The sequence below is a fragment of the Mus musculus genome, chromosome 9 (genome assembly GCF_000001635.26).
Source record: "Mus musculus strain C57BL/6J chromosome 9, GRCm38.p6 C57BL/6J".
NCBI classification, from domain to species: domain Eukaryota; kingdom Metazoa; phylum Chordata; class Mammalia; order Rodentia; family Muridae; genus Mus; species Mus musculus.
In genome coordinates, this window is record NC_000075.6 from 77,599,749 (window position 1) to 77,664,603 (window position 64,855).

At 42.2% G+C, this 64,855-nt stretch overlaps 1 protein-coding gene across 1 annotated transcript; it reads left to right on the plus strand.

Annotated features, from left to right (window-relative positions):
* Positions 1 to 36,983: 36,983 nt before the first annotated feature.
* Klhl31 (kelch-like 31) lies at positions 36,984 to 60,377 on the plus strand. The gene is made up of 3 exons (NM_172925.2): positions 36,984 to 37,039; positions 50,223 to 51,427; positions 55,379 to 60,377. Exons 2-3 carry the CDS (start codon positions 50,256 to 50,258, stop codon positions 56,109 to 56,111), a joined length of 1,905 nt encoding a protein of 634 aa, NP_766513.2. The 5' UTR covers positions 36,984 to 37,039; positions 50,223 to 50,255; the 3' UTR covers positions 56,112 to 60,377.
* Positions 60,378 to 64,855: the final 4,478 nt, after the last annotated feature.

Consider the following 64,855-nt stretch of genomic DNA (forward strand, 5'->3'; position numbering starts at 1 on the left):
TTCCGCTCAAAGAAGGGTCTGAGATAGAATGGTGTCTGATTCTATTCTGGCTCGACAGCTAAGTAAATAAGAGCCCTACAGGCAGGAGTGGAGGAAGAGATGAGATGTACCCCTGACAGCTCCCGGGGCTGGTGGTACCAACCTCTCAGGCACCTGACCTGGTTCCAGTAAGGGAACAGAGTCAGATGGCTCACAATTTGGACAGTTCTAGCTTTCAGAAGCTACGGGTGTCAAGAAAAGTATCCAGCAAAGAAGAATGGCTTGGGATTTTCCCAGGACAAAAACAGACATTGAAGTAAAAGGTAACATTTTCTTTGAGTCATGCATCAGCTGTGACTAAGACAGCAGTCTTCCACAGAGATAAAGACAGTGCGCACTGGGGTTGTTGAAACAGTGATTTATAACATAGAGACCAGACATGGTCCCCTCTGGCTCAGGGACTTGCTTCCTAGGTCTCAAGGAACATTGATTCACGATGGTAGCTCTGTGAGAAAGGCAGACATAGGAAATGGTTTTCAGGAGAATTAACCCAAGACCCTAAGGGTGATGGAGCTCACAGATAGCATTTGCAGTACGGCTGTAGGACACTCCGTCTCTGTCAGTTCCAGGAAAGCCTTGCAGCAGCAGAATTTTCTTCTTGCATTTCCTTTGTTGGTGTTTCTATTAACCACTGTTGGACACAGAGCATTGCAAGAGAGCAACACAGCAACAGAATGGGAGTCTCACCTCCCCACTCTCTGTGAAGTCCTGGGGAAGCTGGGAAATGTTTCAGTCAAGGGTTCCATCGGGAAACCACTGGCATCCCCAAACTAGGATCACTCCTGGGACGCTTTCATGCTGATGTGTGGACTGGGTGAGGGGTGTTGAGATAGCATGGGCTTTGCAACAGGGTTATTAGGCCTGCAGCTAGTGTGCTTCAGTGTGCTCAATAGGAACACCAGAAGAAGATCATGAAGAGAAGGCCAACTTAAGATAATGGTGACCCCAGGCCAACCTGGACGTCCATATCACCCCTCTCCCATAAGAATAATAACTTCTTCTCTCCCTTCCCTCCTGTGGGCCAATGCTTGGGTCTTCAAAAGCTGAAGCAAAGGAGTTGGTGGATACAGTCTTATTTTATTATTGGTGGTCATAGTTTTATTAAGTCTGTCCTGTGAAGATTTCAAGCTGTACACAATCAGACTCACTTAGAATAAAACATTTCAATATTTCCATTGTTTGTTCAGAAGGACACATGAGAAGAAGTCTTCAGACCAGCCTGGCAAGAACTCTTCACACCAGGCTGGCAAGCTGCTGCCAGGCCACTGGTTTCCAACCTGTGGGTCAAGACCCCTTTGGGGATTTCATATCAGATATTCGACATATCAGACCTTTACCTTCTGGTTCCTAAAGGTAGCAAAATTACAGTTATGGAGTAGCAACAAAAATAATTTTATGGTTGGGGTGGGGTCACCACAGCATAAGGAACTATACAAAAGGGTTGCAGCCTTAGGAAGGGTGAGAACCTCTGCCCCAACCCTAGATAGCATCAATAATGTGATTAGCCAAGGAAGACCAGTGAAGAGAACTGGATCTATTACAGACACAGTAGGGAGAGGTGAGTCAGAGCTTAGATTCTTCATGATCTATGTCTCTACCCAGCTTCCTTCCCTTCTACATCGGTCTATCTGCTTAATCCTCAAGGTCATTCATTCTTGCAGGCCAACCTGCTCTCGTTTCCTCTCTCTCCCCCCACCCCCTCTCTATTCTAAAGAGCATAGACAAGCCAAGGTCTCTGTGCTGGTCTCCTGGGCTTCAGCTGCTCTGTTATCTGATAGAATGACTTTGTTATCAGTGTCCTCTATTTCATGATTAGTCAGTCCTCAATCGTGATGGTATTTTCATGGTGAGTCTACCCCTGGTTATGACTGTGTTCCAGGAAAAGACATTAGCTGTGGCAATGCTTTGAAGCCTGGGTTCCTGTTGATTTCTCCAAAGAGGATTTCTGTTTAGCTGAGAACATACGGGATAAGGAATGCCACTGGCCCTATTTACGTCCTCTTCTTGGGATCTTGGAGGACCAAGAAGACACTAAGTTTGAACCCTAAAACTTCATAAGAACTGGCTCACTAAGTATTCTTAGATGAGATGGGGTGCTGTTTGCTTGGTTGGTTTTAATGTTTTATCATTTTACATAAAGAAGAGGTCAAAACTATAAGGTTCCTTGCTTCCCATCTTTGAGTGACAGCCTTCAGAATGCTAGGTTAAATAGGTCTCTCTGGCACTTCACTTTCTTCCCCTCTATCCTTTCGTGTGGCTATGTATCTCAATCTGCTATTAGAACCAAAGTCTTTAGTCTAGGTGGATGCAGGTACACCCTGGAGGCATTCTGAAATAAGGGACCTGTCATAGTAGCTTTTTACAGTGAACTCTGAGCCAACAGTATCCAAATAATAGCTTCTTTAATACTCACAACAAGCCACTGAGATGATCAATTGCATTCTCTCTGGAGGAAGGAAACGAGAGCTAAAGCTGCCCAGGGTGACATATGTACCAAGGAAGCTAGTGTGTCTGAGAGCCAAGTCCACCGTCTTCTTTACAGATGCCACAGCTATTTTGATTTGATCAAGTTATAGGGACTCTCTTGTGTATCAACAGTTCTCTGAGTGTTTTTCATCACATCCGCCTCCACGATTCTTGCCAGCATCTCTGGCCCAGAACCACAGAAAGAAGAGAATCCTGGAAATCATGATGCCTAGCCTCAGGGGAGACAGTGTCTCTGAGGCTGAAGGAGGAGTAGCAGAGCTCTGTGATGAGTAGACAGAGCCGCCCTTAACTATCTCAGATCATACATGCACCTGTGTTTGCAGCGCAGTGGTGCCATGGCCATGTAAGAGAAATCACTGAGTGCTCTGAGTAATGCTTTTGCTCTTCTCTGACAAACTAAGTATGATGAAATGTCACCCTGTGTTCATGGACCGGCTTACTGTCATTGGTAGACTGTAAGACTGTAAGTGCTGCTGTGGACCACAGAAAACTGCAACCCTCATGACAGACATACTGATGCCTTTGTTTTCAGGCCCAAGGAAGCTCCCATCTTTATAACCTTTAAGTGAGTTGCAGCTCCATTTGACTGGGTTTATGAAGCAGCCTATTAGAGCTAGCAGCATTAAGAGCAGATTGGCTAATTATCATGCATATTGTGCTTATGTAAGGCACAAATCTCCTTTTTACTGCTCTCAGTAATTTGGTCTTCCTAGAATCAAACTCTGAAAAAGAAATTGCATTAAGTGCCTGAGCTAAGTCTCCTACTTGCTTGACTGCGGTAACCATAGTCACGACCTGTATCCAAAAACCTCCAGGACTCACAGACCTGAGTCTGGCTAACCAGTAAGAACTGGCTCTGTCACGTTGAAAAGATGAAACAATGCACTCACAGTGGGAAACAGGCTTCAGATGCCTTCTGCACATTTTCTTGCCTTAAAAAATATCAGAACTAGACAGCTAAGGGTACGTGCCTTTAGTCCTAGCACTAAAGAGGCAGGGCCAGGTGATCTTTGTGAGTTCAAGGCCAGCTTGGCCTATGGAGTGAGTTCCAGGACAGCCTGGGCTACACAGAGAAACCCTGTCTCGAAAACCAATATATATCAGAAGTATCAGACAACTCTAGCTTATTATTGTCTCATTGACATTTCTGTTTTCTAAGTTCCATTGTCTGCTGCTAAAACATTTAAGAAGGCAACACTTTTAGATTTATTTCTCAGTGAGGAAGACTTATTTAGAAACCGAAGCTTCAGTGTTTTGTAATCAATGACAATGGGAGGTCAGGTCCTTTGGCCATCCTGTGGAGTGCTACAGAGCAGTGTATGCCACGGATTTATTCTTAGTTTTTTGAGGATCCTCCCTACTGACTTTCCAGAGTGGCTGTACCAACTTGCCATCCCACCAAGAGGAGTGAGTGTCCCCCTTTCCCCACAACATCGGCAGCTTTTGCTGCCAGTTATCTAGCTGGTCTTAGCCATTCTGGCTAAGAGGAGATGAAATCTCGGAGTTGTTTTAACTTGCATTTCCTTAATAGCTAAGGGTGTGGAAGCCTTTTTCTAGTGTTTCTCGCCCTATTTTATTTTTGATTGAGAGCTCTGTTTACATCCCTAGCTCATCCTTAAGTTGGGTCATGTGTTTTCTTGACTTTGTTTCTTGAGTTCTCAGGTTCCGGAGATTAATCCTTTGTTGAACGTATAATTGGCAAAGATTCTCTCCAACTTTCCAAGTTTCTTCAACATTTAATCAGTTGTTTCCTTAGCGATACAGAAGACTTTAGTTTTATGAAGTCCCTGTTGTAAGATACTCACCAGAGAAGAGTGCTCAGACACAGATTTAAGCTGATAGAAAGTCTTTATTAGCCAGCTGGCAACTACACTGGGTGTTCAGGATCCCAGTGTAGCACCAAGCTTTTCTCAGGGTGAGCTTTTAAGCACAGGAACTATATTCTGGGTTGACATATTCCAGATATCAAGACAGTTAGCCAGACTTGAAACAACAGAAGATAAAAGAGACATTCCAGAACTATGGACTGTGGTGGATTAGGTCTTTGTTTTCCTTTTGGCAGATGGTGCTGTCTATGGGCTGAGTTTTATGGCCTGAATGGTATTTCTATTATAGAGTCAGTTGTGCTAAGGTCTGGGGGCCTTCCAAGTTCTGGAGCCATATTACCTTCCCATTTGTCAAATGTTAACTTGAATTCCTGGCTAAATGGAGTCCTTTTCAGAAAGTTCTCTCCTGCACCTATACCTTTATCTTGCTGATGTTTTCTTCTGACAATTCTAAAACTTCAAAATCTAAATTGATGACTGTTATCTGCTTGGAGCAAATGTCTGTGCCTGGCGATGGTCTCATTCTTCTGCATGTGGGTGTAGAGTTTTCACAGCGCCATTTGTGGACAGTTCGGTATTTTCTCCAGTGTATGATTTGGCCTCTTTGTTAAACATTAAATGGCTGAGTTAGTGTACTCATGTTTGGGATCTTTGATTTTGTCCCATCGATCTACATGTCTGCCTTTTGACAATGCCTTTTGTTTTTAAACGATTGTGGCTCTGTAACCTATCATGAAGTCTAGAAGTCTCCAGTGTTATTCTTTTTGCTCAGGATTTCTTGAGCTATCTGTTGTCTTTTCTAGTTTCACATGAATTTTAGCATGTTTTTCTTTTCCTGTGAAGAACGTTGCTGGTATTTTGATTGGCATTGCATTGAAACTGTAAATTGCTTTTGGCCAGATAGTCATTTCCAAAATATTCTACAAATCCATGATCACGACATGTCTTTCCATTTTCTGATAGCTTCCTCGGACTCTTTCTTCACAGATTTCAAGATTCACTCTACTTCCTTAGATATTTTTCCCCGAGACATTTTATTGTCTTTGCTGAAATTGAAGACGTGAGGATGCTCACAATCTCCTTCTCAGTGTGTGTGTTAGTGCTGTATAGAAGGGATGCTGGTTTTTTGAAAGTGGATTCTGTCCCCTGTTACTTTGCTGAATTTGTTGATTGCTTCTAGAAGTTTTCTGATGGAGTTTTTGGCATCTCTTATGTATAAAACCATGCTTTCTGCAAATAGGGATAATTTGACTCCCCACCAGCAGCTGCACACATGCTTCTTGCTATTGCCCCAATGTTGTGGATTCTCTAATGAAACACAAACACACACACACACACACACACACACACACACACACACACAACCTTATTTGTAATATGACTTAAGCAGCTCAATGGTTGGGCAACTCCCAAATTTCCACGTTGCTGATGCCTCCCCTCTGATACTCCTGAATTTTTACTTACTAAAATCTATATTCCATCTTTGCTTCCCCAGACCGAACTGGGGAGGACCCCTAAGGCTTTTCTTCTGCAGTTCTTACATGACTATACTCTTTCCCTCCTGCAGCCCTCAGGCCTGATCCTCCTGCTTCTTTGGCATAGAGGTTCTAAATCCTTCTTCTTCCCTGGGTTCCCTTGCCCAGGAAATCTAAAGTCCCACCTCTATCTCCCTGCCCAGTCGTTGACTGCTGGCAACTTGATTTAGCAATTAGTGCCACCTGGGGCTGGGATCAGTGGTGTCTTACATGTAGACATGCGAATTCCCGTGTAATTTGGGAACCCAATTAACGTAATATAAGCAATAAGCCAAATCCACAACGTTACATCCCATTCATTTCTTCTCTTGCCGTGTTGATCTGGAAAGTTCTTCTTGAATACTGAAGTGGGGATAGCGGGGCATCTCTGTTATGTTCTTTCAATGGAGTTGCTTTTAGTCTTTTTCTCTTTAGGATGATGTTGGCTGTGAGTTTGTTACATAAACCTTCATCTTGTCAACGTATGCTCTCTCCAATCCTACTCTCTCCAGGACTTTTATCATGACTACATGTTGGATTCTGTTAAAGGCCTTGTTTGTCTGCATCTATTGAGGTGGTTATGTGATTTTCGCCTTTAAGTCCATTTGTATGATTTATTGTATTAATTAGATTGTATATGTTGACTCATCCCTGCGTTTCCAAAATTCATGCTCAGCACTTTCATTGCTACCCCATCCTTGACAGCTAGGAAGTGGAAACCACTGAAATGGTTTTCAGCTGGTGAATGACAATGAAAATGTGGCACGTATACATAATAGAAAACTCTCCAGATGCCTTAAAAGTTCAGATAAGTGGATGATCGTAGGAAAGATTATATTGAGTGAAGTAACTCAGAGCCAGAAAGAAAACATACAGTGGCATGCTCTCTCATCTGTGGTTTCTAGCTACAAGTCTTCACTCATAAATATATAACCTGGAATAACTGCAGAAATCAGGAAAGCACAAAAGGACAATGGCGGTGGGGGTGGGGCTTGCGAGAGAAATAGCAGAATACTGTTAAGATGAAGGCAGAAACAGAGAAAATGGAAGGGTTCCAGCTGGGAAGGGGGAGGGGAGACAAATAGAATCAAGGTCAATGATTGGATAAAGCCTCAAAGAATTTATATTATATTTTGTTTATATAAATAGATACACTATATAGATAGAGACTGATGATATAGATTATATAGATGATATAGATATAGGCATAGACATAGATAGAGACAGATTGTAAATGAAGTATGTCACTTGAGCTGACAGTGTTCCCAAGAACCATAGACTAAGATAAACCCAAGTGCCAAGTGAAAAAGCCTTCTTTCAAGATGTCGGTCGGGGTATTCGAGTGACTCCCCAAACAATAAGACTGCCGTCGTTGCCCTTGGACACCTCTTGGAGGTTGAAGGTAAATCTCCTTCCTGCAGTCTAGCTTCCATGATAACAGGAAGTACAGTGTATGTGGCCAGGAGAAGGTGGCAATTAACACTCCTACCCAGCTGTCACACCTATGAACCACATCAATGGTGGTGAGACAGGGTTTCTCTGTGTAGCCCTGGCTGTCCTGGAACTCACTTTGTAGACCAGGCTGGCCTCGAACTCAGAAATTTGCCTGCCTCTGCCTCCCGAGTGCTGGGATTAAAGGTGTGCGCCACACAGTATTCTTAAAGGTGCAGTAAGTGAGACTCAGTTGTTGATGATAACCTATGGCTGGGACTAGGAGGTCATGGATCTTAGGAGAGAATCTGCTACTACCACTTTGCTAGACCAGTTTAATTCCTTACCACATCTTAAAACGTATTCTTATACCCACAGACAAGTGTAGCTACCATCCCTCCTTAACTAAGCCTCTCTTTACAGCCAGCGGCGGCCATCACAGGAAACCACAACCAGACACAAAGAAAACGTCAACTGATTGTGGAGAATGAAACCCCAGTGGGTACATCTACACCACTGCTCCTGCATCTATGGCTTAGGGAACACAGAAGAAACGGGGACAGAAAGATTATAACAACAGCAATATTAGTAGAAAAGGTGTAACGTCTCATGGGGTGTTTATATATCTGTATATACATAATGTACATATTTATGGTATTATGTATATTGTATATTACATTATGTTAATAGTGTATATCATATAACATATAATTTTACATATCACTGTATAATTATGATATATTACATAACATGTATTATATATTATGTATAGATCATATTATTTATATATTATATATTTGTATATATATACATTTGAGAGTGCAGGGAGGGGTACATGAGAAGGAGTAAAGGAAGAATTTGAAGGGAGGAAAGGGAAGATGGAATGGTTATCTTTTAATTTGAATGTATTTAAAAATAAAATAAACAAAATGAAGGGAAAATCAACAATATTTAAGCAGCAATGGATTGCAGGGGTTCACGGTTCCTCAGAAACGTGAGCACACTGCCCTCTAGTGGACCCGGTGGAGCTTTGGCTGCCTGCTGCTCACTGCTGCAGTCATTTCTGGAATAGAGACTTTGTTCTGATCTGAAGAAATTGTCAGCTTCTTCCTGAGAATCACCGCTCACATCATCAGGAAGCTAAGAGGCTGGAACGACTGTGGGGTTTCACTCCCCCGCGGGTCCTCCACTTCCCTCTGCTCCTGAGAACTGCACCAGCCAGCGTCGTCCCCAGCCACACATGTGCAAGTGTCTCAGTTACTGTGGGGCTTCAAAGCAACAAATCCAAAGCTCCGGCCGGGATCCCGGAGTCCTTTTCACTCCACAGCTTCCACGTGAAGATCAGAGGGCAACTTTGTGCACCGAGTCAGTTCTGTCCTACAGGACGGGAGCTCAGGTCAGCAGGCTTGCCCAGCACGCACCGTTAGCTGCTGAACCATCTCACTGGCCCACTGCGCATCGTTTAATGTCCTGCAAAGCACAGAAATCATCATCAATTTTTAAAGCTGCATATTATTCCCTCCTATGGAACTGCTATAATTTCTTGAGGCTTTGGTTTCCAGCCTAGCCTTTAACAGCTCAACAATCTCTGTGCCTCCCCCCACCCCCTTTCTTTGAGACAGGGTCTTTTTAAATAGCCCTGGCTATCATAGAACTCACTGTGTAGACCAGGCTAGGCCGGCTTTGAATTCACAGAGATCTACCTGCTTCTTGAGTGCTGGGATCAAAGGCATGTACTACCATGACCAACTGAAGAAATTGTCAGCTTCTTCCTGAGAATCACCGCTCACATCATCAGGAAGCTAAGAGGCTGGAACGACTGTGGGGTTTCACTCCCCCGCGGGTCCTCCACTTCCCTCTGCTCCTGAGAACTGCACCAGCCAGCGTCGTCCCCAGCCACACATGTGCAAGTGTCTCAGTTACTGTGGGGCTTCAAAGCAGCAAATATAATATAATTTCTAATCAGTCTTCTATTGATATGTAATATTTCTCTCATTTTTTTTAAAATTGGGCATTATTCTGATAACCAACCTTACACATAGAAAATGTCATGCAGAAAAAATTCCTGACGTGAAACTGGCATGCCAGTGATACAGAATTCAAAAAGCCTTCTAATTTTGGTAAATGTTATAGAATTGCCCTCCGTGGGGGGTTCTACTTATTAAGACAATATTTGCAACCACCAACTTAACTTGTTTTAAATACATAGCTTGATTCAAACACTTTGAAGCATACTAGAGAACTCATTTGATCCCCATGTCCACCTTCCTGACATACACTGAGGAGTCTGAAATTTCCCGAGTGTCAGAACAGTTCTTTTGCCGGGACTCAAACTCCAGAAAGGCAGTGACTCTCAGCAGGACTTCTGTCAGCTTCTGGTGAGGAAGGGGGACGACAGAAGAGCTGGCCATATTGGAGCTGGACAGTTGGAATTCCAGCTCCATTCTCTGACATCTGGAGGAGGAGAGAGAAGCTATAGAATTGAGTTCATCTTCCAGGGGCATGAACATGCCTCTATCTGTGTGCTCGGAAGACAGTGATTCCTAAACATGTCTCATACGATCCTCATCCCCTGCGGATAGAGGAGACTGGCCTCCGCATCAACAGGAGACCAAGGAGTCAACAAAACGAAGCCCAGCTTTATCACACACACACACACACACACACACACACACACTGTTCTTAAACAGGAGGCTTGATGTCTCTGAGTTCAAACCACAGCAGGACATCCCAGTTAGCGGTTAAAAAAAAAATCCCATGTGGTTTTTAGATCTCTAAGCACACAAGTGAAAGACTCACTCACAGTGAGTGCCCCGCAATGGGCAGTCACCAAAAACTCAGTCGTAGCAGGGTCACAGTGAGTCCTGACCCCTAGTTGCTTTTCTTAGAGGACACACAAATTGCAACAGGAAAGCCCAGTTTTGGATGTTTGGCTCTGATTTAGGACCTTAAACTTTCATTTTAGAAATGGGGGATGGGGCAGGCTCTGGATGGCCCTTCCTTCCGTCTTCACTCTTTGTCCCTGTGTTTCCTTTAGACAGGAGCAATTCTGGGTTAAAAATTTGGAGATGGGTGGGTGGCCCCATCCCTCAACCCTGAGGGCCATGCCTAACTTTTGCATATGGTTTTGACGAGTTCTCCCTCCCCTTTGTGGGGTATTGTGGGGAGCCGCCCTCACATTCGCCGTTACAAGATGGCGCTGACATCCTGTGTTCTAAGTGGTAAACAAATAATCTGCGCATGTGCCAAGGGTAGTTCTCCACCCCATGTGCTCTGCCTTCCCCGTGACGACAACTGGGCCGATGGGCTGCAGCCAATCAGGGAGTAATACGTCGTAGGCGGAGAATAATTCTCCTTAAAAAGGGACGGGGTTTCGCCATTCTCTCTCTTGCTTTTGCTCTTGCACTCTTGCGCTCTGGCTCCTAAAGATGTAAGCAATAGAGCTCTTGCTCTCTTGCACTCTTGCTCCTGAAGATGTAAGCAATAAAGTTTTGCCGCAGAAGATTCCGGTTTGTTGCGTTCTTCCTGGCCGGTCTTGAGAACGCGTGTAAGAGGGTATTTCTGCTAATGTCATCCCTGTGGGGTCCTGGGAAGGCTTTTGTTTTCCTGGCATCTGGGACTTTCTGGTTGCTACCCCCAGTTCCCCTTCCCCCCATTGCTACGTACCTGTGTTCAATTTCCTGGCCTTAGTGATTGTTCAGTGTGACAGGAGGTAGCCACCAAGCTTTGTGCCATTTGGGAACTACTTCAAGGCCACCCTGCAAGACTGGAGGCACTTTATAGATAGGTTCCCTTTTGAGGTTTTGAAAACAAGACTGTATTTGTTGTGGTCATGGATAAAATTTATTCATATATGCCTCTATTTTGTTATTTTAAAAAAAATAAAGATTTATTTATTTATTATGTATACAGCATTCCTCCTGCATGCATGCATGCATGCCTGCAGACCAGAAGAGGGCACCAGATCTCATTACAGGTGGTCATGAGCCACTATGTGGTTGCTGAGAATTGACCTCAGGATAATCTGGGAGAGCAGCCAGTGCTCTTAATCTCTGAGCCATCTCTCCAGCCCCCATTTTGTTACTTTAAAAAAAAGATTTCACTGTGTGTATTTATTGTACTGGGTTATGTAAGGATGTTTTTATAGTATATATTATGCACTGAATATATGGTTCTTTTCATGTGTTCTCTCTCCCTGATGTCTTCTGGATTATGTTTTTTTCATCCTTCTGTTTATAAGCTCTATACTCTTAATTTTTAAAGTTTTTCTAATCTTTACATTTTTGTGTGCAACCTAATGAAACTGTAAGGAAGAATATATTCTCACAGACAGGGAATCTTAAATTACTGTATCCACAGTCACATCCTCTTAGGTACAAATGCTAAGATCCAGAATTGCAAACCTATCCTTTTAATATGAAAATAAATAGTTATTTTTATAGTTAATAGATAAAAATAAGCATAGTATCTGTGTGTCTCATGCTTGGTTACTCTGCTCTATACCTGGTAGCCTTTGGAATACTGTTTCTCAAAACGTTTGGTTATCTTTTTGTATAAGCTCACACTGGACGGCCTTCAAGCACTTGATCAAAACTGCTTCCAGATACGATGCCCGCGCATCCTTGAGTGTTTCTCCCCTGACATTACTCTTAGTTCTAGATTTAAAAGTTCTCGAATGGAGAGGAAAATGTTAATTGGAATTCCACCCCCCCCCAAAAAAAAACAGGCCCAGGATGATAGGTTCTTAGGAAGAAATTATAATTATTATTATTATCATTTTTTCCATTGGCAGTTTTCTTTGTATTTTTTGCCACAGGAAGAGTTTCCTGAACCTGGCCTTTCGACAGTGTAACATTGGAAGGTGGCCTGACTCTGTGTAAGGAGTCTTAGGGTTCCCCTACTTTGTGTAACTCTAAGGCCTACCAGGGTTTGAGACTTAACAGGCCTCCACGTGTGTGCACCTGCCTTTACCTGTGTACCTGTGCCAGAACATCAGGAAAACAAAGCAAAGATGGTAAGACACACTGAAGCTCAAGAAGACTAAACAGGCAAGAAGTCCCTAGCAGAGAGGAGCAACAGCTTTTCTCTGAAAAATGGAGACCAAGAAATGGCATGCCAAGGGTTTCAAAGTTAATGTCCCAGACTGTAACGTAGCACCACTTACGGGACCACTTACAGGACAGAATCATGGAACACTGATACGTACAGATTATCACCATTTTCCCGGGTCCAGCAGAAGTGAGTTTGGAGTCAAATGAAAGATTTGCTTGTCTTGTTGAGTTGGGAGAATGGGAGTGAGGACAGCAGTGACCAGCAAAGCCTGGGATAGAGTGTTACAGGCCCTTTCTCTGCCCTCCACTCGCCAATCACCACCTCTGCCTCTAGGGGCTAATTGCACTCACCTGTGTCTCCTGGGAAACTAAATCCCTATGAGTCACTTTCTCTGGATTTAACAGCAGCTATCTAAGGACTGTTAACATTTTCCCTATTTCAGTTTTCTGGTTCCCAGGGTGTATTGGAAATTACGAGGTGAGTCACACTTTATTGTGATCAGTACAATATTGGCTCTGCTCCTCGGGGCCAAAGTCTGATTGTTAAATGGCATCATTTAAGTCCGACAATTAGATCTTGGACTTTCAGAAAAACAAATAAAAGCCTACCCAGGAGAAATTCATTCTTAAAGTGAATTACTCTCAAATTTCTCTGCCTCAAACTGGGCAATATATAAGAACACTCACCATTTCTAATGAAAATGTAACCTAATCGGAGAATTTGCCACTAGAGTGGAATGTTAAGATTGAAAAATACATTGTATCTAAAAAAAAAAAAAATCACAAAATAATCTCCCATGTGTGTGTTCTAGTGTCATAGACATAGAGGAAACAAGCAGCTGTGTTGCCTTGGTCATCAGTATTGTTCGAATCTAGATGGGATGTGTTTCTTTGACCATGGGCTTGGTTTAGAGATGGTGGGGCACCAGAGACAATGTCTGGCCATTGGCGTCAAGAATTCAGATGGTTGCAGCCATGGCACAGGGCATGCAGACTGCAGCAGATAGAGCATGCGATCTCAGTCAATGATGGGCCTCAGGATATGCACAGGTTCTTGCGAAGACCGAGTACATCCTACAAAGGACTCTGAGTTTTCAGGAGACATCTGGACTTGCATTTAAACAGAGACCTTTTACTTAGCACACAAAAGAAATATAATCAAATTAAAGTGTAGATTAATAATCACAAATAGAGAGTGATTGTTTAGAATAAATATATCTTGGGGTATTTGGTGCATTTTCTGTTATAAAAACCTATTCTTTATCTGCAATTAAAATTTTAACTGGGAATTCTGTATTTTCCTTTGGCAAGTCTGGTGCCCTAAAGTGAAACAAAACAAAACATGTTGCCAACCAACCCTTATGCTTGGAATGATTCTGTTTAGTAAAGATATTTCGGTACATAAAGATGCTTACATAGATACACACAGCCTTGGGTGTTTTGCCTGCATGTATGTCTGTGTACCATATGCATGCTTGGTGCCTGTAGAGACCAGAAGAGAGCATTGGATCCTTTCGGACTGGAGTTACAGATGGTTGTGAAGTGCCCTGTGGTAACTGAAGAGCGGCCAGTGGTCTTAATCACTGAACCATCTCACCAGCTGCTCCCCCACCCACAGCTTTTTTTTTCTTTTATAGTGGAAAATATATGTATATTTTCCATTTGTATACTTTTATGCTACTACTGCTTCTGACATTTTGTATCAAAAGGAGATTAAAGGAAGTAATGAGTGTAATATGAACGGAAATTGACAAGTAGGACCCGTGAAACTTAAAAACTGCTGTACAACAACAACAGAAGCAGTTGAAGAGACAACCTAGAGAGAGGGAGGAAAGTCTGTGCTCACTGTAGATCTGATAAGGAATTAATTTCTAGAATATACGAAGAACTAAAACCAAAAAACTAAACAATAAATAAAATGGCTAATGAAATGTGCAGACCACGCTCCAAAGGTGGACTATAAATGGCCAATAAGTATATGGGAAAATGTCCAGCTTCACTAGGCCATCAGAGAAATGCAAATTGAAACTACATTAAAACTTGATTTTACCCCAGTCAAAATGGTATTCACCAAGAAAACAAATAAGAAAAAATGATGGTGAGGATATGGACAAGAGATTCCGTTATACACTTCTGGTGGAAAAGCAACCAAGTTCAACCACTATGGAACTCACTATGGAGGGTTCTCAAAGCACGAAAAATAGTTCTGCAGGACCCAGTTGCATGGCCCCTGAGTATTTATCTGAAGGATTCCAAATGGGCACATCACAAAGATACTCACGTTGATGTTTATTGAAGGACTCTTCATAATGGCTAAATTATGGAACTAAACCAACTGCCTAACAACAGAGGAATAAGCCAAAGCAAGTATTTTATGCAATGGAATTCTACGTGTCCATAAAAAAATGGACAAGCTGCAGATAATCATACTAAGTGAATTGAGCCAGGCTCCTAAAGACAAATGAACATTTTTCTCTCATTTGTGATTTCTAAGATTATGTATGTATGTGTTCATGTTTTTAAAATTGCTTTTAAGATTTATTTACTTTTAGTTTATGTATATGTCTTTTGCCTATAAGCATGTCTGTGCACCTCAAGAATTCAAATGTATTCAGAGGTCAGGAGAGGACATCAGATCTCCTGGAACTGAAGTTACAGACTGTTGTGAGCCACCACACAGGTGCTGGAAACTGAACTCAAATCTTCTGGAAAAAAACCAACAACAACAGTGCTTTTAATTGCTAAGCCACTTCTCCAGTCCTGATAAATAAAATTATGTATGTTTATAAGACATAAATATAGAACTAAACTTATCAAAGGATACAAAGGGACTAGTGGGAAGTGGAGAGGGGACCTGGGTTAGAGGATGTGGAGGTTTGAAAAGGAATGCCCCCCCCCATAGGCTTAAATATTTGAAAACTTTGTCAACAGAGCTTGACACTATTTGAAAGGATTAGAAGGATTGGGAGATGTGGCCTTGTTGAAGGAAGGGTGTGACCAGGGGTGGGCTTTGAGGTTCCAAAAGCCCAGAGCCTGTCTGTCTATCTGTCTCTATTTCTGTCTCTATCTCTGTATGTCTCTGTCTCTCTCTTACATACATGCACACACACACACACACACACACACACACAAAACCAATCAGGTTACAGCTCTCGGCTGCTGCTCTAGCACAGTGCATGCCACCATGCTTCCCTCTATGATGATAATGCGTTAAACCTCTGATACTGTAAGCAAGGCCCCTATTAAATGCTTTCTTTTATAATAGTTTCCTTGGTCCTTGGTCATGGTGTCTCTTCCCAGCAATAGAAGAGTGACTGAAACAGGAAATTTAGAAAGGAATGTGCTCAACATATAATATATGCTTGCACAAAACCTTAAAATGAATTCATTAAAGCTGAAAAAAATATATGAGCACTGGGGAGTTCCACTCATAGGGATTGTGTTCGACTGGCATCAATTTAATTCCCTCTTATTTAGTTCATACCAGCTACCAAGCAAAAGGGAAGCCATTAGAGCCCACTGAAGGTGGAAACTCCTAGGTAAGACATTGGATTGTGGGCTCATAAACACAGCCAGGGTTGTATTACAGCCTGGGCTAGGAGTCAGATTGTACTGTGCTAATCAACAGAGTCTCAGGAACCAAATGTTTTCAGGTGAGTCCAAAAACTTGGACACTGACCCTATTTTTAAAACTCTGGTCTATTCTGAAAGAGATTTAAATTGTGTCCCTCAGATACTGAGAACTTTGCTGTATGTAAAACCACCCAAGAAAGCTACATTTAAGCCATCGGGTTACTGGCGATCTTGCATGTTTAGCCCAGTCTCTATGGTGACACACAGCCATGAATTTAACCCCCAAACGTCTCCACAGTTCTTACACTACTTATTCCCCTTGCTAATACACTTCAGCTTTGACTCCTTCTCCCTTGGTACCTCAAAATAGTCAACCATGCAAACCATTTGTTCCCTCAGATCTATTTTTAGAGTGGCCTTCCTTTGGGCAGGGCCAATAGAACAGGTGCAAGAGCTGCTGTTTAGTGCATCTGAACCTGAAAAATAAAACAAAACCCATATATTTGAGAGACTCGGAGACCAGCTCAGAACTGTTCTTACACAGCTCTTAGCAGGTGACCTCAGAGGGTGCCAAGAGGGCACTGTGTTTAGGGATCATCCCAATGACAATAAAATGAAGAATTTATTTCTGCATAGTCCTGACTTCCCTCACAGAGAATTCAAGGGCTGGTTGAATTCTTAAGGAGTTCGCAGGGTCAGCCAGAGTGACAGGAAATAAAACCTTAATGTCTTTCTATTTTATTTACTATTTTATGCAGCAGTAAGATTTTAAAGAACTTTTACCTCATCCTGCCAACAACCTGGTGAAGGACACCACACCGTTAGGAAAACAAGAAGAGAAATAGTTACCAAGGCCCTCAGGGATATCCAAAAATCAAAAAGTTTATTTCTTCTTTTCTAGTCGGAGACTCGGTGGATTAAACTTAAATACCAGTTAGATAGAAGGCTGCAGAGGAGAATGGGAGGCAGCCTATGTTTCCCTTGTGTGAATTCAATTCAGCTACCTGTGTCTGTATACCACACCCGCACACCCCAGCTTGAGTTTCTAAGTTGCAGAATAGAGGGAAGTAGCGGCTCTGGAGTCAGGAAGATAAGTCTTCATGGCTTCTTGCTTTATAAGTGATAGGAACATCTTGTCAGAGTCCATGCTAAGCTAATTTTTAACCTCAGCTTAAAAGTCTTTAAGCTCACCACATTTCTCCCCAAGAGTAACTCAAGCGTTGAGAATCTGTTTTACATAATGTGACCTCAGGTTATATTAAAATACCTTAGACTCACCCCTCAGTGATGTCAGGGGCTGGCTTTTCAAATGCTGAACTCATCCATGTGTCTCCTCGCTGTTGGTGATCTCACACTGATTGTGATGTTGATTTGGAGCAGTGAGCTAAAGGCCCTGACTTAAGGTTGTAGTCTTCCCTGAAGAACACGGAGGTACCAGATGCACAGTTCAAGTGTAGTGCGTCTTTCCTGAGTTTATTGCCAGTTCCTTACTTCACACCTTCATCTTGGTGTGTTCTCAGCAGGGATCAGTGAAAGCACTGTCAGGTTTGTGGTCTTGTTAGTTACTCTGGGTGTGTCGGGCAGAGTAAAAATCTTGCTTTCTACTTACTGTCCCCCTCCTGAGAGCCACCATCTGTTCTAGGTCAGATCATCCATTCAGGAGTACCTGTAGTGAATATTTTTAGACAATGCTTGTCATGAACTATAAGTAGGGATGACCAGAAGAGAAACTAAAGACAGTTTACTAGACTGAGAGTGGTGGCCCAGGCCCACAGTCAGAGCATGCAGAAGGCTGAGGGCCAGGCCTTGGCTACATAGCAAAGTCAGCCAACATGGGCTACATAAAAAGACATTGTGCCAAAAACTTAAATAAATTATATATTTACTGATGTTTCCATCCTTCTACTACTCTGAACAATACTGTATAGAAATGTAATAATTACTTATATTGTTGAAAAACAGTAGTGTTTATTATATCAGTGTTGCTTAAGTCAATCCATAATGTCAGTTTTTATCACTCTTTTAGCTACTTTAAAACCTTCAAGGCTAACACCACATTTCTCATGAAATGTTTATGAAGCAACATCTGGGGACAAGCAACCAGGAGTACGGTGTGACTAGAACATGACCCTCCCCCGACAGGGCTCACAAAGCGGCCCAGAAAACAGAAGCTGTACTTATAGCATAAGCAGGATGAAGTGCTGAAGGAGAGGAGCAGATAATAACGACATGGGAGTTATTCCAAAGGACCAATGACCACGCCTGGGAGTGTGTGTGTGTGTGTGTGTGTGTATGTGTGTGTGTGGTGCCTTGGAGGTATCCCAACAAGCGCTTGATAGTGGAGAGAATTTGGTGTGTACAGAGAGGACCTGGTAGGGAGACTTGGAAGCATGGAAGCAGAGAATTGCATGGCTGTGTTCAGGTCACAGGAAGAAAGATGCATGGTTTCACCAACACAAGGACACTTAGGTCAAGAGGAGATAAAGAGTTAGATCCTGCTCAGTTACAGGCGGTAAGTCCCAATATTATTACATGAGAAAATTGATTTGTGTACCCTCTAAAGAGCCTGATGGGGTAATACTATCATTATCTCCAGTACATAAATAAGGAAACATGCATAAAAGTTAATCTATCCTGCTCCCTAGTTAGATTCATATTGGAAGCAGGCAGGACGCATGTTCCTGAATCTTTGGGGTAATTTAGCACTATCTATAAACCCTGTTGAGTCCTCTGACATTAACAAGGCTGTGTTTGCTTTAGTATGTTTGCTGATAGCCCTGGGTCAATCCTAACACTGCATGGAAACACACTGAAACAACATTTGAGAGTCAGATTTGCACGTCTGGAAGCTAATAATGCATCATACCACATGAGGATATTATATGACTGTATCACTTGCAGGCATAAGCATCACCCTGTCCAAACTGCAATGTTGCAAGATCACATTGCTTAACACGGTTGCCCAGACAGTGATTTGTGACTCCCAAACAGATCTGTAAACAGCAAGATCTCTAGAGGTATCTTGTTTAATTGATTCATTTAATTAAATACTATTTTCATAATCCTTTCCAGTAGTTTTGTTAGTATATCTTTTTTTCTTTGAAATTGCACTATATTTATATTTTTATGAAATATTTTCTTCATTTATATTTCAAATGCTATCCCAAAAGTCCCCTATACCCTACCCCCACCCTGCTTCCTTACCCACCCACTCTCACTTCCTGACCCTGGCATTCCCCTGTACTGGAGTATATAATCTTCACAGACAAAGGCCTCTTATCCCATTGATGGCCGACTAGGCCATCCTCTGCTACATATGCAACTAGAGACACAAGCTCTGGGGGATACTGGTTAGTTCATATTGTTGTTCCTCCTATAGGGTTGCAGACCCCTTTAGCTCCTTGGGTACTTTCTCTAGCTCCTTCATTGGGGGCCCTGTGTTCCATCCAATAGATGACTGTGAGCATCCACTTCTGTATATGCCAGGCACTGGCATAGCCTCACAAGAGATAGCTATATCAGGGTCCTGTCAGCAAAATCTTGCTGGAAATATGCAGTAGTGTCTGGGTTTGGTGGTTGTTTATGGGATGGATCCCCAGGTGGAGCAGTCTCTGGATGGTCCTTCCTTTAGTCTCAGCTCTGAACTTTGTCTCTGTAACTCCTTCCATGGGTATTTTGTTCCCCATTCTAAGAAGGAACGAAGTATCCACACTTTGGTCTTCCTTCTTCTTGAGTTTCATGTGTTTTGCAAATTGTACCTTGGGTATTGTTAGTATATCTTAAGTGTGTAGTGTAAAGGGTTTCATTTCTTTTCCATTCACCCATATAATATGCTTTTTGGTCCCTTTCACCTCTTCTGTTAACCCTTTCTTCTTCTTCATTCCAGTCTTAGTCAGTGTTCTATTGTTGTGAAGAGACACAATGACCAGATCTTATAAAGGAAAGCATTTAAATGAGACTGGCTTACAGTTTTTAGAGGTTTAGTTCATTATCATCATGGTGGGAAGTATGGCAGCACATAGGCAGACATTTTGCTAGAGATAAACTAAGATTTCTATACCCAGATCTTCAAGCCAGAGGAAGAGAGAGCCACCGAGCAAGGCATGGACTTTTGAAACCTCAAAGCCCACCCCTCAGTGACACACTTTCTCCAACAAGTTTATACCTCCTAATCCTTTCAAATACCGCCACGCCCTAAGCATTTATATTTATGACCCTAGGGGAGCCATTCTCATTCAAACCACCACAATCCTCACGCCCGTCTATCCTTTATTTCTCCTTACTCCCATGTAAAACATGTATTACTTGTCTTTGCATGACTAGCTCATTTCACTTCCCATGATGACTTCCATTCCCAGTGTTTGGGCTGGTGTGGCAGAGAATCCAGAGTGTTTGGTGCTCCTACTGTGAAATAAATGACTTAGATCAGGATATGTAGGAAGAAAACAAAATTCCAAACGATGCAGAGCGTTTCAATAAAGGGAGAGGGGTCAGATTCCAGGGGATAAGTTCAGTAACGTTATAATTTATTTATTTTTATTTAAGGTACATTAGTGTCTTGCCTGCATGTATGTCTATATGACGGTGTTGGATCCCCTGGAACAGGTGTTACGGAGAGTGGTGAGATGCCATGTGGGTGTTGGGAATTATTTTAGGCCCAGATAGTGATCTCACAGACCACAGAGTCCACCAGGAGTCCAACTTGTATGCAAAAGCAAAGAGTCTTTATTCAAGCTCGAGCTCAGACCCTCCAACCTCTCCAGCACAGTGGAAGGTGAGGAAGGGTCCTGAGCTGGTACAAGCCTTGCCCATTTATCATGGAAGCAAGGTGAGGGGCTTTCCAACTTGGCAGTTACATAATTGGTTGACATTTGCTTGGTGCACTTCTATTGGCTAGTAATGATTTCAGCTCAGTATGAACAATGATTGCTGGCTTAATCAATCTACTTTAGACATTAAGTACTTTCCCCTTAAGAACTGACTGGTTGTTGCTAGGAGTGGAGTGGCCATTTGCCCAGGGCATTTGTGATTGTTACCAGGGTGACATGGCTCCTGGAACAAGTTGGGATTTTTCCAGTAACTGAGTTCATTCACGGGGCAAGTTAATCAAAAAATGGAGTCTGAAAGCAAAACGGGATTTGTAATGTTAAGCTGGGTCCTGCAAATTGAACCTGGGTCCTCTGGAAGAGCAGCCAGTGCTCTTAACTACTGAGCATCTCTCCAGCCCCATTTGGTTACATTCTTAACAGCTTGTCTGATCAAATCAGAATTGTTTAAATGATTGTCTAAACTGACAATGATATGTAGTGAGAAATAAGTTCATCAAGATACAGTTCTTTAAGGAAGCCAAGTGATTTTGTGTTGTCTTTCCACTGTTATTAATGTGCTGTTAATAATAATAATGAAACATAAGCTCTATGTTATGAATATTTGTTCCCCACCTCTATCTCACCCACCCAGAGCTTTATCCCTAACTTCTGAAAGGATGATAGTAGGAGCTACCCTTTTAGAAGTTGATTAGGTCATAAGGAATTGGGGCTTTATAAACAGCCCCAAGTTAAGACTACCTATTCCTTCTACCATGTGAAGCCACAGAGAAAACATCACTTCTAGGAAGTAAGAAGTGGCCCTTTCAAATACTGAATTAGCCAATGCCTTGATCTTGGACAGAGCTGTGAGAAAGGAATTTCTGTTCTTTATAGATGCCATCCCATCTAGTTTGATTATGGCAACCTGAAAAGTCCTAAGACAGAAGGGACCATGCACCGCCCAATACTGTGCAACTCTAACCCTTATTATAGACATGTGTAGAAAAACTACTCGCTGAGATAAATGAATTGATTTTCATAACATGAAAGGAATTTCTTTTAGAATGGAAAACACAGGCTCTCTGCCTGTGAAACTCTCCCATAGAAGACCTGAGGGCACAGTCTTTCTGCTCTTTCCCTAGTGTGCAACGGAACCAATGTGCAAAGGCATTGGTGCAAGGTTAAACTAGTCACTGTCAAATTCAAGTCCAGAATGCTGTCCCCAGGTATTGCATCTGAACACTGCTCCCTGCCCGCTCACCCATCTCTGGTACTCTGCAGATGTTTTTGATTTATGCCACTGGGAAACATGCTACCATCCTGCTTTGTCTGTTTTTCTTTATTCTGTGAGTTTATGGCACACAAGCTCTGTCCTCATCTCCTTCCCTCTTTCAAGATATTTATTTTGGCTCTCAGCACCAACAATCTCCTTCAACTTTTTCTCTTATCAAAAACAGAGATGCCACAGGCTATAAGGAGGGTAAGTCCTGATAAACTTCTTGTGTACTAAAAGTATCCTAAGTGGAAAATCTACAGAATGCACTTGACCCGCCTAATATCATACAATAGCAATACTAAACCCTTTTCATTGTCAGTGTTTTCCTTATGAGCCTATGGCTGATGGGGAGCTTGGATCTGCCCTGCTACTCAGCACTGCCAAGGAGCATAATGCATATGTATCAATAGTGGAAACATCATTCAGTGAGGCACTGGGCCTGGGACCCATGTGATGTGTGTGTGTGTGTATGCGTGCGTGTGCGTGTGCATGCGTGTGTGTGTGTGTGTGTGTGTGTGTGTGTGTGTGTGTGTGTGTGTGTATCCATCTTTCTGGAATTTCTCTTCATGCCTTGCCTGTCATGTCATATCAAAACACATACTAACATGGAAGGAGTTAAAATCTCATGGTGTCCTGCCCCTAGACAAAGGATTACAGGCAACTAATGACTACTGGGAGCAAAATTAACTTCTTCCAAAAGTGATCCCCTTATTGGTTATCCAGTACAAAGTTGCTCAGTCATGAAACCATATGTACACAAATAACAACAACAAATATATATATGTATATGTATATATGTATATGTATATATATACATATATATATATGTATACACACACACACACACACACACACACACACATATATATATATATATATATATATATATATAGAGAGAGAGAGAGAGAGAGAGAGAGAGGAGAGAGAGGAGAGAGAGAGAGATACCACTTGTGTGTACACTCACCAAAATGGCATAATTTATACTCATGATTTATAAGTAGAAGAATAGGAAGAATTAAATAAAAGTCAAATTCTGAAAGGTTGAAAGGAGGATAAGAGGTGGCAGGTTGGTCAAGAGAGCATTCCTGAACGTGAAGACATCAGTGGGGTAGGTGCAGTGCCTGAAGGCTCCCAGGAGCCTTGTCTTAAAATGCTAGGTCAGGCATGGTAGCTGCTGGATTCAGGGTTCAATGCAGGCCTTTACCCACACAACAACAAAGCCTGGCTGGTAGAGAGCCCAGAATCCATCCACTGGAGACAATGGAAATCAGGACCACCCATGAACTCAGTGGGGGGGAAGTGGTACTAGAGCGATTCAGAACAGGCAGGCCTTACTGTCACACTAACTCATTAACTTCCCTCCTGTGTTACTAAAGACATTTATCTCTAGTGGCTGGATCACATTTGAACTAGCTGCAGTGATTACTGGCAGCCAGTGCATGTGCCAAAGGAAGCTGTTTGTTCCCAAAACTTTCCACCAAAACTAAGCCAGGACTCAAGGCTTTCTGTGGCTGTTTTCAAAAACTTTCTCTGGTGTCAAGCTGACCTGTTAATAAGGCAAGCTTGACTTCAGCAGGTCTTTTAAGTCTTTCTTTCATCTTGTTTTCATATATTCAGATCCAGAATTATCTTCCTAAGTCTATGCCAGCTTTGGGAATTCTGACCCAGAGATCAACAATGACATCTTAGAACAATGGCTAGATGACCTTCCAGGGCCAGACATGCTCTGTGAACACACACATAGAGGAGTAGCAGACACATCACAGGAGAATGAGCAGAGAATGCACAGTGCCTGAGACTCCCACACATTTGGCTCTTCAGTGCACATCTCTGCCTGAATCTCTAGGTGCCCAGATTGGTGATCTTTTGTGCATCTATGGAATGTGGTTCTGGAAGGAAGAGAAAATTATTTTTGTTTGGAAGCTGGGAAGTAATGATTGAGACTGAACTAAAATTTAAGTTCATTATAGGTTTAGTATAATCCAGCCATCAATTATCAAAATCATCAGATAATTCTGATGATTTATGTTGGGGACTAACCACTGCCTCTGGACTGAGCTCAACACCGCGAACCAGTTGTATCTGTCCATAAGAATGTTTAAGAAGTGAGTGGCAATGTTGCCAGCAGGCATGCATTCCTGGGCCTACTGCAGTGCCTCTCCTTTATGTCTCAGAGCAGCCACGGTGCCCTTATTAGACATATGGGACTCTCTCGTGTCGAACCAACAGGTTTCAATTTGCTAACTCCATGTCTGATATTGCGGGCTAATCAAATATATACACACTATGTGTGTGTGTGTGTGTGTGTGTGTGTGTGTGTGTGTGTGTGTTTCATTATTATTTATTAGTATAGAACATTTCAATGATCCCTATTCTTTTAAGGGTTCTCATTAGCTTAGGAAGATAATTTAGGATCTAAGTGTATAAAAAACAAGGCTTGAAGGACCTGCTGAAGTCACACATATCTTATTAACAGGTCAGCTTGACACCAGAGAAAGTTTTTGAAGAACAACCACAGAAAGCCTTGAGTCCTGGCTTAGTTTTGGTGGAAAGTTTTGGGAACAAAAAGCTTCTTCTGGCACACGCACTGGCTGCCAGAAATCACGTGGCCAGTTCCTCTCAGGGGAAGCTTCCACCTTTCACCATGCGTTCCTTCTAACCAGAAAGTCAGTAGTCACTGAGCCAGGCCAGTCCATACTCTTTATAGGAAAGCGACAGATTGACCCAAGAGATCTGCCTTTACTCAGATCTGCACCCATGAAGAGTCAGGTGACGCTGGGCTGTCTGCCTTTATTTTGCTCCCATGATGGTCATGGGATGCTGGGTAGTTTACTTCGGAGCCACAGCCTCGATTTCCTCATCTCAGAATGAAAGGACAGGAGTACGTGAGCTCGGCTTCGACATGTTACAGTCTCTTCTTTTTTACAATATGTGTAAACGAAGGTGGCAGAGATGGATAACACCTACTTCACCATTCACTAGTTAGGTGAGGAACTAGGATACATATGTGGAAAGACAGGGACAGATCCTCTGTGAGAGGGGACAGATAGGAAACAAATGGGTGTCAGATCACTGTGAGAGGGGACAGATAGGAAACAAATGGGTGTCAGATCAATGCTGATTAGGGCATGGAGTGTGGCAATGCATGGAACAGTGGTTGGGTAGAAACCATGGAAGCGAGGTAGATGACCTCTCAGTCATGATGACCTCAGTGGGAGGAGCTCCACCCCCAAAGCTCACCCCAATTTGCTTCTGTTCTCCAATCCAATCATCAAACTGTCCCGTTGTTCTCATGCCCCATGCCACTTCTCTAGATGACAACCTTCCAGCAGCAAAGCCCTTTGTTGAAGTGGGTTTGTGTCCAAACAGCAAGAGCTTCATCAGACTGAAATGTTCTTAGTCACCCTTTGTGGACATTTTAGTTCATTTACACTTGAGAGAGGATAGAGGCTTATGCGTGCTCCTTGCCCCAGCCCTTTGTACGGTTGCCACCATCCTAGACAGTTACCAACTTTTTATAGCTTGGGTGGCTTGCAGGAGCTTCCTCCTACCCCAGACCTCACACTCTCCCAAAATCCCTTACAATAGCTATTATACCAGAGTGCCCTGTTATCTGATAAACTCGGTTCCATATTGTAAGGCATTGTGCTGGAAAGACAGAAACAAATACTGTCCCACCCTATGTCCACAATTGGAGTTGTACATGTGGAGAAGTAGATCCCAGATCCTAACTCCCCTACTTCAGCCCCATCTTAGTCATAAAATGAGAGCCAGCGCCTGGAGAGATGGCTCCATGGTTAAGAGCACTTGCTCCTCTTCCAGAGGAACCATGTTCAGCTCCAGCACCCATTTCAGGCAGCGTATGGATGGATGCCTGTAATGAGAGATCCAGGGGATGCGAAGCCCCCTTCTGGCCACTGAGGATACCCACGCACATATCATATACACTCACATAGACACAAACACATACATTAAAATAAATGTTTTTCTTTTTAATTAAAAAAAAAAAACCAGACATGCAGCCAGGTACAAGTAAAGATGTTTTCCTTGCCCCAAGCTTTGAACAAGAAGAAAGGATTGCTTTTCTTTTCCTGTTTCAATAGATCAATCCAGGCTGAACAGGAAAATTAGGAGTGGTAACAAAGTTGAGACAGTAGAGGAATAACCTACACACTTAACTGAGCATGTGTCCTCACCAGGACTGACTGTCTTTTTAATAGCTCTCCCAAGAAGAACTGAGCACTTTTCAAGAGGGTGGGAGTAGTAAGGGATTGCTGCTGTTCCCAGAGAGTCAGGTTTCTTTCTCTCTTTCTCCCTTCCTCCCTCCCTCCCTTCCTTCCTTCCTTCCTTCCTTCCTTCCTTCCTTCCTTCCTTCCTTCCTTCCTTCCTTCCTTCCTTCCTCTTTCTTTCTTTCTTTCTTTCTTTCTTTCTTTCTTTCTTTCTTTCTTTCCATCTGTCTGTCTGTCTGTCTTTCTTTTCTTCTTTCTTTTCATTTTTATTAGATATTTTCTTTATTTACATTTCAAATTTTATCCCCTTTCCTCATTTCCCCTCCTAAACCCTCCCCTATCCCATCCCCTCTTCCCCTGCTCACCAACCCACCACTCCTTCTCCCCTGTCCTGGGATTCCCCTACACTGGGGCATCGAGCCTTCACAAGACCAAGGGCCTCGCCTCTCATCGATGTCCCACAAGGCCATCCTTTGCTACATATGCAGCTGGAGCCGTGGTTTCCTCCATGTGTACTCTTTGGTTGGTGGTTTAGTCCCTGGGAGCTCTGGGGGTGCTGGTTGGTTCATATTGGAGCTCCTCCTATGGGGCTGCAAACCTCTTCAGCTCCTTGGGTCCTTTCTCTAGCTCCTCCATCGGAAACCCAGTGCTCAGTCCAGTGGATGGCTGTGAGCCTCCACTTCTGTATTTGTGCTTGCTGACAGGAGCCTGATATAGCTATCTCCCGAGAGGCTCTGCCAGTGCCTGACAGATACAGAAAGGGAGTCAGATTTCTTGTTCAGCACAATCCCTGTTTATTATTTACTTCTCAATTCAAATGTCAGCTTCTCGGAAAGCCTTTGTCCCCTGGATCTCAGGCTCAGAGTAATGGTAGCCACTCCATCAGGTGGGGGAAGAAGGACGTACTGTGGGGCAGACCATAGGAAAGCGCCTTGTAAGTGTTCACTCTCCTACAGATAATCAAGCCTCAGTCACCTCAAAATATATGCATATTAGAAAATCAAATTTGCATAAATTTTGGAATACTGGGTTTCTCCTAGGAAGAGGGGAGGGGTAACAGGAAAAGGGAAATTGTTGATACTTTATTTAGCTAGTGGTTCAAATCTCCCCACCAATGCCAGTGCTTTGTACAGGGAATGAATAAGCTGGGTTTGCTGTTTATTTATTTTTTCCCCACAAGAAACTAAAATCAGCTTTAACAAGATAGAACAGTTGCAGCTTTTACATTTTGTCTGAGTGAAGTGCTGAGGATCTTCCTCTGTGAAGAACGAAGTCAGGCTAAAGCTTCACGTGAGCTCTTCAGCTTTAGGCAAGTGCCAACTTGTGTTGATGTTTCTTATTGGTTTGGGTTTTCTGTTTGTCTCTTTAATATCATTTCACCACTATCATATTGACACCTCATTACTCAAAAGCTGGCCATATTTATTGCATACTTCATTAAAGCAGGTTGTATGTTGCTCAGGTTGTTGTGACTGGGAGTCACATCATGCGCAACGTATAAAGATTGGATGTGTATGTACATTGAAGACTTACATGGTTCATGTGGTGGTTTGAATATACTTGGCCCAGGAAGTGGAACTACTTGGAGGTGTTGCCTTTTTGGAGTAGGTGTGGCCTTGTTGGAGGAAGTGTGTCACTGTGGGCATGGGCTTTAAGACCCACATCCTAGCTGCCTGGAAGCCAGTCTTCTCCTGTTTGCCTTTGGATGAAGATGTAGACCTCTTAGCAACTTGAGCCCTATATCTGCCTGGATGCTGCCATGCTCCCACCTTGATGATAATGAACCTGTAAGCCAGTCCCAATTAAACGTTGTCCTCTAGAAGAGCTGCCTTGGTCATGGTGTCTCTTCATAGTAGAAACACCCTAACTATGACATTTTGCTTTTGCATGAACTAGTTCTGTGTGCAGCTGCAAGCACAGATGTAAAAGTAAATTGTGGGAAAAGTTGGATTTGGACCTTTCAATTAATTTTGCACTATTTACCTCATGTAATTCCCTATGTAAAAAAGACACATTTTAGTCTTTTTATAGTTCATATTTCTCCCACATACCTTTCTGAGACTTTTTAAAGCAGTCATTGATGCTTGGATAACAGAGCAAGATTCAGGTAGCAGCAAGAAACACCCAGGAGAAATCTACACTATCTACAATGCCTACCAAAGTTTTTGTGGTTGTTGTTATTGTTATTGTTTAACAAAAAAAAATTCATTGTTCATTTCTGAGACAAGATCTCACTATTTAGAATAGGCTGGCCTAGAACTTGCCCATCCTCTTGTCTCAGTCTTCCATGGTGCTGACATTACAGGAGAATTCGTGCAGGGGAGAATCAGGTAGACTCACCTTGATAGACCCTGGCAAAGGAAGTGCAGGATCTAACGTGATGGAAAGGTTGAAGTTACTATTTTTAAATTCTTTAGTTTACTCAGTACAGTTGTTGTCACAAAGCATAATTAACTGATTTTATCCTTCACTTATTTTAGTTATTTGAGAGAGAGAGAGAGAGAGAGAGAGAGAGAGAGGGAGAGAGAGAGAGAGAGAGAGAGAGAGAACGCACATGTGTGTGCAAGCACATATAAGTTTGCTGTGTGGCACACATGGAAGTCAGAAGAGAACCTGTAGGAGTCACTTCTCTCCTTCCACCACATGGGAGGTGAGGTTCAAACACAGGTCATTAGGATTGGTGGCAAGTACTGCCACCTACAGAGCCATCTTACAGGCCATGGTTTTTATTTTTGGAAGAATAAATGCTTTCGATACGAACAATCCTCTAGCTGGACGTTTATCTGCTTCGTAAGGAGCTGTGTGCTTAACATAACTTCACCACTGCTACTGACTGCTCTGGGTCTGACCCCCTTTTGCTGTGGGCCTGGCTGGCTAACATTCTGAATGTCCAATTATAGTTGAGGGTAATGGAGTGCTCGCTCCTCACACCACACATAGCTGCTGACCTCACTGCTCACTCAGCCGTTCCGTTTTGGGCCTTTGGAACGACTCTCACGGTTCTGGTGACACACAGGTGGCATTGCTGAATCTACCATGACCCATATAATTCAGGGTTCCAAAATGTAATTTCCATGGGGCTCCCGTTACACAATGGTGAATATGGTTTGTGTGTAAGGGAGTTGATCTGCTTTCTTTCAAATATGACTTTTTATTTCCATGGAATGCGTCTTCCTTCTGCTAACCCTCCACTCAGAGTTTCCTACCCCCAAGTAGATAAACTAGGAGAACCCCCAATCCAATTCACCTGGCTAGTTCCTTCTCAAACTGAGGCAGGGACAGACATGTGTGTAAATGAAAACCTGGGACACTGATAAATATTCATTTAAAAGGCCACGTAAGGCTTTGCACACACATATTAAAGCCTAAGACAGCTGAAGCCACTTCCTTCAATATTCTTATTTTTAAAAGCTACCTTTGACCCCTTACTGGGCCTAGAGCTGTATATAGCTGAGCTAGGCTTCATTCTTTGAAAGCATGGGGCCAACCAGGTCCTATTTTTGAGCAGAAAACTCCAAGATCCTGGGCCACTTAGACCGTAATTGTAGGAGCCCTGTGGGCTACAGGCTAGCATGTCCCACTGCCTCTTTGAATCCCAGCTTTGTGGGGGTGGTTGTTGGAGTGGCATGTGACCTGCCCTTTTTCATCTCTAAGTTTACTAATCCGGGCCTTCTCTTTCTTACTTTTGGTTAACATAACCAGGGTTTGCCAATATTGCCTATCTTTTCAAAGAAACAACTTTTTGTTGGTTCATTTCTATGTACTATTTTTTTTTAGTCTCTATTTCATTAATTTTGCCCCTGATCTATATTACTTCTTGCCATCTTCTGCTTTGGGGTTTAGGCTGCTCTCGTTTTCCTCAGACCTAACTGTACGTCATCGGGTTATCTGAGACCTTTCCCAGTTTTTAATGGCAGCACTCCAAGTCAAATCTTTCCTCTGGAAACTGCCTCTGCTGTATCCCAAAGGCTCTGGCTTCATTTTCGCTGGGTTCCAGGAACTCCCCGATTTTTTTTCAATGACCCAGATCACTCAAAATTAGTCTATTGTTTAATGTCTATGTATATATGTGGTTTCTAGTTTTTCCTGCTATTGATTCCTAATTTTATTACACTGAGATCTGATGCTATACAAGAGATAATGTGTGCGTGCATGTCTGTGGGCATGTGTGCACATGAGTGTGCTTCTGAGTGTGCATGTATCTGTGTATATGTACATGCTTTTGTGTGTGTGTGTGTGTGTGTGTGTGTGTGTGTGTATGTGTGTGTGTGTGTGTGTGTGTGTATGTGTGTGTGTGTGTGTGTGTGTGTGTGTGTGAAGACTTACTTCAGAACCTCAGAGGAGGTTTATTATCTTTACGCAGAAAATGCCAAGAACCTGGACTATTCTGACCATAATCGTAAATGCAGGTAACACAGGCTGCCTAGAAAAACATGTACTCTTATTTCTGTTGGATGGGATATTCTATAGGAATCTATTAGGTACATTTGATCTATGGTGTTGTCTAGTTCTGATGTTTCTTCAATGATTTGTTGCTGAAAGCAGAAGATTGATGGAAAATTTAATAATACATTTTTTCAAAAACTGTCAAAAGACAAATTTACACCATCTTAACTAGTCAATAACATATAACTTCGAGCCATGTGTTCTGCCAGAAAAGCAAGCTCTCTAGACCATGAGCTTTTAGATTTTAGAGAGGCTGAGTCTCCAGTCCTGCTACACCAAACGAGAGTCCAGCTTTCTTAAGTAGATTTTCTTTCTGTTATTTGATAACTCCGGGCAACTTTCATTTACTGTGTTCTTGCAGTCAGTAGAGAATCATAGTCTGTATTTTGGGGACTATGCCACACTTTCAGACGAGCCTGCGATATGTTCCTTCCACACTAACAAACATAGTTCTGTCAAAAGAGTGCTGCTGCCTTTGAATGTCCCAGCAGAGCACGTGACTAGCAAGCTCCACTTGTATCAAGAGCCTCTTAGCATCGATGACCACAACTCAAGCACAGCTGGCGCTTTAGACTGTCTTGGAAGGTTGCAGAGTCACAGAGACAGCTACACCTTGCATTAAAGTTTGTTTCATTGAGCTTCATGGACGTTCAAAGGCCTTTGATGGACTTTCAAACTATGTATTGTTTGCTTAAACGTTATGTGTTTGAAACAATAAGGTATACCCTTTTCTCTCCCCTTGACCAAGGGAATGATGCAGGCCTATTATCTGAAAATTCTTCTCTTCACCCCCATTCTTTAAGAAGAGTGGGTTGTCTCTAACAGAAATTTTTTCAGGTAAAGATTATGTGTGCCACATTAACTGGGAGAAAGAGTGTCTCTTGTCTCTTGTGACCCATCTTCAAGCCATCTTCAAGTCTTCGTGAAGACAAAGAGGTTAATGTTTGTATAGTGCCCATGTCAAATTAGTTCTCCAACCCTTGTTGATACTTCAATAAAACTGACTTGACCTTTTGAAGTCCCCGGTCATGGGAAATTCTGTGTTAGAACTTTGGGGTGTTCCTTATGTCCTGAGGCTTATGTCTGTCACCCTGGTTCCAAGTCACTGCTCACCATAACTCCAGCCCAAGCCTGGCCATTGCTCTCTCATTGTGCCAGCTGTGTGACACACTGGGTGACTTCTTACTGCTTGCTATTCAAGACACCCACCAAGGGAAATGTGCAATGGGTGCTCCCGACACTGCTGTGTTGTAGAGAATATTTCCAGAGAGAAAGAAAATGGAGAAGAGTGAGGTACACGGCAGAAACCAGGGAGAGAAAGTGTTTCCCCAGCTCACAGATTCTGTATTTATTCCAAGGCCACTGCAAGACTCTACACATTTGAGTGGAATTCCATGGCAACAGGAGCATGTGGCAGAAGACAGAGTTCATATTGTAGACAGAAAGCAAAGAGGGGGGGCAAGGGGCCTGCACCAGCTATGTCCCACCTTCTAAAGTTTCCAGAACCTCTCAAAACAGTGCCATCAGATGGGAGGCAGATGTTCAAAAACATGGGCCTGTGAGGAAGAACACTTCATATAAAACCAAAAGTTGTCTTCTTTTCTTACTTTTTGAGATCTCTCCTCTATCTATCTATCTATCTATCTATCTATCTATCTATCTATCTATCTATCTATCATCTATCTATCTATCTATCTATCCATCCATCTATGTGTGTGTATGTATGTATGCATGTCTCTATCTACTTATCTCTTTCTCACTGTGTCTATGTTTTTCTCTGTGTCTGTCTCTTTGTCTGTCACTCTGTGTATCTCTTTGTCTATTTCTCTGTGTGTCACTCTCTCTTTCTCCGTCTCTCTCCGTGTCTCTGTGTGTGTCTCTCTCTGTTTCTCAGTCTCTGTCTCTCTGTATCTGTCTCTCTCTATCCCTGTGTATATGTCTCTCTGTGTCTCTCCTTGTCTCTATCTCTCTCTTCTCCCTCTCCCTCCCCTTCTTCATGCTCCTCCCCTGCCTCTGTCAGCCTTTGGCTATGTTTCCCAGGACAGTCTCAAACTCCATGCCTTCCTACCTCAGCCCCCTAATTAGCTGAGGTTAACAGATGACTGGCGCTGCACCCAGATTCCATGCCTTTCCAGTAAGGCTACTGCTGAATAGCAAGTGTTCTAAACCCTTGCTGTTAGCAGCGCATATGGCCTTTGGACTGACAATATCAGCATTGCCCATGAGCCTGTGTAAAGTCAGGTTCTCAACTGCCCTGTCCTCTAGACCTACCTTGCAAAATAAATTCTACATTGTTCTCAAGTAACTCCTGACTGTGTTACTGTGAGAACTAGCATTTACAATTACATACTGTTAGTGGTCTAAGTAAATAGGCAACATAATCGCCAGGTTTATATACTGCAGTAGCCAAGTGTGCTCTAAGGCTATTATTTGCTGTCAGACTGTTCTTTCAACTACATGTACTTCTTTTTATTACATTTTATTTAATTTCTATTGAATCATAATTTTATTTGATTTTTAAATTATTATTTTTATTAAATTATAAATGTACAATAGCTTAACTCTACACACACACTTAAATTTTTAAAGGAAAAACATTACATCTTATTATACCATAATCTTGGCTAATAGTGTTTCAAACTTTGGAAAAAAATTCTTAGAAAGGTTTCACACACTGGTGGGTGGTGGTACACCACCTTTAACTCCAGTACTTAGGAGGCAGAACAGTTGGATCTCTGAGTTTGGCCAGCCTGGTCTACCCAGTGAGTTTCAGGACAGACAGGGCTACACAGAGAAACACTGTCTTGACAAACCAAAGAGGAAAAAAAACAAAAGGGAATAGAAAAGGGTTTCACATATCACCTGAAACTTACAAATTTAACATTATCAAAGAATACTTGTACATTCTTACAAAGATCACTAAAAAGAAACAATCAACGAGTTAAGAAACTGGAAAGTGTGTGTCATCTCTGCAGTTGCCATAATTGCCTCCCTTGCCCCAATCCTGCTTGCCATAGCCAGGTTTCCATCAGTCTTCCTCTTCCTCCTCTTCTTCCCCCTCCTCTTCCTCCTCCTCCTCCTCCTTAGGTAGGGCTATCTACAAAGTGCCACCCCCAAGCCCTTCATCATACCCATGGTAGCCACCCCCAAATCCATGGCCACTTCCTTATCCCCAACCCCCAATAAAGTTACTTTCTGGTCCTGGTCCAAAGTTTCTGCCACCACCATGGGATTCCACTGAACCCAAGTTCCCTCTTTTTTCATTCCTGGCTCTTTGGATTTCTGTATTTCTTGCCTTTTTTCCTTCTGCATGTGACCATTGATGATGTGATATTTTTGTGACTCAGTTCTTTCCCACAGGAACATGACATCTATGCCTCTTTTCTTCCCAGACTGCCTATAGGTAATTTAAAAACTATTATTTTGATTATATCATTTTTCCCACATTCTTCTGAGTAGTATCTAGTGATGGTCTCCAGCATCTTTTTTAGCCCCACAGACAGCTTCTTTGAAGTCATGTGGGCTCTGGGTGTTCAAGATTCCTCCGGCTCGGCACCTCTCCTTGATCCTTTGTTTGCAGGGCAGCTCCTAACCACACAATCTGTGTACTTTCCCATTGCTCACAGTAGCTTCTCAGACTTTCTTCCGTGGTTCTAATTCCTAACTCGCTGGCAAAGAGTCTACGGAGTGATTCCTTTTCTCTCTTTCTTCTCCATAGGAATAGTTTCTAAAGTGTCCTCCATCCTCGACTTGGTCTCCTTAGCTCGGTTTCCCACAGCCTGAATGAGATAAGAATTCTGCTTATTAATTCTGCGCTGTCCCACCCTGCTCCTGAAAGCAAGCAGCTGGGAGTAGCAGCACACGGGGGCCGCTGTAAGCTGGCCTGTGAGCTTCTGGGCGGACTCGCTGTCTCTACCTCCCACTTTGCCATAAGAATGCTGGAGTTGCAGGTGTGCGCCCTGCCATCCTGCCCTCTGTAGGATCCGGACACTGCGCTCACACAGTGAGCTTACACCATTGCACTAGCACGGCGGTGGGTTTTTGGTCTACGGAAAACAGGGTTGAATGCTTTGGCCCTTTACCTGCATCAAGGCAGTGAGGGTTACTGGAATACAAGGATACGCCAAGGTATTATGGAGATGGAAGTAGGAGGAACTCTTGAGTCTTTCATGATTAGCTCAGGCAATATAGTAAGACCTCATTTCAAAACCAATGGTAGAATGACTTCAGTGTGAACTATTAAATAAACCGCCTGAGTTTGCTTCTCCCACCTTCTGTGCTAAGGATCCATGAGTGGAAGCCAAACATCTAAGATCATGGGTATCCTGGGCTACATAGTGAGTTCCATGTTAGCTTTGAGTTACATAGTAAGGCCTGGTCTTGGAGAAAGAAAGAAGGAGAAAGGGAGAAGGAGAGAAAGAAGGAAGGAGAAAAAGAGAAAGAAGGGAAGAGGGAAACGAAGAAATGGGGAGGGAGGACAGGAGCCCTTTCTACATCATACCTGTCTTACAGCTTCTCTAACTTCCACTCCTCTGTTGGATCTTACCAAGGTGCCATTTTGTCATTAGAACACAGTTGTTTCCAGTTTTTCTTATTTTTCTCATCGGTTTTCTGTTGATTACTCATTTGAGCTTATTTTTAACATATTAGGTTACATACATTTTTTATTATTAGATATTCTCTTTATTTACATTTTAAATTTTATCTCCTTTCCTCATTTCCCCTTCTAACACCCTATCCCATCCCCTCTTCCCCTGCTCCCCAGCCCACCCACTCCTGCTTCCTGGCCCTGGCATTCTCCTACACTGGGGCATCGAGCCTTCACAAGACCAAGGGCCTCTCCTCTCATTGATGTCCCACAAGGCCATCCTCTGCTACATATGCAGCTGGAGCCATGGTTTCCTCCAATGTATACTCTTTGGTTAGTGGTTTAGTCCCTGGGAACTCTGGGGGTACTGGTTAGTTGATATTGTTGTTCCTTCTATGGGGCTGCAAACCCCTTCAGCTCCTTGGATCCTTTCTCTAGCTCCTCCATTGTTAACCCTGGGCTACATACATTTTAATTATATTTTCTTGCTACACAATGGTCCCAAAAGTCTGGCTTCTGGGAGCCTCTCCACATCTTTAAATTCTCTCTTCGAGATTTTTCTCTCTTGTCCTCAGTATCCAGGACTCTTCACAGTTGTAGCATTTAAGAATGAAGAAAGGGGGCTGGTAGGATGGCTCAGCGGGTAAGAGCACTGACTGCTCTTCTGAAGGTCCTGAGTTCAAATCCCACAACCACATGGTGGCTTACAACCATCCATAATGAGATCTGACGCCCTCTTCTGGTGTGTCTAAAGACAGCTACAGTGTACTTAAATAAAAAAAATAAAAAAAATAAAAAAGAATGCAGAAAGGTTTCTCAGTAGGCCACGGACAGCATCGGACTGATGCGGGTTATTAGGAAGTTTCTTTTCAATGATCTATCTGCCCGTTACTGAAGATGATACCACACTGACCTTTAGAAAGTCATTTCGTACTCCAGGTGCCTATAAAAGCCCTCTGTCAATTACAATCATTTGAATTGCTTTTCTTGCCTGAAATGTTCCCAGAGTAGGCATTTCCCAGCATGCTTCTGCACAAGTGTGTTTATCACAGACCCTCCTGTGAATCAATGGCCGATGGAGGGCTGGTCACAAGCCTGGCTTTGTTAAACTATGAAATGTCAACTCCATACTGAAGTGTAGCAGAATATCTCCTGTCCTGGTAAACATGTCTCCTCCTCTACAGAACAGTCTATTTATAACCAGTCTCCTCACAGGACCTGAGGTGACGGCTATTTACCTTCCTAGAAACTAACTTTTGTCCACAACTCTCTTCTTACAACAATTCTCAAGTCCCGGCTTCAATTCCATCAATTGCAATTGAACATCCGTTTAGCTAATTTTCTTTCCTCGCATCCATTGAGTCCATGACTTAAAAACAAATGAACAAAACAACCTGGCCAGGTCAAGAAACCCAACCCCTCTCCACCAACCAGGGCACCGCCCTCTTCCCCAGCGTTGCCCTCGAGCTGAAGACCAAAGAGGGAGAGGAGGGCTCAGGCTGCTCCAGGCCAGCACGCAGGCTCAGCCTGTTTGCTCCAGTGAGATGGCAAGGGGTGATTCTAAAAATTACTGCCACTAGGGTTTGTCAGGCGGCTGCTGGTGACTCCTCACTGGGTTTCCCTTCTCCCACCCTCCCTTTCTCTCCACAGATCACCTCCCCAAAGGAGTCTGCTGTTAAACCTTCCCCATTACCAGCGGGCTCTCACTTCACACCACCGGGAGAGAGAAGCTGGGACCGCAACTACCAACTCGTGCCGACTGGATCCTAGGGTGTGTATGGCTGTGTGGGTGGGAGACAGTGGGGGTGTCTGAGTGTTGGTGGCAGTAGAGCTATTTTCCTACAGGGTATCTCCAGCTGGGTGCTACAGGTCATGTCCCTTGATCTGAAGTTGGGAGACAGAAAACTTTGTCCTGGAATTTGAGAAATGTTGTAACCAAGGAAACAGACACAGTAACTGATATGTATGAGTGATACGCTATAAAAGTAAAATTACATGAGCTTTGTAATGATTGTTTTAAATCTCTAAATAGTATACGTTTTTCTTCCACTATTTTATAGAGAAGAAGAACAAAGAAAATTCTTAGGGCTTGCTCAGGAGATTTAGAATTCCATTTTTAATTTCATTAGCAACCACTTAAACATGTGGTTTGGTCAACACAACTGCTTAGGAAAGACACAATTTTACTAGTTTTAGCTGAATTAATAATACAAAACTCAAATGAACCCTCTGACTCCCCAAAATATAACTTCTCGACAAAATTGAGCCCCTACCCCCGCAAATACCCTACATTTGTTAGTTGACAGAAAATAAATATAGATTTTTGTACTAAATGTGCACATATGGTTATCTTGATTTATGTTTCACATTTAAAAAAAAATCATTTTGATGACAAAGCGACAAAGTGGAATCCCTGTTTCGGCGGACTTAACTAAAAATGGGCAGCTTGGGTCGTGTCTGTTTCTATTCCGGGAGGCAGAGCTGACGGGCCCCAACAGATGCAGCCCTTGGAATGCATCAGGGACAGGGAGCGGGCACAGCTGATTCTCACCCTTAGCCAGTAGTCCTGTGGGATCCCAGTCCTGGGCCATGACAGTGATGCTTCAGCACACGTGCGCACTCAGGGTGGTGGGCAGTGGGAAGAGCGCTCTCACACAAGTGACCACTGTCTGCAGGCTTTGCCCAGAAACCAGGTTTCTTTGAGGAGAGGAATGATTTTATGTAAAGTCAGTACTTTGACACAGACTTGCCCACTTCCCGGTGAGGGCACAGTTAGGTTTTCAGTTCTTGGCAACATCAGCCCAGTGGTTCTAGATGTATTTTTGGATTGTGTATTTTTTTTTCCAGGAACTTAAAAGAGAAAACAAACAAACAAAAATCTTTGAGCCACTTTACAGCAAAGGACCATGAAGACATGTGGGCTGTGGGCTTCGGAATAGTCCTCGGAGCTCATAACCCATCTAGAAACAAACCCAGGGTGGCGCTGCAGAGAAAAATGCAGAGAACCCCATTCAACTTAACCTCCTCATAAACTGCCAATACAAACCAGCTGTTAGGACAAGTATTTCTAGTGTATACGCATCCCGGTTTATCTGAAATTCCAAGTGCACCTCTTATATTTTATTTGCTGGGTGGTAACTTAGAACTAGTTGAGTAGATCCCATGTAAATCTTGTCGGACTCATCTCTATCTGAGAAAGAGTTGATGCAGGGGATTCAAACAGCTGTTTGAGAGGAAGTAGTCCCAGACAAGATCCCAGCACCGCTGGCAAAAGATGCCAGTGAGGTTATAGAATTAGTGGGAACATAGCTCCAACCCGTCAAAGGTTAAACTAAAGCCCTATATGGCGTATTTCATTCAAGCTTTGCAAAGGGTTAGAGCAGAATTGATACCAAAATTCACTTCCAGTTCTGTGATAAGCAAAGAAATTTGAGGCTTTAAGATTCCTTTTCCACAGGCCATAGTTGGGGGGGGGTTATAAGCTCAATTTCTAACTCCCTTACAAACATAAAAGACAAAGAAATCAAAGAAACACCTCTTGTTAAAACTTTGCTGGGCCCAAATGGCACATGTCTTTAATCCCAGCACTCAGGAGAGACAGCTGGATCTTTGTGCTTTTTGAGGCCAACCTGATCTATATAGAGAGGCTCAGTCTCAAAAAAAAAATTCTTTTCAACAAAACCAAAATCTCTCTCTCTTTTTTTTTTTTGATGCTGCATCTTGGATTCAGAGAATCAAATTGTAGCTAATTTTGTGTTTAGCGTCTCAATGTCTGTAAATAAACCGAAGCACAGCTCCTACTTGTGTTGAATGTATGACATTGATGATATTTATTTTTAAGAAAAAAGTGGTAATTTCATGTTCAATCTGACCCCTACAAAGAAGTACTTAGTCATCTAATCACCAAATTAACTCATAAAAGCCTCCCCTCTCGGCACTTATATTTTTGACTAGCCCAACCTCCTGGAGTTTTGTATCCTTAACACCTTAAACAGGGAAACCCCACAGGATTTACGCTTCCTCAAAAACTTTACTTCTCACTCAAAAACACTTTGACAACTGGGGCTGGAAAGAACTATTTCACAGTCTCCATGTGTACAATTTGATTTTATAAGCCATGGGTCTTCCTCACTCTGTCTCAATTTTCTCACAATGGAAAAAGCTAGTTTTTCCTCTTCTATGGGCTTTAACTGATCTTGGATTAAAGAGAAGCAAAATAGAGGCTGGGTGTTGTGTGGGTTTCAATTTTGTTCCAACACACATGGCATATGACTTGCGTGATTATAGAAAAAAGTTTTAACTCTCTAAATTTTGATTTCTCCATTTGTAAAATAAACATAGTACAAGATTTTTATTTTAAGACTTCTGTGTCATTTAAGCTTAGAAAATCAAATTATATAAAGTAGATACCCAAGACGCTAACATACAATAAGCCCTATGTATTGACTATATCATAGGTATAGACTACTACTTAGAGAGATGGAGGTATCTATTTACATTTAAACACATATAGATACATACTTGGTGGTTTATATTTTGAATTATTAATGTACTTAAATTTGGCAAGTATAAAAGATGATGGACAATGTGATTATTTGCATAAGCCTGCCCAGCTGTTAATCAGGTATAGACTATATTATACCATAATTATACCTCACTGTGAAAATTGCTAGGACACAGCCGTGTGGGCAGAGAGGAAGGGCCTGTGGAACGGTGTGGTATCCATCCTTACCATTCTCCCTCGTTCCAGGGAGAACTCTTCTTGAGGGATGGGGCATGGAGGAAAGGAGACAGTGGCACCATTGTCAGCTACTATTAAATGTTATTATGCCCAGGTACCCTCCAGGTACAGAGGCAGAGCTTCAGAAGGCTCCAGTAGGGCAGGAAGTCTCTTTTAACTCTCTGTACCCTGTGCAAGATCTTTTCTTTACCCCTCGAAGGAAGAGGCACTACTCATCCCATCTCACAAGCTCCGCTGCTGTGGATGGCCTGTTCTTTTCAGCATTTCCTGCTATGGCAGGAACCCTGTGAAAAACACGAGCCATCGGTAGTTCCAAGACCGCTCTGAAAAGCTCTTCTTCCCTTTGAGCATAAAGGTGGGATCATCAGAGCCACCGTGAGCAAGAAGAACAACTCAACACGTGATTCAAGAAACTGGGAAAAGAATCTTGAAGCCCCTCTTCAGAGTAGCTTGGTGAGAGCTCGGAACTCACTCCTCAGCGCTGGGTGATCTGAGCAGAACCTCCTAGGTAAACGGGAAACATGATGATGAACAGGCCACTAAATGCCGGCACACAAATTGGCTTGCTACGAAGCATAAACTTAGTTCATAGGGGAAAAAGCTGTAAAAATCATGTTAAACGCTTTTCCAGCTTTCAGTTCAATAAAAAATAATAGAATGCATTCAGAATTTATTCTGAAATAGAAAAGAAATATTCTAAATTATTAATAGGCAAATGAGTAAATTAAAATGAGTTAAGTTGGTCAAATACATATTTGACTTATTTTAATTTACTCATTATATATATGTGTATGTATATATGCATATATATGCATATATATATATATGCATATATATGCACATATATATATATATATATATATATATATGCATTGGCATATCACCCAGCAGTATTATTATATTAGTCTTTTCCAGGGAACCATATTGTTGAGATTTCATAGGTAGCTTGTTGTTTGTAACAAAATCTCAATTGTTTGATTTTACTAATGACTCAAGAGCCTGATGCTGGGTAAAACCTGATGGCTCAAAGAGGCAGAGAAAGCACCCTGCTGACCTTCCTCTTCAGCCGACATCCCAAAAGGAAAAGGAAGTTCTCCTTCTCCACGTGGTCTCCAAAATCCCTCCAACTAAATGTCCCTCCCTTCTACTTCCTGTGTCTCTCTATCCCTCCTCCTGACTTCCTCTTACTCTCTGTGGCTTTTTCCTATGTTCACTCCCTGTATCCCCTATGTTCACTCCTTTTTCCTAAGTTCACTCATTGGTAGCTGGCTCCACCTATGGTTGACTTTATTCATTCCTGTTTACAAAACAGAAAGCTCTTGGATTAAAGGTGTATGCTAGCACTGAACCACCTCACGACTAAAAACAGGTTTTTTTGTTTTTTTTTTCCAGTAAATAACACAATCTCATGGTCCACAGTGTGATCAAATATCCTGTATGAGTGCATTTCCCCTGTCTTGTCTAGAGGACATCATCTATTAATAGTCATCTTGACCCTCCGGGGGTTACAGAATTTCTTCCCATCTTCCATGATTTTCCCTGAGCCTTAGGTGCAGGAGCTGTGCTGAGGATGTATAGGCTGGGCAGAGCCTATATGGTGTGCTGGGCACCCCTCGCTCACTGATTCTCTACATTTTGACTAGGTGTGGGTCTCTATAAAAGTTTCCAGTTCTTGCAAAAGGAAGCTTCTTTGATGAATGGCAGGAATTATTCTTAGCGGTGGGTTAAGGATGAGCACTTAGAAAGTAGAAATGCATTGGTGTAGAAGTTTGAGAGTAGTAATTTCTCCTCTTGTGCTCTTGTGTCTGACCTCTTGAGTCAGGGGTAGTTGGCCAGGTTTACAGTAGCAGGCATGAGTTCCCTCCACTTGACTCAGCCTATACAGCTGTTGGTTACTACCATGATAAAAATGTCACTATTTCACCATTTAGGGTATCTTGCTTGTTCATTCATGTTGGTGGACCATGGGCTTTATAACTGGGTAGGGCTACTGATTGCTCTTATACCTTGGCAACTTACATAGCACCTTCTGATTCTATGAGAGTCAGTCCTTGAGGATAAGGCTGGCAGGTCAGTTCTAGCTCCATCCCTCCAAGTCCTATGTCGATGTTGAAAGGGCATGGTGTCTTCAAATACAGGTCCTTACCTTCAAATTCTGGAAGGCATTCAAGAGCAGCAAGAGCTTATATTGTTTGCGGGGGGGGGGGGGTCTCTTGGACTCTGCTGACCAACAGCTCTAGAGGAGGGTTCTCATACTTAGTACTACAATTTTTGTTCGATCATCCATGGCTCTTGGGGGGGGGGTGCATAAACCACCCAAGTGGTGTAGCTTTTAAATATGTATCTATATATAATTTTAACTAAACATACAATAGTGTGATTCCCTATATCTTTTCAAACCTTCTTAGTGTTATTTATTCCTCTCTTCTCCCTCTGTATTGTCCTCTTTCTCCAACCCTAGTCAAAGCCTCCCAACCATTTTTCCCATCCTCCCTTCATAGTACCTGTATCCCACCATCCCCCACCCCCTTGGTCCCATCTGACTCACCTGGTTTCTGTGGTTACTACAGGTTACATATTTACCTGTATTCATGACATACCTCACCGTATTCATTACATACATCTAAATATCTGGGGCTTAAAATGAGAGAACATTAAACTTTCAAAGTTCCGTAGTCTGCTTTATCTCACTCAGTATATTTTCTAGTTCCATTTAATTGCAAGTCTCATGACTTCATTCGTTTTCTTTACAGTAGAGTGTATTCCGTGGTGTGCATGTATCACATTTTCATTACTCATTAATCAACTGGAGAACATTTAGATTGTTTTAATTTGCATTTCCCTAATTGTTAAAGATGATAAATACTTTCTGAAGTATCTCTTAGCCATTTTTGTTTATTCTTTTGAGAACTCTCTTTTCCGATCCACAGCATATATTTAGTTGGCCTTTTGTTTTCTTCACTTTGCTTCTGAGTACACACACATATTATATTATATTATTATTATATTATATTATATATTGTATATATTTATAATTATGTATGTGTATATGTATATATAATTATATATTTGTTTCTGAGTATACATTATATATTCATATTTTATATATTTATACATTCTGAGTATACATTATATATTTATATATAAATAATCTGCATATCAATCATCTGTCAGATGCATAACAAGCAAAGATTCTCTCCTATTCTGTGGACTTTGTTTTTACTTGATTTTTTTCTGTACAAAATAATTTTCATGTCATGAAGTTCCACTTGTCAGCTGTTGGTCTTAATTCCTCTGCAAATGGAGTCCAATTCCGACGGCTCTTTCCTATACATACATCTCGTGGGCACTGCCTATATTTCAGCATTTCAGGTCCCACATTGAGGTCTTTGATTTGGAATTAATTTTATGAAGGGAAATAGATACAGGTCTAATGTTGTTCTCCTACACATGGACAGTTTTCTCAGCACCTTTGTTGAAAATACTTTCTTTTTTCGGTGTAAATTTTTGGCATTTTGTCAAATATCCAATAGCTGTAGTTGTGTGTATTCATGCTTAGATCTTCTATTTTGTTCCACTGTTCTTGTGTCTGTCTTTGTACCAGTACTATACTGGTTTTACTACAATATCTCTGACATCTATCTTAAAAGTTGGAATTGTAATCCCTCTGAGGACTATTCTTTTTGCTTAGAATTGTTTTGGCAGTCTGGAGTGTTTGTGACTGTGTAACTTTCAGGATTGTTTTTTAATTTCTAGGAAGAATGGTGTAGGCATTTTGGTTGAGATTGCACTGAATCTGTAAACTGCTTTTGTAGTCTGATCATTTCACAGTAGTAATTCTACCAAGCCATGAACATAAGATGTCTTTCCATTTTCTTGTGCCTTTCTCAGTCTTTCCTCAGAGACTTAAATTTTTCATTGCAGTGGTCTTTCGCCTCCTTGGCTAGATTTACATCTAGATATTTTAACTCTCCAAGGCTATTGTGAATGGAAGTATGTCCATGATCTCTCTCTCTCTCTCTCTCTCTCTCTCTCTCTGTATCTTGGCTTTGGTGTGCAGAAAGGCTACTGGGTTTTGTAAGTATATCTCGTACTCTGCCACTTTGATGAATTGTTGATTACTTCTAGGTTTTTGGTGGATTTTTTTTGTAGAATATCTTATGTATAATATCATATCATCTGCAAAATATAGATGATTTGACTTCATTTCCTATTTGCATCCCTTTAATTCCCTTCTCTTGTCTAATGTTTTAAGCACTATGTTGGAGAAGACTGAGGGACAGTGGACAGCCCTGTCTCATCCTGATTTTAAGGGGATCACCTGAAGCTTTCTCCCATTAGGACACTGCTGACTGTGGGTTTGTCATATGCCTTTACTGTGTTGGGGTATGTACTCTTCAGTCCTACTCTCTCTGGGACTTACATTACTATGAAGGCATGTTGAATCTTGTCAAAGGCTTTTCCTACATCTACATATATAATCATGTGATTTTAAGAGCATTTATATGATTTATTACACTTATAGATTTATGTATATTGAACCATCTTTACATCTCAGGAATAAGCCAGCTTAACTTGGCGGACACCCTTCTCCACACATGCCTGAATTCAGCTTGCAAGGCTTTTACTGGGGATTTTTACATCATTTTCATCAGGGATATTGGCCTGCAGTTTTCTTTGCCTGTGTCTTTACCTGGTCATAGTATTACAGTAATACTGGCTTTGTAGAAGGACTTTCGATGTGCTCCTCCTGGTTCTATTTTTGAGTAAAACGTTTGTTACTCTTCTTTGAAAGTCTAGTGGAGGGGGCTGGAGAGATGGCTCAGTGGTTAAGAGCACTGACTGCTCTTCCAGAGGTCCTGAGTTCAATTTCCAGCAACCTCATGGTGGCTCACAAACATCTGTAATGGGATCTGATGCCCTCTTCTGGTGTGTCTGGAAACAGCTACAGTGTACTCATACACATAAAATAAATAAATCTTAAAGGGAGGGAGGGAGGGAGGGAGGGAGGGAGGGAGGGAGGGAGGGAGGGAGGGAGGAATCCTAATAGAATAGACACTCAGCTCATCTGTGCTACACCTCTATTCTTGGGTGCATGGCCATCCACTGTAACACAGTAAATACCTTACAGCTGAGAGTAATGATCATCACGGCAGAGCATCGGTGATTTCATGAGTGTAATGTCCATATGTCAATTTACAATATTCCTCCTCATCCTTTAGCCCATACTCTGCCCACTCTGCTACAACGTCCCCTGAACCTTGGAGGGGTGATATAGATGTCACATACAGGACTGCACACTAACAGTTCACTCAGTTCTCAGCACTTTAGCCAACTAGGTTCTTTGCATTAGCTGACACCACTGCACAATAAAGCATCTCTGACCAAGGCTGAAAACAGCACCGGGCTATGACTGCCTATAAGCATAAATATTTAGAAGACAGTTTGACAGTGCATCCATTTACCCAAGCATCCATAGCAGATTCCTCCCTAAACCTAAGACTTTCTTCAACCTTGGCTTTTGACCAGGCTTCATATCGGGTGTGAATTCCCTCTATGGAAGGAGACCTCAACTCCCAGCAGAAGGCAGATGGTTAGCCCCATAGCCTCATGCCAATACTGCACCACTGCACACAACTCGATGGGTAGCACAGGAAATCACAGTGTGCTGGGTGAGAATGTTGATAGCTTTTCTTCCCATGGAGCCTGCTAATGCCTTCCAGCATGCTGAAAGCTAGCCAGCAGGGAGGAGACTTCAGCTCAGCTCAACTCCACCTTAATTCCTCTGGGTCCCCCTGGTCAGCAACTTATATGGATATGTAGCAAAAATAAGATTGGGGGTTTTTTAGATAAATAAGCCACAGTTCTAGAAATAGCATTAGTCAATTCTACCTCTCTTTATATCCCTTTTGAACTTATTTCTTTAATTGGCTTACAAGGTAGTTAGTTTCCATATGGCTTTTTCATAGTGTCTCCTAAGCTTTTGGTTAATTCTTCCCCTACCTTCTCCTGTCTTCTGTCTCCCTCCCTTCATCCCTGCTTAACCCTTTCAACCCCAGTCACTCATACACACACACACACACACACACACACACACACACACACACACACTACTGTGATCCCAATCCTACTGTGACAGTGGCCCTATGCTTCCACGTCATTCTTTTCAGGGCTAGCTGATCCAGCAGGTGAGGGCCTTGTTTTCTTTGTGTAGCCAACAGAGGCTGAAAGAGTTCCAAAGGTCACTCTGTGGATAAGTAATAGAATTGGTTCTGGTACCAGGTTTTCATCACCATTCAGCTTGAAATGTGATCTAAACTCCCTTGTAATCTCTTCTTTCAGTCATAGATTGTATAGAAGCATGCGATTTGATTGCCTAAGTTCGGGTGTTATGTTTTCCTGGATAGCCTGCGATTATTTCTAACTTCATTCCATTGTTGTCAAATAGTATATTCTACACAGAAGCCATCTGATGTCTTTGCATTCATGCTGGCTGAGGAATTTTGGGGTGACTCGCGGTTGCACATAATGTTCCATTAAGTCAGCGATTAGTAAAGTTCGGGTTTTGATAACTGACATTTTTTTCTTGTTCCATCGGTTGTTGGGTTAGCTTTCTCATCTGTAACTGTGAGTCGTGTGTTTCTCTCTATGACTGTGTCACTTGTTACTTCAGATACCATGAAGCTCCATAATTATCAACATAGGCATTTATGATCGTTACATCTTCATGTTGAATTTATATTTGTAACATCATGAAATACCATCACTAGTAAAAATTCTTTTCTGTTCTTTAAGTCTATTTTACCTATTATCAACATAACCACTAGAATTTTATGTTAATTATTGCCTTTGAAATAGTTTTATAACCACTTATTTTTCTACTTACCTGTGTCTGTATAGGAGTCTTTTATAAACAGCATGTATCTTATGCTTGCTTTTGTTTATCTAGTATGGCAACCTGTGCCATTAATGTTTAATGTAATCATTAATGCCTTTGTTTAACATTACTCTGCTGTTTTTTCCCTCCACCTTTCTTGTCTTTTTTGAATTCTCAGCTGTACTCAATGTGTCTCTAGAGCTCTGTTGTCCAATAACAACGGTCATCAGCCACTTCTGGCTTCTAATCCCTTAAAATGTGGCTAACCCAAAGCAAGACAAACTAAGGTTCAAAATGTACACAGAGTTTTGAAAATTTAGTGTGAAAATATCATATTAGCTGTTATTAGCATTAATTAGCTATTAATAGCATGAATAACAAGTTTATCAAAATTACATGTGAAATGACAATATTTTACATATGCTACAGTAAATAAGTCACTTGCTAGCATTAACTTCAACTATTACTATTTTCACCTTTCTGATGCAGCTACTCAGAGTTTTAGATTACACATATGATTTATACTTCTGTAGGACCATACTGCTCTAGTGGATCTCAACCTATGGACTGAAAGAAACCCCTTTGGGGGTCAAACAACCCTTTCACAAAGGTTCCCTAAAACCATCAGAAAACACTGATATTTGTCACTTACAGTTCATTATAATTACATATTATAACTAATAAAAATAGTAAAATTACATTTATTAAGTAGGAACAAAAATAATTTTATAGTTGGGGTTCTTTAACTTAATTATTTATTCTAGCTAGCTCCTATAAAAGACACAAAATCCTGGTATTTTATTTATAAGCTGTAAGCCTAGACTGGGCAGCTTCCGAGCTTTTCGAACATACATCCTGGCTGTATGTCCCTTGTTACTTGCTGTCTGAGTCTTGCCCTGGCTGCCTTTTCACTCCATCAGCCTGTGCCCTCCAGGGGCACTTCTCTGTGGGCACGTGCTCACGGTCCATCTCTTCTCGTGGCAGCCTCCTCCTCTCTCCATCACCTTTCTCCTTCTTTCCCCGGTCTATCCTGAGATTCCTTACTGGATCCTCAAGTCCTACCTTTCTCTCCCTCCTGCCCCATCACAGGCTCTAGCTTTTTATTAACCAATTAGCTTTAAATTGGGAGCAAGGTTTATACAACAAAGGCTGGTGTGTGTGCGGATTCTCTCATCTGGGGGCAACCAGATCTTGGGGGTACAGAATTTAGCATTTGTGTACCCAGCATCAGAACGAGCCCAGGAGTCAGTCACCACAACAGGAGGACCTGAATTAAAGGGTCACAGCATTAGGAAGGTTGAGGACCACTGCTCTAGACACTTTGCCATGCACATAACATTTCCACAGGCTTTCTACATTCGTGTTGTGCTAAAAGTCATCAAAACACTGTTTGCGGCTGCTGGCTCCCTGCAAAAGCATCCTCGCTTGTTGCTCCAGTGTCTTCAGTAGCTTCTCCTGCTCCTCCCATCCCCACTCTAACTTCTAGCTAACAGTTCTAATATTGTAAAACTCATTGGGAACACATTAAGGGAAAAGGCCTGGCTCATGTAAAAATGACACAGAGACTAACAGGGTAGACGAAAACATTTAAAACCATAAATAAGATATCCTTGATTCTAAATAAAATCCATCAGTCACACTCATTCAGAATCTTCTGCTGAAATTTCCCCGCAGAGCCTCGGTGTATCAAAATGTAAACAAACAAACAAAACACTTTCCTTCAGAAGTCTCTCAGGATGCCCCTGACCCCATCATGGTTTAAAACTGAAGAATTGTTCAGGGCATCATGGGGTGCTCTCTGAGACCCACTTCAACGCTGTGGCCTTAGTCCTTTCTGGCTAGCAAGGCCTCTGCTTTATCAGTTATCTGTGTTTTAAATATCACCTCTACACCTACACACCACTAAGAAAAATGCATCTAATGATAGATAAACAAAATGTTCTTAGTTAGGGTTCCTATAGTCACCTTAACTTTCCACTTCATCATCAAAGGAAGTCGGGGCTGAAACCTGGAGGCAGACACTGATGCAGAGGCCATGGATTGCCAATTATTGGCTTGCTCCTCGTGGCTTGCTAAGCCTGCTTTCTTATAGAACCCAGGACCAGGAGCCCAGGGGTGGATCCATCCACAATTTTTAAGATTCACTAATTAAGAAAATGTCCTGCAGGTTTGCCCATAGCCTGATCTTCTGGAGGCATTATCTTGGTTGAGGTTATATTCTCTCTGAAGACTTTAGCCTGTGTAAAGTTGACATAAAACTAGCTAGCACAAGGCTACTTAGCCATTTAGTCTAAAAGGAACACAGATCACTCTTCCAAGTACAGGGTTTCTCTGAAAGCCCATAATGTGCACAAATAAAATATTGGCTATCTGGGTTCTTCCAAGGACCCTGACAAGGCCTACACTTCCTCTGTTATAAATGTAGCTTCTGGCTTTCAGTTGGCATTTGTCCTGTCTTGTCTTGCAAGCACAATTTACATGTTCACTGGGCACCATCATTTCCAGAAAACTGCTGCCCATCCATGCAGTAGCGGATGGATATCTTATAGCTCCTTGATGAACAAAGCAGTTTTAAAATTTCCTCAAACAAACCCAACAAAGGGACATTCAACACATAAGTGCCATGCATTTTGGAAAGAAACTGAAAAAAAAATCAATGAGAAAGGACATATGTCTGTTCAATACAAACATGAATATGATGATTTGAGCAAAGTGAGGAAAAAAAACAGCGCCTAAAATAAGCAGATTCCCTTATTTTATATCTCCTGCTCCACCTGCTGCCCTACTAAGCAAGTGCTGGGACAAGTGCTGTTTGGAGAAGAGAGGGCCAGTCACTCTCTAACAAACCCTATATATTATATAAGGGTCACTAAATTCTAACTGTATGTATAGCTTCAAATATTGTAGGTTTCACTGATACTGCAAAAAGGGTTCTCTTTTCATAATATTTTATAATTTTGCATAGATTCCTAAACTTTAATATTTTCTAGAGGAAAATCTTTAAAGTAGTCATAATTCACTTTTTGGTTAAGCTTTTTCAGTGTTTCCATTCCACAGTTGAACCAGAGAATTGCTGGTTGCTGATGAGCCATAAATGCTTGGTAATACATCCTTTGGTAGATTTCATTTGAAAAATACACACATTTCTAGAATCATATTCAATGTTTGAGGCTTGAAATAACGTCACTGAGATGTGCGTCTAGCTCACTATCTTTAAACGTATTTTGAGGATTAACCTGCCTTATGCAATTATAAAACCATTCTTAGAAAAGTTTCTAGTATGATATTTCAAAGTCCAAAATGCAATGACAGTATATCCATATCCTTCTCTTTCAGTGAGCCGTTGACTGTGACAGCGCTGTGGCTAACATGGCACCCAAAAAGAAGACTATCAAGAAGAACAAGGCAGAGATCAACGAGATGACCATCATTGTAGAAGACAGCCCCCTAAGCAAGCTGAATGCTCTAAATGGGCTTCTGGAGGGAAGCAACAGCCTTAGCTGTGTTTCTTCCGAACTAACAGACACTTCTTATGGCCCCAACCTCCTCGAAGGTTTAAGTAAAATGAGACAAGAGAGCTTTCTATGTGACTTGGTCATCGGTACCAAAACCAAGTCCTTTGATGTCCATAAGTCAGTGATGGCTTCATGCAGCGAGTACTTTTATAACATCCTTAAAAACGATCCGTCCACGAAAAGGGTAGACCTCAATGATATCGCCCCTTTAGGGCTAGCCACAGTGATCGCGTATGCTTACACGGGAAAGCTGACCCTTTCTTTATACACAATAGGAAGCATCATTTCTGCTGCTGTGTACCTCCAGATCCACACCCTTGTAAAGATGTGCAGCGATTTTCTGATCCGAGAGATCAGTGTGGAGAACTGCATGTACGTGGTTAACATTGCTGAGACCTACAGCTTGAAAAACGCAAAGGCAACAGCCCAGAAATTCATCCGGGATAACTTCATCGAATTTGCAGAATCCGAACAATTTATGAAGCTTACGTTTGAACAGATTAACGAGCTTCTCGTAGATGACGACTTACAATTGCCTTCTGAGCTTGTAGCATTCCAGATCGCAATGAAATGGTTAGAATTCGACCAAAAGAGAGTGAAGCATGCGGCAGATCTTCTAAGCAACATTCGCTTTGGTACCATCTCTGCACAAGACCTGGTCAATTATGTTCAAACCGTACCGAGGATGATGCAAGACGCTGATTGTCATAAACTGCTTGTGGATGCCATGAACTATCACTTACTCCCTTATCATCAAAACACACTGCAATCTAGGCGCACAAGAATTAGAGGCGGCTGCCGAGTTCTGATCACTGTTGGGGGACGCCCCGGCCTGACTGAGAAGTCCCTTAGTAGAGACATTTTATATAGAGACCCTGAAAATGGATGGAGCAAGCTTACAGAAATGCCAGCCAAGAGTTTTAATCAGTGTGTGGCTGTGATGGATGGATTCCTTTATGTAGCAGGTGGTGAGGACCAGAATGACGCCAGAAACCAAGCCAAGCACGCAGTCAGCAATTTCTGCAGGTACCCATTGCTTGGTTGGTAATGCCAATGAATCGAAATGTGGAGAAACTGCCTTGACTCAGGATTAATAATGCCTGTTATCTTAATTCATTAGACAAGTAGTAGTGGTAGTAGTGGTAGTAGTAGTGGTAGTAGTAAATTGTAGTAGTAATGCATTAGACATTTTGCACCTTTTTGATAAAGTGCATCCAAGATGTATGCACCCTAGATTTTTTTTTAACTTTTTAATTTTTTTTTCAGTTACCATGGAAGGGGACAGATTTTATTCGGCATATTTATACATACATGCCATTCCATTTTCTTATGCATACCGCTTGCCCACTCTCCTTCCCTGTTCTGCCTCTCTCTTATTGGTCCCCTTGTGGTTCCTTAGAGTCCTCATGTTTCCATATCACATGAGTTCTGTTACCACCCTGCCCTTAAAATCTTTTCCTCCCCTTTCATGATTACCTTTCTATTTTCATCACACACACACAGACACACACACACAGAGACACAGACAGACAGACACACACACAGAGAGAGAGAGAGAGAGAGAGAGAGAGAGAGAGAGAGAGGGAGGGAGGGAGAGAGAGAGAGATTTAAATTCTGCATATGAGAAAACATGGACCTATCATTTTGAATCTAATTTATACTTTGTTCAACATAATGCCATCCGGTTGTGTCTATCTCTCCCAAAATTTCATGCTTTCGTTTTTTTAAATCTCTGAACATTTCTGTTGTGCATTTCTCACATTCTTTCTGTCCATTCATCTATTATTGCACATCTTGACTGATTCCAGTTCCTGGCTACTGTGAATGGTGCAGCAAGAAGCACAGACGTACGCTTGCCTCCTTGTCTGGGTTCACACCCTCTGGGTCAGGTGACAGTTCTGCTTTGAGTTTTTGAGGAACCTTGGTACTGATTTTAGTCACTGTTTATACTCTTACCGGCGGTGATTAAGGGTCCCTCTTTTCCCACCCCCTCACTAATCTTTTTGTCATGTGTTGTCTTAACGATATCCTTTCTGATTAAGGTGAGACGGAATCTCAAAGCAGTCTTAATTTGTACTACCCCAATGGCTAAGAATATTGAACAAAGTCCTTATACTTATTGACTCTTACTGTTTTCTCTTTTAGAGTTATCTATTCAGTTCATTCATTCATTTATTGACCGGATTGGTCTTTGATTGATTTTTGCAGTTCATTAATATAGTCTAAATATTGGTCCTTATTTGATACAGATGCAGCAGAGATTTCCCCCATCTGCAGTAGGGGATAGAGATATGGCTTAGTGGGTAAAGTGCTTAGTACAGAGGACCTGAGGCTAGGTCCTCGGACACGCATAAAAAGCCAGACACAGGAAGCAGCACATGAGCCTGTGACTTTAGCACATCCCTCTATGAGGAGACAATGCTAGAGAGAAAAGAATTCAGAGAAGCATGTGGGACAGCAAGCCAGGAGCAGGCAATAGGAAAAGGGACACAACACCCAGTGTTGTCTTCAAGATTCTTTCCATGTTCCATGACACATGCAGGCCCACACTCTCATACAGCATAGACACACTCACACACAGCATAGACACACTCACACACAGCATAGACACACTCACACACAGCATAGACACACTCACACACAACATAGACACACTCACACACAGCATAGACACACTCACACACAACATAGACACACTCACACACAGCAATAGACACATTCACACACCACATAGACACACTCACACACAGCATAGACACACTCTCATACAGCATAGACACGCTCACACACAGCATAGACACACTCACACACAGCATAGACACACTCACACACAACATAGACACACTCACACACAACATAGACACACTCACACAAAGCATAGACACACACACAACATAGACACACTCACACACAGCATAGACACACTCACACACAGCATAGACACACTCACACACAGCATAGACACACTCACACACAACAGACACACTCACACACAGCATAGACACACTCACACACAACATAGACACACTCACACACAACATAGACACACTCTCATACAGCATAGACACACTCACACACAACATAGACACACATCACACACACACATACATCATATTCACACACATCACATTCACACAGATAACAAAAGTTTTAAAAAATAATAAAATAGTCCAAATTTTCTTGAAATTCCTCTATGGACAGCTGTGAGATTCATAGCTGGTAAATAGAATACAATTATTAAAACATGGCAGCTAATTATTTTTAAATATTTGAAAGTTAAGTAGCATAGAAGATATCATTTTTGAACACGTATAAAACGGGCAAAACCATACTTCAACGTTCAAAAATGCATATTACCTTTGTCTATGATAAAATTAATTAAACTTGAATGTATGCGAAGAGCTTATGAAAGGCGCTTATGTCATGGCATGGGTACAAAATGAAACATGACCAAGAAGCAGGCGTTTTAGGATACTCTTTATTGTCTCAAGTGTGTTTACCCACCACTCACCAAGACTCTGAACGAAGCATTGGAAAGATAACTCAGACTACTGTTCTTGCCAAGGACCCAAGTTTAGTTCCCAGTACCACACCAGGTGACTCACACCATCCTGTAATTCCAACACCAGGGTATAAGCACACTCTTCTAGCCTCTAAAGGCACCTGCACTCACATGCACACACCCACACACACACAGACACATACACACACAAACATAATAAATATAATTCTATATTCATATATGCATGTGATATATCAATATAATTAGTATATTATATAATTTATCTCTATATATTTTATATTTATATGTATAAGTATATTATTTAAAAAAAAATCCAAGCAATTGATTTTCAGACTTTTTATTCCTTCTTGGTTCTGGGCCTTGAACCCGGTGCCTTGCCTATGTGAAACAAGTGCTCTACCTCCAAGCCACAGCTTCAGACCAGCGCTTTTTTCTTATCTATAACTACACTTCTGATTTTATTTGGGACAAGGGTGAACTCTCTTGACAGAACTTCTGAACTCTGTGAACAAGGGTCCATGTAGTCACTGGCTCTGCCTACTTCCCCGAATTCAGCTGGGTTTCTTGACATTTAATACTCAAGCTAGTTTTCTTTGAAAACAAACAAACAAACAAACAAAAACAAAAAAACCTTTATATGTGGAAAATATTACAGCAATAAAAATAAATAAAAATAAAATAAAATAAATCTATAAACTGGAACTTTTACCAGTAGGAAACTATTAAGAGAGATCCATCCTTTGTTGACGCTTTTCCACATAATTCCATTGGTCTCTCTCTAACAGGTTCAGAGGTGTGGCTTAGCTTTCTAGCAGTGCAATGAATGGCCAAGGCCAGTGAGAACCTTTTAAGAGAAGAAATCTAATCAGGCAATGCCTATTAAGAGCTAGGGATATTGGTGTCTGAAAAATGAGTAGAATTACCTTTTTTTAATTTAACATTTTTATACATTTAATAAGATAATATCACATAAAATAATAGGATAGGCACAAACTAAGAAAGTAAAAAAACAAAAAACAAAAAAACCAAAAAACAGGACAAGTATCATTGCTATTTTTGTTTACAGGACGGAGTCAGAAATTAAGATGACTAGGGAATTGCCTTTAATGTACAGGTTCCCTCTTACGCCCAGTTCCTCTCCTGTGGCCCATTAAATCCGGGGACAGAACGGGGTGGGGGGAATTGTAAGAGCGAAGAGATTTCGGTGGGATCTTCTTGTTATTTGGTTTGGTTGTTTGAGGGTATAGCTAAAGGAACTATCTTCTGAATGGGGAGAGAGGGGAGTATCCCCCTTTTTTTTTTCTAAATGAGACGGGGTGGGGTGGGGGGAGGCAGAACCCTACCTGTAGCAGGGTGGGGAAGTTAGAGGCGGGGCTGAATTGGGGCTCTTCCCTGCAGGAGGTGGGGACAAGATCACGATTCCCTCTTCTGCAACAACGGTTCTCTCATCTCAGGTACGATCCCCGCTTCAACACCTGGATTCACTTGGGCAGCATGAACCAGAAGCGCACGCACTTCAGCCTGAGCGTGTTCAACGGGCTGCTGTACGCGGTGGGCGGCCGTAACTCCGAGGGCAGCCTGGCTTCGCTGGAGTGCTACGTGCCCTCCACCAACCAATGGCAGCCCAAAGCGCCGCTCGAGGTGGCGCGCTGCTGCCACGCCAGCGCCGTGGCCGACGGCCGCGTGATCGTGACCGGCGGCTACATCGGCAGTGCGTACTCGCGCTCCGTGTGCGCCTACGACCCCGCGCTCGACGCGTGGCAGGAGCTGCCCCAGCTGAGCACGCCCCGAGGCTGGCACTGCGCGGTGGCGCTGGGCGACAGGCTGTACGTGATGGGGGGCAGCCAGCTGGGGCCGCGCGGGGAGCGCGTGGACGTGCTCACGGTGGAGAGCTTCAGTCCCGCAGCGCGCCAGTGGAGCTTCGTGGCGCCGCTGCCCGTGGGCGTGAGCACGGCGGGTGTCTCGGCGCTGCACGGGCGAGCCTACCTGCTGGGCGGCTGGAACGAGGGCGAGAAGAAGTACAAGAAATGCATCCAGTGCTTCAACCCCGAGCTCAACGAGTGGACGGAGGACGACGAGCTGCCCGAGGCCACCGTGGGCGTGTCCTGCTGCACGCTGGCCATGCCCAACAGCGTGTCCCGAGAGTCACGGGCCAGCTCGGTGTCCTCCGTGCCGGTCAGTATCTGAACGCATTGCTTCCCAATGTGGTCAAACTGTGAGTGGGCCACCAGGAAAATATACACCATTTACTACAGTGACGGTGGTTCAAATCGATCCAGAGGAGTGCCTGGACCGCTTTAAATTCTTAGTTTAGCACCATCTACCTCAGTCTTTCCCTCCAAAAAAAAAAAAATAATAAAGGGCTGTAGCCAACAAAAGAAGCAATTTCATTATGCAGCCACTGGGTGGCCACTAGAGTTTGTTACAGGCACTCTTGCAAGGAGGCTCGCTTCCTAAATTCATAGCAGTTACACACACGCTGAGATTTTCCCACGGTGTACACGTGAAACCTACTCGTCTATACAATTTCCTATCCAAAGGAGTATTTTCCTCTCTGTTTCTTTGAAGGAAGTTGAAAATACCCACTTCACATTTGCAAATGAAAATAGTCTACATCTATAAAGATTTAATTCTATATTTCAACAGAAAATTATTCTTTGTCCCTACTTGACTGGAAAGAACTTTTAAAAAGATCTCATGACATAGCCACAAAGCTTTTAACAGGATGTGGCTGGAAAGCTATACATTCTACCTAGGAAACGACAAGGTGGCAGTTTGGGGTTAACGGTGTATACCCCCTCATTCTGTCCTTGAAGCTTCTGCCATTTTCTAACATAAAATCCTACTCTCAGAAAAGGAACAGTTTCCTGTCATTTAATTTATAGTGTAAATTCAAATCATTTGGCATTTTTCTTAGAAATATTTCCACTTGTATCTCTAATCCTTATATGGACAGAGTTGTTTTTTTTTTCTTTTTTTTTTTTTTTTTTTTTTTTCCTTTTTTCTGGATGGGCCTGGTACACACTAGTACTCTACCCGGGAGCTAACTACATATCCAGTCTTCGCTTTATTTTAATATTTGAGACATGGTTTCATTAAGTAGACCAGGCTAGCCTCAAACTCCCAGTGCCTCCTGAGTGATGGGATTAAAGGTGTGTGCCACCACTCACAGCCCTCTTTCTTATTTTAAAGTAGGATTTTACTAGGTTGCCAGGCTGCTCCTCCTGCTTCAGCATCCCCAGTAGGCTGGAATTACAGGCGTGTACCATCGGGTACAGCTTTATCTTACTCAGGTATGGTCAAATTGCCTCTAACATTAGCCCGAATAATCACCAAATCACACTATGTTCTTGGATGAATATCATTAACTGCAGCTTAGCCTTTGGCTGTACAGCCAATAGCAGTAATTTTACTGACCCCTCGTTCACGTGGAGATGATGAAGGAAATATTTGGGGTTCTCGGACTTGGCAATTACCAGATGAATAGATGGGTTCCTCACTGAGGAGTGCTGATAGCTAACTTAAAATATTAACCCCCAAAATAATGCTCTTTATGATTTACTTTTGTTAATACCACTTTGCAAATCAAACTGTATCTATTTGGTTGGTTGGTTGGATCTTTTCTTTTCTTTTCTCTTCTTTTCTTTTCTTTCCTTTTCTTTTCTTTTCTTTTCTCTTCTTTCTTTTTCTTTTTTCCTTTTTCTTTTCTTTTCTTTTTTTTTTTAGACAGGGTCTCACTATGTAGCTCTGGCTGCCCTAGAACTCATTTAGGTAGACCAAGCTGGTCTCAGACTCAGTAAGATCTGTCTCTGCCTCCCGAGTGCTGAAATTAAAGGCTTATGTCATCCTGCCTTGCAACGTGTATTTTCCTGCTACCATTTCCTTGAGTTATCTGCCAAGTTTGGAAGAAAGGGGAAGAACTGTAGTAAATGATGGATATTTTCCTTTAATATATCAGTTTATCTTCATAGTATATTTGTTTGGGGAAGGAAATGCCTATCATCCATGCCTTCTGTACAACTAGAGAATTTGGAGGGATGGAGAGGCATCTGGAACTGTATCTTGGTTATTACCAATCCCAGCCTTTCCTATTACATGTGTGTTGTAGCTGTCATGGTCATGTCTAAAGCCCAGTCCCCTTGTCTGTGGGTTAACACATCTGTAGGTGCAGCTAGACCCAAGATGAAGATATTTGAAAAAAAAATTGCATAGCAAACATGTACCAAATATTTTCTCCCCCCCCCCAGCAATACAGCACAACAGTTTGCATAGCAATTGCATTGTATTAGATATTATAATACCCTAGAAACAATATAACTTATAGAAGAAGATGTGAGCAGGGTGTATGTAAATAGTACATGCCACTTTGTAGATGGGACGTGAGTGTCACAGACACTGTATCCCAGCAGGGGATGGGGCATGTCCTGGTTCCAGTCTCCCAAGGACACTGAGGGATGGCTACATCTTATTCCAACTGTGAAAAGTGGTTCAAATAAAACATTCTTGAGATAACCTTCCTCATCACCCCTTACAAAAAGTTCTGTTTGGGGTATTCAACAGTGATGCTCAGGAACAGAGGAACAGACTATAAACACTGTAAATAAGTAAGACACCATTAGCACAAAGATACAGAGAGAAAGAGGAGTTCCATCAATTGCAGGGAAAACCTAAAGACACCTGCTCTTTTGCCTCCATGACTGTGCAGGCTGGAAAACAAAACTCTGAGCAAATATTTTGGGGATCATTTGGCCACGACTTGCTAGGGCAGCCATCACATCTTATCAGGGCAGTATAGACACACCTCTGCAATTTATGCCTACAGTATATGGGTAATTTTGAGAGAGAAAAGGGTGCTTCATTGGGGGCTACAAATAATTGAATAGACTGATGTAATTCATTTATGTGCACTAATAGCTGTGCCTCAATAGAGAATGTAGAGGTGTGTGAAAAGAAGGACCTAGGGCTGTGAATGAAATAAAAGTCAACTCGTTGTAACATTTTAGGATTTAAAACATGCGGAGAGAGACAGAAAATAGAGGGACCTCAGTTGGAGCTGGTAAGGTAGGATGTAAAGCCCACGAGGTTGCTTTCCAGAGGCAAAGCACAGCCCGATTACAGCCCCTGGGTAAATTGCAATCACTTATGTTCTGTGTTGTTAATCTGAAGACTCAGAAAATATACACAGCTGGGCTTACCACGTCTTGGTGCACTGAGGTTGATAGGATATGGTCCATGAAAGCTAGTGAATTTTTGAGCCCCAGAATAGCCTGCACTGCCATTAAGGACAAAAATGCAAGAAGATGCAATACGTTCTGTACCCTTCAAAGTCTTTAATCCATTTCCAAGTTGCTGCTCCTGGGAAGCAGAGTCCGCTTTGCAACTGCAAACTTTACATGCTTGTACTGTGGTTCCTGCTTACCCCTATTCAGTTACAGCCACAAGGTAGGACCCAAACATGTACTTGTGTTTATTTTTCTCAAAGAAAATGTCTTGTGATTTTTGTTAATGCCTGAGTTCCGTGATTAAATAAATGTACCAGCTCAGCTTATCAGAAAATACCATGTTACCCAGCAGCCAAAACAATAAAACTCAAGCTGCCTTTTTCTGAATGGACCAGAGACCCGATAAGAGCGTCTCCAGGAAGCCAGATCTTAATAGAGTATGTCCATCTTCTCTGGGCTCCCAGGCCAACCTGTGAACTCTTAACTTACCAGTTAATTTCAGTAGGCTGAGTTCATTTCATTTTCACTTCCTGTTGTAAGGATGGGTCACAAATAGAAGGTAGGTGGCTGGTGCTTCAACATAGTTCTCTAGACTGATGGTGGGAATGTGAGGAAGCGTTATAGCTGAGGTGATAAGGAAGTGAGTCCTGAAAGGTTCTATGCTTTAAGACAGGGTGATAATGATACTGTGTGTGTTTTACAACAGTGTGTAAATAGAAGTTATGTGGCAACAGGAGGTAGGTTTCCCACCCCCACTCCCACTATCTTGCCCAAATGTCTTCGGAATTCCACTAAATTATCAAGTTAAATGGACTTAAGACAATTGGTTGCATTTGTTTTCCCTTAGTTACAACAGACTCCACCTCTGTAGTTGCTGAGAGCTGGGCCCCTACCCCAGCGTAGGCACAAGGCAGCAAGAAAAGGCATTCTTTTCATAGCAATACAAATTATACTCAATACTTTCCATTCTAAATTACTAGAACTAAAGGATTAAAATATTAACAATTTACCCCCATAATGTGCCATTTAGCATTCCCTCGAACAGAGTTTGACACAAAATGTTTATCTTGGACACTCCTAAAATATGTTTGTTGTGGTTGTTTATCCAGCAAATTTTGGCAGAAATCTCTTTGGCTTAAAACATTCTGGTTTCCTGTAAAGAACAACAAAGAAACCCATACGTTGTGTTATTTTGTAACTTCACCACTGTTAATAAAGCTGCATATAAAAAGAGTTTGATCCATGCTCACATGCAGGCAGCTTTGAGTATTGTTTCTTTGATGCTTGGAGTATTTATGTTTTTCTTATTTAGTTGTAGCTATTCAGCAAAGTGGAAACAGCATCAGCAAAAAGAAATGTTCGTTGAAAATGTTTCCACAGCTTGGAGATAGAAAAAGAAAGAGGCATAAAACAGCACTAGTGGTTAGAACGACAGAAACCAAATGTTGCCATTCAGTACTGATAACTACAATATTACACGATTGCATGTAAATCCGCATCCCACGTCTACCTGAGAACCTCAAGGACAAAAGACCAAATCCACTATTGTCCAATTAGACCAAGCTGTATTTTGGGGTGCACCTGGAACTGACTGGTGCTAAGTCAGAATTTGAGAGAATAGCCTGCCAGCCTCTCGAGGTCCTTTTTCTAGGAGAGATGTGGTGTTTACAGGGGCGAGAAAGTTGGCTATTCTACATTGTTAGAAATGAACAGGAAGGAACAGGGTAGGAACGCACTTCGTGTGAATGGGGTCACAAGTTTAGGTTGATAAACATGTTTTGCAGTTTACATCAGAACTAGGAAACAGGAACTTAATCTTAATTACAAATAAGAACCTGAACTTGCAAGGACTTAACACAGGACAAGCAGGGACGTATTTGGTAACTATGAACAGACACCTCAACCTGCACAGGACAAATAGGAATTCATTCTTAACTATCTTAACTGCAAACAGAAACCTTAACCTATAAGGTATAATTGTTCCTGTTTTGGTGTCCTGAACAGAGTCTGTCTCACACAGATTCACCACCATTTGCAGTGAAATAAATATATAGGAAACAGATTCTTGTTATTCAATAGAAATCTCCTCCTAACCTTCCCTTTCCATCACTGCTTTCCAAATGAGCCATCGGCAGGTAACCAACATAACAGAATGAGCCTTGATCTAATCAAATACTTAAGTAATATTCTTGAAGCCGGCTTAGTCATATAAGTACATGCTAAATGGAAACTAAATTCCATAGTACATACTAAGTAGAAACATTGTAGCCTTAAGCCTCTGTGGATCCGGTAGCCACATGAGACTAACTGCAAACAGAAGCCAGCTGGTGCTGGAGTCCCAGTTCTGAGCAGTGGAGCCAGAGTTTCTAACTCTCTGAAATGGCTTTCAACTCCCAGTAAGCCCAACTTTCTCTTTGGGCTTCTACTCTATCCAGTTCACATACCAGTCTATCTTCACAGTCGAGGGCAGACGTGAAATCGCTTAACAGTGTTAATCTCATCCAGGCTACACTGGGATATCTCAAATGAGTGACTACTGGGCTCTGGTGTTTTGGCTGAAGCTTGGTGGAAAGCCTTGAAGAGTTTTTAGACTCACCTCCAGGCTTTCCCCTCACTGAAGAGGTACTAACAATCCCTCAGAGGTCTATCTCAAGAACTTCGGAGGAGGAAGGAATGTTGTTAGCCACATTGACAGTTTGATTTAGGAGTAGGTTTTATGTACTCATAAAAAGCACGGATCTTCCCAATTCCAGATCAAGCAGGCTCTGGGGAATAATGAGAAAGAAGGTGACTGGAGAGCTGCATCAGCCTGGTTAGCCTAAGATCTTACACGGCTGCTTTCCTTAGGCCTTCCTTTCAATACAGCCTGACCAGAACTCCAATTTTGCCTTGATATTGAACTTTTACTGCAGCAGTGGCTGCAACGTTAAAAAACACTGGCTTTCTTCTTTCGTTATTATTCCCAGAACAGGAAAAGGGGGAGATGAGCAACTTTTATAATTGTAGCCAGCATTTATCTCCACCCTCAGTCACAGCATGCTCAAAGAAGAGGCACAGGGGACAGAAGTTAACAACCCAGCTCTTGTTTTGAGATATAGAACTTCACCAAAGACTCCATATTTCAGCTTTCTGTTTCCTTCCATCTAGGGACATCTCCACTCTCAGTTAAAGGGGAAAGCTACAAAAGATCTATTTTTGTTAGGTCGGTATGGATACTCTCTGTATCAAATCTGCTCATATTCAAGGGCCCTACCTAGGTGCAAGTGTGTTATGAAATGTCTTATGTACACGTGTTAGAAAGTCTATGGAAAAAAGTAGTTTTCACAGTCTCGTCTTGCCTGTGGATAGATATCATCATGGGATAAGAGCTCTTACTCTGACCCAACTCCCATTCCACTCTGCTGACCCTGGGCTGAAAGCCCCCTCTGGGTCAATAGATGGCCACTCTGCTTTCTAATACTACCTTGTCCCTTCCTTTACACTTTGACTCAACCCAGCATTCTTACAGGGAGGTCAAGGCACACATGAAATTTATGCTGTAAGCCTGCAATGTCTGTAGAAATCTAGATCTCATGGACCATCAAGAAACATCTACTGTTTGGAAAATGCCCTCGTCACTATTCCCGGCATGGGTCTCCAATTCTGTCTCCATCCAGAATTCTGAACAGTCTTTTGACGTTACTGCTGCCATTAGCTTTAGTGTACACTGTTTGCCTGTGACTAATGCCGTTCATTGCAGCCACATGAGGAATTCTCCATATCTGACAGTCTAGGGGAGAAAGGCAAACATGCAGAGAACTTGAAAGAGGACCGATGTGCATCTATTCTTAGTTGCTGTTGTGAGGAGTCCTGGGGGGTGGGGGGCAGGATGAGAAGGACAATAAAATGACTGTGATCTGCTCTCGTTTACTCTAGCCTTAACAAGTCTTTCTTGTTGACTGAAGAGTTCAAGTTGAGAGATGTCTTATGGAACCCCCATTCTGCATGTGTGCAGCCAAGGAAACCCTGTGTACTAGAGTGATTCTTTCCATTTGTTTAGGGAATATTCATCCAACTCAGCCGGGCACCAATCTGAAGCTAGAATACCCTTGTGAACGAGATATGGCTTCCTCTGGGATAGTAAGGAGCTGCAACCTTCCAGGAGGTGGCTCTGTTGCCCAGAACACACTCATTAACCAAGGGAAGCCAACTCTACAAAGAGCAATTAAATTAACAAGCCCAGATTTTGGCAAGCTCTGGGTTCTCCAGGTCTCTCCCAGGGGAGAGAAAGGTACATTCAACCCAGTGTCTGCTCTCAGAGGGATCAGAATTAGTCCAAGGTTTTCTAGCCAACTCCTTTGCTGGTTATTTCTCAACATTACGCATGGCTACACTCTCTCAGCTTCAAGGATTACACCCTACAGGCTGACACTATGACCTATATTTGTATTAGTCTGTAAGAGGCATAAGAAAGTTATTAGATATGCATGTTTTATATTTCTTTCCAGCCCTCTCTTGACTTCCAGCATTGTGCTTCTGGCCACAATTACAGCTCTCTCCAGCTCCTGCCAGAAGACCCTTTCCCCAGTTTCCAGCTTGTAATGTATTCACATCACCAACCATAGTCTATCCAGTCACATCACCAACCATAGTCTGTCGATCACCACTGCATATTTTCTTGTAGGTTTATGTCCTGGCATCTCTTTGAGAATATGCTTCTTAGCCGAGAGGTGGTAGCTCATGCCTTTAACCCCAGCAGGCAGAGGCAGATGGATATATAAGTTCAAGGCCAGCCTGTTTTACAAAGGGAGTTCCAGGACAGCCAAGGCTGCACAGAGAGACCCTGTCTTGAGAAACCATGCGTGTGTGATATATGTGTGTGTGTGTGTGTATACACACATATACATATGTTTATAGATGCTTCTTAAGAATAAAGGTTTTGTCTACCTGGCTCACTGCTACACGTCCAGCGTTTAGAACAATGTCTAGCTTACAAGAGAACCCAGCTGTCTTGGGTGAGTGAATGAAGGCAGTAAAGAGTCATCATGACTTCTCTTCCAACATTACACATTCACTTAATCAACAAGCGTTGCTGACTGTCTATCACATGCACAACACTTACCCTTACCCCAGGAATCACTAGAGGTGAGAACAATTAAGTTGCCATCATGATAACTAGGCTCTACCCAAACTGTTTGGAGGCAAGAAACAAGATTTCTTGGAAACATTATAGGTGAAAGAAGTTAGGCAATGAAATCTTTACTAATTTCTTTATTGAGCAATCTCACAAGATTGATATCTCTGGGGCTATTTTCTCATTATTTTTAATTATGGCCTTCTTCCTACAACTGCCAAACATTCTAATGCATGCTAGAGCTAGTCTCACTGTTTAGCTGGTGATTACCCAATGCTCACTTTACATACATCCATACACATATATGGATATTCACATAACCATCATCTAATAGTATAATACTGTGTGTGTGTGTGTGTGTGTGTGTGTGTGTGTGTGTTTTCATGGGAAGTGACACTATTAGGAGGTGTGGCCTTGTTAGAATAGATGTGGTATAGCTACATATTTGTATTGCAGGATTACTAGCTCTTCTGATTCTATTACCCTAAAAGAAGGCTAAAACAGCTAACAGATACTGTTCACCAATTCCTTAGGTAACCACATTCCTGATAATGTAGAGAAGCCTGGGAAATTTGAATTTACATATAGACACCCGA

Coding starts and splice junctions, on each gene's coding strand:
- Klhl31 (NM_172925.2), top strand. CDS start 50,256: ATGGCACCCAAAAAGAAGACTATCAAGAAGAACAAGGCAGAGATCAAC. Junction 51,428..55,378: donor GCAGTCAGCAATTTCTGCAG/GTACCCATTGCT, acceptor CTCTCATCTCAG/GTACGATCCCCGCTTCAACA.